This window comes from Aulonocara sp. 'chitande type north' Nkhata Bay, linkage group LG3, assembly GCF_057382095.1.
Source record: "Aulonocara sp. 'chitande type north' Nkhata Bay isolate Kocher_YH1m ecotype deep benthic linkage group LG3, A_spYH_male_GT1.1, whole genome shotgun sequence".
NCBI classification, from domain to species: Eukaryota; Metazoa; Chordata; class Actinopteri; order Cichliformes; family Cichlidae; genus Aulonocara; species Aulonocara sp. 'chitande type north' Nkhata Bay.
This window is the reverse complement of record NC_141346.1, coordinates 22,484,466-22,556,106: the sequence shown is the minus strand read 5'-3', so window position 1 is coordinate 22,556,106 and position 71,641 is coordinate 22,484,466. Positions and strand designations below refer to the sequence as shown.

Below are 71,641 nucleotides of genomic sequence, written 5' to 3'. Positions count from 1 at the left end.
GTGCGTTTATCAACAACAATTTCGCCTTTGTCATTGTAAGAAATTAAGTCCGGCGAATGGTTCAGAGCTGACAGAATGAGTTCTGCATTCCGCCTACTCCTTTTTGGTATGTGTGTCAAAACACTCTCTGCAATAAAATCCTTCACCCCAACATCACCATAAACAGGAGGGGTGACCGCAGGTGGGACTTGCACATCTGTGTTAAACTGTTCCGGTAGTGATAAAGACAAAACACTCTTTTCACGGGCCCCTTGTCTCACAACTGTTAGGTATCTTTGGAGAATATCGCCATATTTTTTAGCTTTCTCATACACATCTATGTCTGATTCATGTAACACATGAAGCATCTCCTTGTCCAAGTCATTCTGAGCCTGCTGTCTGATGTTGCCTGTGTGCTGTTGCGGTTGCTTCAATAAGTCCAGCTGATGTTGAGGCACCAAAAACATCTTTTGCACATGCTCCATTGTCACCTGTTTGCTATCAGACTGGTTATAAAAGGGATTGCAGCCCCTAATAAGGGTAGTAAAAACCCTCCAGATTGAAAAAGAGAAAGACAATCAACCAAAGTTTTTATCAGCAATCAGTCTGATTAGAGATGTTTTCTTTTTTAGCCGTTTGTACTGCTGATTGGTCAGCGGAATGTTACCTTGCAATACGTTAAAGGCTATCTCACACAATGCATTGATGAAATCCAAGCCAGCATTGCTAATAATAACTCTGCATAGAGCCGGTGGAGACTTTTATATCAACTCCAACAGAGACATATTCCTCTGCATCCGTGATAACATCCTTTCACCTCTTCACTGTTTTTTGTTTTGGGATATAAACAACCAGACGGTATGACAGCAAATTTGTTCTGAGTTTTAAATAATCTGGGGTCTTGGCTTTATAGTCTATTAAAATATACCCATATGTTGTGGGTGTGGCATCATTAAACGCTTCCCTAAAATATTTAGTATTACCAGGAAACATTTGTCTACCTAAAAGCATGATTTGATATTTATCTCTAGGATTGTTAAACAATATTAGGTAGTTAGTGTTCAAGGAAATAGTTCTTCTGGATTTTCCTTGAATAAACAAATTCTGAACCAGATATATACACAACTCAAATTCCTATGATGCACATACTTTGTGAACACATTTTGTACTTCTAAATTGTTGGCGGCATCGTTCATTACATCGTCTATAATTAACAAATTGTTCTTGTCTGTAGGCAGAAGGGTGTCATCAGCCAGAGATTCGGGTATACCGTTAACAAAGTTTATGTCTCTTATCTTATCTTAAGAAGCTGGTCATAGAGTGGCTGCCAGCATGAGCATATATACACAATGTTATCAATGCTGTGTGAAATAATCATGGAAGCATTTTCAATGACATTTTTTTTTTTTTTTTTTTTTTTTGTCAAAAAAGTCTTGCCGCAGTTACTGGGACCGCTGACCACCATGCTGAACGGGTGCTGCAACCTGGCATCAAACCCATGATCTAATTTAAAATCCATAGGGTTGTGTAGTATAGTCTGGGAGCACACGGCGCTTGTTGTAGACAACTTTAAGCTTCTTCACAACGGTTTCATTCTTCAAATGAAGCTTCTTTTTATCGCGTTTGATATTATCAGACACAGCCACTAGGCGTGTGTCTGATTGGCTACAACTTGTGAACTAAACCTTAAGGATTTGTGGGTGACAACTTTGGAGTTTAGTGCGTTCAGTGTTACACCTTTACAGTTGACCTGGGTTTTGCCCAGCGATGTGTGATACGCGTAGCATTTTGGCCCACCGGAAACAAATTCTATTGTGTGATCCTCCACACCTCCCTTTCCAGAGTCTAATTCGCTGGTGAGATCCCCCCAGTCATTCAGTCGCCAGGGCGTGCTGTGAAAATGACGCTGTCTGTATCACAATACAGCACACGCTGCTGCAAGTTATCTAACAAATCATACAGCATGAGTCTGGCGTGTCTTGAAGTCTTCATGGCCCCCACAAGGACATTAATGTTCTTCACGCGGGATGCTCTACCATCAGTGTGGCGCCACTTCACCATGGCGACGTCGTCAGAGATTAAACAAAACTGCGGCACGTCGTACTGGTCGCTGAACATTAGCTGAACTTGTTGCCGTTTGTCAAGTGTTTTCACATGTTCTGGATACTCTGAGGCCTCCTGTTTAAGTTTTAGAAAAGCTTTCACATAGTCTTTAAACATTGTGTCAGTCTTGTTGGGGAAGTGCCACACCTCATCAATAGAAACATTCCAGTATCCTTTCTCAACAGCTTTTTCAAGCTCAAATGAGACCCACTGTTCCCGCATGCTGTGTGCTGGTTCTGGTCTTCAGCGCACATGCTGCAGAGCGGAAACATCAGTTTACCATGGCACCTGTAGGGAAGGACTGTGTGAAAAAGACCTCTTGGAGGCAGGACTGTGCATTTAACAAAACCGAAATAATTTTCTAGTCTGTCAAAGTTGGTGTAAATGATTTGAGGGTGTCCTACAGGATAATCTTTTTTAGATTGCACTGTGGGATAGCTTCACTTTCGGGTAACATTTAACACAGCCGTGGTGAAAATATCCTGCAAATTCATAAGCCCTGTTACTTGTGGGGTCAAAGCAGTCCACAAAAATATGGCCCAACCCTCTGTTCGCCTCCTTTGAGAGCATGTTTTATCACTGTGTTGGTAGTGTGGGACAGCCATTCAATAGAGACGTTTGAAAACGTCTTATTCTGCTCAACGTATGCACCATCATACGTGAGAGCGAGCGTGTCTCTAGGCAGAAACAGTGTTTTATACACACACCCATACTGAACGCAGCCAGGGTGGTATACATGAATGGATCAACTTGTGTACAACCCAGTAGAGTGTCACAATATATGGTGCATGCTTTACGCAGGACATCAACATCGTTAACACAGTAGCGTCTGACTTCAGCCTGAAAATCAAAGGGGTTCTGTGAGGCGGTCTGATACCATTCCATGAAACTCGCCTTACCACTTTCAGACATGCGCTCATAGCCATAGAAGGATGGGGCTGGGTACGGACCAACACAATACTCATTATCCCTCGTGTTGAATCTGTGTGGGAAATGGCCCTTCTGCAGGTCATGAAAACTTAAAGCAGAGGGTATTTTGGCAAGTCCCATGGGCAAAAAGCTGAACGATGGTCATAGTCCCTGTCATGCATCAGAATCACACGGGTCCCTCTCATTGTGACGGTAGGTGTTATGCCCTGCATGACAAAGTACTCCAGAAGTATGTAGTTATCAAAGCCAGATGCATTATAGGCTATGAATGTGTACCCACGAAACCTCGGACGTCTGTAATGCTGCACAAACGCCTCCACACATTTTAATGTATTATATGTGAACTTGTTACCCTTCAGATCAGACACACACACAAAGTTGGCCCCATGTCTGCCGTTGTGATACCGTGTCTCAAAATCATATAAAATATATTCATCACAAGGGTTCCGTTTTTCAACAGGCTGTATGAAACACTGATGCTCAGAGTCCCTGGCTAATTTAGGCTCGTGTCAGTGCTCACATTTAGGGTGGACACATCTGTGTGGTGATTTCTTTGATTCTTTATATGTGACACCACAACTCATGCAATACTTCATATTGTCACATGGGACCATGTTGTGTTTTATTTCTGGTAATTTGTGTTGTCGGTAACAGTGTTGTGATTTGCAGATGTGGTTACAGTCACTGCATTTCACGGTGGGACCACTGTGGTGATGACAGAGTGTGAAACATATGTTGCATCTATATTTACAGCTGTGATAGAGCGGTGCTTCCTATGTGTTGTAACAGAAATTACAAACATAGCATGCCCCGACAAAACCTGATGGCTTTTCAATCAGGTGATAATGTTCATTGTGCAGGTACAATCATTACAGTGTTTGGATTTGGCTCATCATGTGTGAAAAACCTATGCAGACGTTTACACCCTGCTGCGTGATAATAGATTACTTCCTTAATGTTTAGGTGTTTCTCAAATTTGCCGGCATCAGAGAATGACACTGGCTGTAGTGCATAGACCTACTTGAGCATTTAACTGTTTAGCAGTAGCAAGTTTTTCATGCTCAGGGGATGTTGAATTTAATGAATGTGCTATGCAGAGGGAGAAGCACAAATTGTGTGTGTTGTTTGGTGTGTACAAATGTTTACCCTTCTTTGAGAGAATCTCATCATAAGAGATGTTTGCCAGTTTTAAGCGAGCACCATCGCTACTGTTTTGAGCAACCGTGACAATAAACTCTAATTCAACATGACCGATAGATTCGTCATTACTTTGCATAACTTGAGCTATTTGGTTGAGAAACAGGTCAAGGTCATACTGATCATCAGGATTTAAAACAGCTTGAACATCAGAAGCCAATGAGGGCCCTCGCAGGACCACATTCAGAACACAGCCCTGCTGAGATCCATCCACAGCTCTATCACATTGGCGAAGCAGTTTCTAACTCTTTCTGGCAGTTGTTCAGGATCATCAAGACTTATGTCCCTAAAATCAAGGTGCTCACGCAAGTCTCGGGCGTTGAAATTAGGTATCTCTCTAATGCCAAGTTGACTGACTGCCAGACCCAAACTGAACAATGGGCTCGACTACTGCAGCACCTGTTTGTGAATGGTTAACACTTAAGGAATTTCCATTGTTTGAGGGGTTGTGTGGTGATGCGTCAGCAGCAGCTGCAGCAGCACCCAGATACGCATGTACGCTAGGTGCACACCCCCGATCAGGTGTGACAGAAGCCTCAGTAATAAGACAGTCAGTGGTAGCCTGAGTAACAACAGTCCCTGCAGAAGCCATGGCAACAGGCAAATCTGGATGTGAATCGGTTGCATGATCAGCAGCATCAATATAAACAGCATCAGGTTCAGAATGAGTTGGGCAAGGACGTGCATTAGACACAAGACTGCCTACTACAGTGACACTATTAAGTCTTGCATGCAAACTTTTGAATTGTTTATTATTTGCGCAGCCCACTAGTTAAAAGCCTCAAAGTCAAACCATTTAGCCGAGTGAAGGTACCAAAATTGTGTTTGAATAATTTACGGAGTGGGTCCATGGTGTGGATTTTAAAAGTCAGCGATTTAAAAATCTGCTACTAATGAGATCTAATAAACCCCAGGTATTGTGTATTGCCTGGGTGATACCAGTTAGACCACCTGCAATTTCTTGCAAGTCCCCCTGTGCTGCTTCTTGTTGTTGGTTGAGTTTAGCTGCCATTTCTTGCAGGTTCCTCTGTACTGCTTGTTGATTTTGGCAAGCATCGATCAAAGATAGTATATCGTTTTTGAAGCAGAATGACTCTGTTCTGAAGTAGAGGTGCTTGTAGCATTTAAGTATGCGTCATATGCCTGTGATATTTGAGAGTCTGTTATGCAGCCTTCTTCAAAACCTATGTCTGAATCACTGTTGTTTCTGAGACATTCTGGCGTGATGGGTATGTCAACTATATTGAAATCTGATAGACTGTACTCAAAAACATCGCTGAAATCACAAGGCAGGCACTCACTCTGGGGTATGATGGAGAATGGCTCTGAGTCTCCTCTGTTGCACAAAGCTTGTGGTTTTTCTTCTTGTTGTTGTTGTTCTGGGAGTTGAATATCACGTAAATATTCCAAAAGCATCAAGGGGTCTTCATGGTCCACCTCATGGGAAGGGGTTGTGTGATTGCTGTGGAGATAGATGTGTGTTAAAAACATTATAAATACACACACACACACACACACACACACACACACACACACACACACAGAGTATCATTTCAAAAACCGTATATGCTTGCGTCTTGATTTATTTATGACTATACTCACCCACTCGCACTGTATTCTGTCTCAGGCCTGGTGTATTAGAGCATTTGTAATTATTTAAACTTTTTTCCTTTAAATTGGTTGACATGTATACTGAGACTTGTATACATACCTAACGTAAGGTTTGGTCTTATCGCCCCCGCTTCTGTAAGTTTTTCTGGACAGCTTATTGACCCTATGCCCGGGGGAAAAGCACAGTTAATACACGGTTTAAACAAAACATACTTATATTTAAAATGTGTGTAACACTGTGTATACCTTGTGTTTTTTTAGAGGTGTAGTTTGACCTGCCTGTGATCCTGTAGAATGAGACAGAAACATACATTTTAAATGTTACTATATAAGAAACAGGTAAGATTGTTTCTAAAACAATGAGACATCGTAGAAAAAAAAAAAAAAACTGGTTTGCGTGAGCGCATGACTATTTAAAAAAAAAAAAAAAAAAAAAAAAAAAAAAAAAAAAGAAGAAACACCAGCCTTGTGTGAAACGTATGCTGTCCTATTGTGACGAGCTCCTAAAAATTAGGCTTTTGTTTTAGAAAAGAAAACAGATTGAATATCCTATGATATGCTATGATATAAATTTAAAAATACAATAATAGTATTGTTTTACTTACCATATATGAAGTCCATGTTAAAAAAAATAAATAAATAAAAAAAAATTAAAAAAAAAACACTGTTAGCTTTGCTGACCGTTCTGCTGAACGAAGTGTTGTGCTCGCGAGGGCTGTTTTGTAGTAGTGAGGAAAAATACAGTGTGTCTGATTAGGGTGTTTTTATATAGGTGGGGCTGGTTTCAGTTGACCTCTGAAATGCAGAGATAAAAGAGTAGGATGTAAAGAAAAAAAGGTTTAAAAACCTTTGGAGGTTCAGTTGGACATGGTTTCAGTTGACCTCTGACATGGTGAGATAAAGGAGCAGTTTACAATGAAAAAGGTGTAAACTATGGAGGTACAGTTGGGATGTGTGTGCTGGGATGCTCTTGATAAGGAAGCCTCTTTAAATGTTTTCTGACCTTTGGGGTGTGACAAAGTGGAGGAGCAGTTGTAATGCTCTCCATTTGTCCCATATGTGTTTGCCTTTTTTTTTTTTTGCACTTTGTACACATTATTCTGTTTCTATGTATTTGCTATGATTTGCTATTTGTAAAATAACATTGCTTCACTCACTATCCTGAGTTTGTTTGTGTAAGCGTTTTGTTGCCGGCAAATTAAACATTCTGCAAATTAAGGCAAATACAAATTACATGTTTCTTTATATTTTATTATGTTACAGATTAAGTCATTTGTTCATACTTACTTTGTTTGTCTCTTCAGTCTTCGTGAGGATCAGGTGTGGGGGAAACACCCGCCTGGCATTTCCTCATTTTAAAGTCTTGATGATGTCACATATGACATCAGCAGGTCAAACCAAGTGGAGGGGTTTCTTTTTCCATAGAGATGCTTCCTTTTGTTGGTGTTAAGGTTTAAAGGGATTTGTTGAATGTTTTTCCTTTCCTTAATACTGCCATTTAGTTGTGTAAATGTGCATATTAGAAGTGTGTAGAGGTTTTGTGTTTTTAGATCATCTGTGTAGAGTTTTAGGTCCCTCAGTTTGAGTGAGTGGTACTGGCTGGGCAATTGGAGGGAAATTGATGGCCCTATTTAAAGCCAGTCTCTACCAGTAGTGATGGCCAAATGAAGCTTTCCGAAGCACTGAAGCGTGTATTGAAAAACGGTTCATTACTCGAAGCTTTTCAACACAGTCCTCTCCGGTGACATCTGGTGGTGAAAATTTTGAAGAGCAGCTTGAATCTGCAAAATAAAACGGACTGCTCAATTATCACTGCTCACTCAAGAGTGGAGTTCTCTCTGATATTGGGCCACCGTTCCGTTGCTTTGAACATGTAATTGGTTTTGTTTTCTCGATTGGCGGGCTGAAAAAATGTAATGCGTATTTGCGTAATACATTTTGATCAATAAACTTTACCTATTTAAACATGCACTATGGTGTTGCCTTTCTTTGCTCATAACTCCTTGATGTTGGTAAATACAATAAGTGAGCAATATATACATTATACATATGATAACGCACAGCACATTATGGAGTATGCCCCTGCTGTGGAGTCCTGCCTCCATCTACTTGTCATTTAATCACTGGACAGCTGGACAGGTTCATACAAAATATTAGATGAGGCCAATTGTCCTATACATATTTTTGACCTAGGGGTGGGATTGATTGTGAACTGGAAAGGGAAAATGCTTAGGGGGCTGAGTATGGCTGCATCGTCACTGATTTGTAGAATCATTTTGATTCGATACAGGATCCGATTCAATTTGATTGGAATCTGGAAAGTTTTGCCTCAGTCAGAAATATTACAATTCTGGTCATGTATCAGTATATATCCATAATTTCGTATCTATTAAAAGAAAGCTGACACATGTGAGTCTTAATTAGAGATGTAAACAGAGAGTTATGAAACCTGCAGCTGCAGAAGCCAGCGAAAAAAAAAGAGGCAAACACAGCGCGGACCCGACGACACACCAAAATCTGATTCTGACGCGTCGGGTCCGCGCTCTGTGTTCACGTGTGTATGCAGAATCCGTAAACCCAGTTACTGTTTTAGCTGCATGGTGTTTGACGACATGTTGTGAGGTTTAACCTGAGATGCTGGCGTTTCAGGCATGATAACGTTAATTTACAAATCGACACGGGATTTTAATGAATCAATATCACTTTATTCAATTTAGCATGGATTGTAATCAGAAAGGCAATAATCAAAACCCACCCCTAATCAAGAACTTGCAAAGTAAAAACATGATCTATGTAAGGTAGCCCTTTTGTTATTTACATTTAAAAAGAGGATTAGTGTTACTGTGTGCTGGCTGAGTCTGTTTCTTTTCTTAGAAATAGTTTCTCCTGCCCTGGAGAAAATCCACTTGCATGGAACAGAAGAGGCTGTGGAGTGCAGGAACCACACTGCAAGCTGGTAGATATGCAGGTATTCCTGGGTCCTGCAGACTATCACCTAAAAACAATAAACAAAATGATTTTCTAAACTGTAGCAATGTAATGTACGTATAGTGTCAAATACATGTTTGTAGTCTTCATTAGCTTTAATTCACATGGAAGTGTTCCTAAAGTCATATGCTGTAATGATATTTACATTATGAAAACATGATTTTGGACATTTCAGGTTTTTCACTTCGGCAGATAAAATGAATTGAGCAAAATCAACTCAAAATATTTCCACACGCCATAACGTCCTCTCTTCCTCGCTGGCTCCATATCTGTCAGTAAATGATCACCTCTTCGCTCTCTGTCACCATCAGCACACTCCACGAATCCCGTCCGTTTGAATCAGGTACCGAAGCAGTTACGTGCGTAATGAAGCTTCGGACGTCACTGGTCACGTGACGTTTGCCAAACGAAGCAAGCCTCGACACAGTGCTTCTGAACCAGTGTGTTGTTTTTTTCGACACACGCTCCGGAGCGTCAGCTTCAAGCGGGCCATCACTATCTACCAGTTTCAAGAGAGGAGAGGTGAGTGTCACATGGGGCCCTCTCTGCAGCCCCCTATGTGTAGTTGAGTCTTACTGTTACATAGTGTGGCTACTAGATAATTGTAGGGGGTTGATACAGTGCTACTGTGGCCAGGTGTGAATATGTGGTTTTAGATTTATCACAAGAAAAGTGATTTTCTAAAGGAATGCATGTTGTTTGTGGTGCTCTGTTTAAAAACTGTCTTTCGGAGCGCTAAAGAAAGTGAAATGCTCCTAAACTAGTTACATTAAATCACCTATGTCTAAATAACAGCGCTGAGACCTATACAATCCTTAAAAACAGTTTAATTAAAACACATAATGGTTTCATTAAATAAAGCGCAATTAAACACTTATGAACTCACATGACCCCTGAACTCACATGCACGTGCAAAGCCAGTACACACATACATGCACTCACATGGACGCGCAGGGTGGGGAGCAAAAAAATATTACTACTCACCTCACTACTTGTGGGCCTCAACAGCAGTAGAGCTTGCTGCAGCTAGCGACGGGGTGGCCCTGTGGGCCTTCGAAAGTGCACCTTAGTTTGTTGTTTTCTTTGTTGTTGTGACCATTTTCCTTTTTTTGACTTATTGATAAAGCGTTGTTGCGGTCTCTTTGTGTTAAGATTATTTCAAATAAAACCTTAATATGAGCTAAACACCTCTGTTTGGTTTCCTCTTCATTTTTTCCTGTTTGTCATTGCTCCCCACACCTTCCCCTAGACCTCATTTGTGGGGACGTAACACCAATAAATGCCAAACAATATTTTCTAGTCATTAAAATTGTTTAATTATGTGACCTAAATCATAATAAATCCATAAAAGTGTCATCCACACGTGTACAGTGACAAACTGCATGTAACATATTTCTTGTTTGTTTTGTTTTTTTCTCAACTGAAAAAAGAAAAAGACAATGTTTCATGATGCACTCTAGAGTTGGGCTGAAATTAAGACATGATTTAATTACTGCAAAGTTAGAGGGAAAAAATAGTGCACCCTCTTTTACATTCCTCAGAGATTTTGGTCCATTTTGACATGAAAAGCATCTCACTGTTCCCCAACCATCCAACTGTAGCTGCAGAAATCAATAATCATCAAACGAAATTATGACTTTTTTTTTCCAGTCAAGGCTGGGATGGTTTGGACATATTCAGAGGAAGGGTAGTGGATATATTGCATGGAGCTGCCAGGTGAAAAAAGGATGATCAAAGGGAAGATTTGTGGATGTAGTACATATGCCCACAAAGAGTTGTGAAAGGCTCTTTGTTGCTTTTATTATCTTTAGTTTAAAACATGTATGAGTAACTCCAGGTAGCTTCATCTCACATTCATGTACAGGGTGGGGCATTTATATGGATACACCGTAATAAAATTGGAATGGTTGGTGATATTAAAGTCTTGTTTGTGGCACATTATTAGATGTGAGGGGGCAAACTCCTCAAGATGGGTGGTGACCATTTAGAAGTCGGCCATCTTGGATACAACTTTTGTTTTTTCAATAGGAAGAGGGCCATGTGACACATCAAACTTATTGGTAATGTCACAAGAAAAACAATGATGTGCTTGGTTTCAACGTAACTTTATTCTATCCCTTCACTTCCACTGTCCCTCCCCATCAGAAGATGATGGTTTATTGCCCTCTAGACCTGTTCACTACATCTACACCATAAGGGACACTCAACCACAAGGTGAGACTGATTCTAATTCAAAGCCATTTTAATCAGTGGACTGAGATATTAAAAACATCACTCAGTAATTTGTCTTAGTCAGGGATTTCAAACTCATTTTGCATTGAGGGCCACATACAGCTCACTTTGATTTTAAGTGGGCCAGATGAGTGAAACTTTCTGGTAAATTAAAGATGTTTAATCCCTGAGATATCTTAATATGATATAAAGAAGTCAAAGGAGCTTGCAAAGAAAAGCGTCTGGACTTCTTTAAGTTACTTGAAGACGTTTCACCTCTCATCCGAGAAGCTTCTTCAGTTCTAAGGTCAAATGGTGGAGAGTCCCAGATATAAACCTAGTGGGAGTAACCCCCCACAGAGGGACAAAAAGACCCCTGATGATCCTCTAATCGCCTGAGACAAGGTGTGAAACTGGGTGTGGGTCCCAATCAGCCAGAGTATCGGGTGAGTTCATTGTGAAACCTGGCCCCACCTTGTCATGCGAATTCCTGAGATCAGATGGCCCAGGATGTGAGTGGGCGTTAAGGTGTCTGGGAAGGGATCTCAAAACTGGATTATAGATGGCAGAGAGATGGTGTCGTAAACCCCCGCCTCTGTTCAAAGATGGTCGCTCACAGTGGACATAGATGGCTTCTTTCACTCCTCTTTCAAACCATCTGTCCTCTCTGTCCACAATGTGAACATTGGCATCCTCGAAAGAGTGTCCTTTATCCTTAAGATGCGGATGGACAGCTGAGTCTTGTCCTGTGGAGCCACTTCACAAGCGCATGGCACAACACAGAAGAGCCACCTCCACAGGACAAGACTATACAGACTAATGGTACAGTCATATTTACAAGCAGAGACAGCACGTGTGTATATTAACTCCTCACATCCTGCTCCTCACATACAAGGTCTTAAATAATCAGGCCCCATCTTATCTTAATGACCTTGTAGTACCATATCACCCTATTAGAGCGCTCCGCTCTCGCTCTGCAGGCCTACTTGTTGTTCCTAGAGTATTTAAAAGTAGAATGGGAGGGAGAGCCTTCAGTTTTCAGGCCCCTCTTCTGTGGAACCAGCTTCCAGTTTGGATTCGGGAGACAGACACTATCTCTACTTTTAAGATTAGGCTTAAAACTTTCCTTTTTGCTAAAGCATATAGTTAGGGCTGGACCAGGTGACCCTGAATCCTCCCTTAGTTATGCTGCAATAGATGTAGGCTGCCGGGGGATTCCCATGATACATTGAGTTTTTCCTTTCCAGTCACCTTTCTCACTCACTATGTATTAATAGACCTCTCTGCATTGAATCATATCTGTTATTAACCTCTGTCTCTCTTCCACAGCATGTCTTTACCCTGTCTTCCTTCTCTCACCCCAACCGGTCGCAGCAGATGGCCGCCCCTCCCTGAGCCTGGTTCTGCCGGAGGTTTCTTCCTGTTAAAAGGGAGTTTTTCCTTCCCACTGTTGCCAAAGTGCTTGCTCATAGGGGGTCATATGATTGTTGGGTTTTTCTCTGTATCTATGAAGCGCCTTGAGGCGACTTCTGTTGTGATTTGGCGCTATATAAATAAAATTGAATTGAATTGAATTGAATTAACATTATGCCATTTAATGGTGTAATAATGTTGCCATAAATAATTCTGCTAAATATCTGTGTTTTAAAGTTTCTGCAGGTAAGAAGACCAGACTGCTGACAGCTTTTGCACCTCTGTTTTCTCATCACACTGAAATCACATGTTTGAACTTGCCCACAAACTGTAACGCAAAACTCAGCTTGCTTAATCCTTCGGGTTAACTGTTAAATGTTAAACTGTTTGTTCACTGTGAACTGCATGCAGACAAGAACTTAAGGCCAGAACATGTTGTTGCATTATAAACTGGCTTTTGGCAAAAAAAAAGTGCTGCCGGCATTTACAACAAGAACATGCAGTGACAAGATTGAGCGTTACAGGTGGGAACTGTTGCACATGTACTTGTGGGAGTTCCTTTCTCCAGGCTCGAAATACAGGAAGGAGAGTGTTTAAACCTCCTGTTATGTTAGCTTCTTAGGTGCATTTCTTATGGAGCTGCTAGCTTGTCTGTCTCGCATCTGACAGTGCTCAGCTCTTATCAAACTTTAGGCAGTCCTTGCCAAAGTGGGTTAAATTGTCTTAAAACTGAAAAAGCTATGTCCAGATGAACAGAATCAACCTTTTGGGACTCAAATTATATTACTCTGGAGAAAATGTCTGCAGAGACTCCAGAGACATTGAAGCCCATAGCCTGGCTGTTGATTCATCCCTTGACTTATAGACAGCCAGGATGAGGACCCAAATAGCCATCTAAATCCATGCAAATGGATTTTATTCATTTACTTCCAATTCCCCAAATATGTCCTTTTAAATTAGTCTTTTTCAGAATGAGTTTTTGTATTGAGTTGGACATGACCAACTCGAAAGCTGACTTGATGTCACATGTGTGACTGTGAAAATATATGAAATAAAACATTTGTTTCATTCATTTTATATGTTGGTTACATTAGCACGTACAATTGTGAAGCAGAATGTTTCATAATGAAACAAAAAATGGGTTTAACCAGCAACAGAACAGGAGGGTTAAATCAAAAATACAAAATTATTTACTAACATCTGCCACATGCAATTTAGTAATAATTGCACAGATATTTAATGCAAAAAAATGTGCTTGATATTAAAATGAACCGACTTCACCTTTTCCGAAAACAGCACAACTTTGGTAAATAACCTGTAAATCCAAGCACACCAACCAGCACTTTTTGGGGATTGTGCTCTCTCTGTTTTAGCTCTTTTAGTAAATCTGGCCTTTCATAGTTACATTGTAATTTTTTTCCATCTTCGTCTGCTTGTCCAACACCACTATGTCTGGTTCGTTAGATATCACCAGTTTGTCTGTCTGTATCTGGAAGTCCCACAGGATCTTATCTCATTCAAAACCACCCTGGGGGGCCTGTCCCATTTTGACCTCAGGACTCCCAGGCCATACTCAGCACAGATGCTCCTATATACTTTCTTGGCCTCTTAGTTATGGCCTTCCATGTATGCCCTGCCTGCTAGGATCTTGCACCCTGTTGTTATCATGTGCTGGATGCCACGTGTTAGATTCTGGCCATCATTTGACCCCATGGATCTTGTTTGATTCATCTTGGATAATGGTTCTGACAGTGGCATCTTCCCCACTGCTTAGCATGCAGCACCAGGTTACAGAGCCTGGGGTTAAACCCTCCATTAATGGTAATGAACTTTCTTGTCTAGATGCCAGTGGCTTCTATCTCATATATATATATATATATATATATATATATATATATATATATATATATATATATATATATATATATATATATATATATATATATATATATATATATATATATATGCGAGAGAGAGGGGGGCAGAAATACACAATGTCAGCTCAAACAGGAAAAACAACTGTAAGTTGTTTGTGCAATCTTACTGGCAACTTCTCAAAATCTTAGCTTATTTGTCCTACCCTCCTTTCCACGGAAAGGAACAGACAAGTGATTGCACAATTTTTAGGGTGCAGACAATGAGGTAATTCTTCTTAGTGGAAAGCACAGCAGAGGTCAGTTGCTTTACGCTTTACCCAAATGTTTCTTAACCTCTGTCTCTCTTCCACAGCATGTCTTTGTCCTGTCTTCCTTCTCTCACCCCAACCGGTCGCAGCAGATGGCCGCCCCTCCCTGAGCCTGGTTCTGCCAGAGGTTTCTTCCTGTTAAAAGGGAGTTTTTCCTTCCCACTGTCGCCAAAGTGCTTGCTCATAGGAGGTCATATGATTGTTGGGTTTTTCTCTGTATCTATGAAGCGCCTTGAGGCGACTTTTGTTGTGATTTGGCGCTATATAAATAAAATTGAATTGAATTGAACTTCATGCGGATACCCTCTCGGCGCCAGCTGGGGTCTCAAGGCTGGAGCCGAACAAAAAAAGACCCTGATAACGACTGTGTTTAACCCTTTAAGACCTACCATAGAACCAAGTCCGCCAGAGCTTATATTATATTTTTACATGCTGTGGAGCCATTTTTGGGAGCATTTCAAGTTGCTATACATCAATACAACCATTATAGCCCAAACTTTAATAATATGTCTGCATTAGGTGCATTACCTCCTTTATTACTTCCTTTGCAATAAATAATTTGACACGGCCATAATTCACTCGTTTGACACAAAGTATGTGGGGATTTCTCTTTTATCTCCCTGGGAGAAGATCTTGCAGTATTCGTGTTGCACGGCAAGAGGCAGAGTAGTACCGCTGAAACCATTATTGCAAATAATATTGTAATATTGTAATATTATTGCAACAAACAAATATAAAGCTAGAAATGTACCAGACGGTTTATTTTTTCCTATGTTAATTTGATCCTATGTTTGGATAACAGTTTTCATTGACTGCCTCCGTGTGGACTCTGTGTTAATACTAATATGTAGAATGAATAATACAAAATAATTTTGGGTGAAAGAAAGTGATTGATGTTTAAATAGCTAAAAAGAAATCATGGTAGTTAAAACACGGGTATGTCAAACTCATTTTTCTTCTAGGCCAGCTTACTTTGATCTTAAGTAGGTTGAATAACTGAAACTCCAAGCAATATGTTCATAGAAGACAAAGAAGTTCAATTTCAAAAGCACATATCAGTTTTTCTACATGATATATTTTGGGCAGAACTTTGTGCCATCAGAAACTGAATTTGAATAAGTTAAATTCTAATTTGCATTTGTCAGATTGAATCTGTAACTTGACTAAATGATTTTTAAAACTGAATTTGAGTTAGCCTAATTTGAAATCCAATGTATTGGTTTGAAAATAATCGTCACTAAATTGAAATTGAATTGTATATTTTGAAAATGAATTCATTTCCTTTCAAACTGTATTTCATCTTTTTAAAAATTTTCTTTCCAGTAATTTCAATTTCACTTCTCACCATTCAGTTTCAGTTCTAAAATTCAATTTCAGTTCTTAAATTCATTATTTGGGGATTTACATCTGGGTCCTTCGAGAAAACCACAGAGTAATCCAGCGCTGATTACTAGAACTACATTTTACCAGTGGACCCAATGTGTTATTGAGGGGAATCTACAGCACCTTCAGCTGGAGGTGGATTAAGACTTCAGAAGAATGTCCAGCATAACTCTCGGGTTGGTAATAAATGTATTACATGTATCAGAACAAGCATCATGTTAACAAATGATAGCCGTACAGTAACTTTTATGCTTATTGGGCTGCTTCAGGAGTCATGCATGCATGTAATAGACACGCTGTGTGAAAATTATCATTGCAAATAAAATGTCCAGTCTCTTAAGTATTTGTATTTGTACCTCTGTTTGATGTGCTCATATGTCCATAAACAATCAGGTATTCACACTGATAAGTGCAAGCAGCTTCACCACAAGTGTATGTTCATGATTTTAACAATAAGAAAAATGTTGTGTACTGGAATAAACCCATTAGCTGTGCATTTTTTGTTTAAACAATGATACCACTCTGGATTTTATATTAATACATACTTGTTCACATGTTACTGTATCGTAGTAAAGTGAATGTGAGAAACATTGAATTATTATTAAGTTGCATTAAAGGCAGCTTTCTTCTCTGATTTCACTCCAGTGAACTGAAACTGCAGTGTTACTAGACCAGCATTTTTGCTTCTTCTTTTAAATGCCAAGTGTTGCATCAGCAGCACGAATAAGTCAAACAGAAACAGAATGTTGTTAACAATCTGGACGACATCATGGATTTTAGAGCTCTCTGCGTCAAACTCAGTGAGTCCTCTCTTCACTTCCACATTAAAACTAAACTGTAATAAATCTATAAGTTAATAATGGTTTTAGAAAATTATGTGGTTTGAAAAGTTTCATCTAGAGGAAAATGCCAAATAACAAGTAGCTTTGTCAGCAGTTTTACATTTAAGTATTATGTATGGCGGTTATTCTTTTTTGTTATTTTTCTTTTTTAATGTGTTTTTTAGTGTGTGTTTGTTTTAATGTGTGTTTTTAATGCCTGTTTTTGTCTTTTCAGTGATGAGTGTGATCATCCTGCTTTGTGCACATGATCAGAAAAGTGGTAAGTACCAGAAAAGTAAACTGACATGAACATTTATCAGTTTGTGTTTGGAACTTAAATTTGTGATATTCAAAAATAAAACTAAAGTAAATCTCTCCTTTTCTTCATCTAGATGCATTTTCTCTTCATATCCTTCCAAACAGATTACAGTTCTTTGAATATGAGGCAGTGACCTTTTACTGTGAGGGAGTTGTTTATTGTGAATTTGTGCATAAAGTCAAAGGGAAAATAAAAACATGTCCCAAAGGATCATCCTGCACCATCACAAATGTTTATCTAGATGACAGTGGGGAGTACTGGTATGAAAATGAAGAAGGGATCAGAAGCAACAGTATCAACATCTCCATCACTGGTATGTTTGCAGTGAGACAATATTTTGTGATTCATTTTAATCAAATTTTATTTAAAAAAAACCCAAAAAACTCTTGTTATTCAGCTGGTTCTGTGATCCTGGAGAGTCCTGCTGTTCCTGTGATGGAGGGAGAAGATGTGACCCTGAGCTGCAGAAATAAGTTAACTCCCTCAGACTTCATGGCTGATTTCTATAAATATGGAGTCCACATCAGGAACAACTCAACAGGAAGCATGACCATCCACAAAGTTTCAAAATCTGATGAAGGACTTTATAAATGCAGCATTGTAGGAGCTGGAGAATCACCAGAGAGCTGGCTCAGTGTCACAGGTGAGACAGTGAAGAGGTCTTGTTTTTCTCCTTTTTAATGCCGGTAGTAATACAACTGTATCACTTATCATTATACTAGAATTTATGGTGAATTTGTCTGACAGAAGAGGAAACAAAGAAGTGGGTTTGTGACTGACACATGAATCAGCTGATGATCGCTAACTGCTCACTTCAGGCTCCTGCTTTGTGTGATTAAACAGACTCTTTTATTATAAAATAATTCAGTAATTTTTTTTATCATTTACACAATTTTCTCTTCAGATCAGACATCATAAACCACTGTGAAAAAAAAATATGTCATGGATAATAAACAACAAACAACAAACGGGATAAGAACTTTTGGACTACATATGGAGGAAAAATGTGCAGATATAATTTACATAAAATTTTATACCATATTTCTTTAATTGTTCATTTGCTGGGCTTTTTAACAGTTTGGTAGTCTATGGGGGTAAATTCACAACTTAAATGGACAATAGAGGAACTGCATTTCTGCCAGTTTTTCAGCCCTTGAATTTGCCTATGTAAATATTAAGTAAATAACTAAGGTGAACACTGAAATAATTAATGAATTGTTTTTATCTCCTCAATCAATCACACAGAGACCAAGACAGACCCCTCGTCACAGCCTGGCTGTCATATTTACCTCGTCTTACGGACTGTGTTCACCATCATAATGGTGGCTCTGCTGTTGCTGCTTGTGGGACTTCTTCACTCTGGGAAAATCAGAGCCACAACACCTAATTTAAACTCAATCTCATGAAATTGCAACTGCTATGATACATGAAACAGAGCAGGCAATGGTTATTATGAGTAACACAAATAGACAATAGAAAGCTGTCCTCCATTCTTCGTTGAGTGATATATTAAACAATCCAAATATACCATGCATTGTTTTGTAATTGAAATAGATGTGTCCATTTGCATTATTTGCATGTCTATTAATTGTTATAAACATGCGCGTATTCAGTTAGATAAACCTGACAAACCCATATAGTGTTGGATTCAAATGCTAACAAAAGCAATTGTCTGTTATTTAAAATTTTAACTTAAATAAACTTGATCTATGTGCTTTAATTTTTTGTAAGTGTATGAATGCTGTTACAAGCTGTTACCTTTTAATCCAGTTATATAGAAATATTTTCTTTTACTTGTTCTCTGTTAAACTCTATTAAATTATATATTTCTCACTCCCTCCCGTCTTGCGCAACCCACACATACACAATCACACACACACACACCAAAGTCTTAAGTTTAATTCAATTTGGTTGTCTTTATATTGCGCCAAATCACAGTAACAGTTGCCTCAAGGTGATTTATTTGAGGCCTGTCTTCAGATTCATTATTATGTTCTAAATTTTCTTATGCAGTATACTGGTTAACTTAAGCATATTTATAATTAATATACCTGGTTATATTCTGATCAGTATTAAGCAATTGAGTATACTTAATCAGTACTACAACCACATATACATTATGATTCTATCAACAGTCACAACATTTAATGCTATTTCTGTGATTCAGGATCACGTGTATGTGTTCTCAACACAATTCTTATCCTATAAAAAAAAACTACATGTAAAACTCTGCGCTCAAGTTCCCTGGCTGTGTGTGAGTTTGAACTTACAAGTACAAATTTTGACCCAATTTTCCCTTTCTTTCAGCTGATTGGTCAATGTTATGTCAATCACAAATGTAAAAATCCAATCAGAGAACAGATGGATTTGGTTGTCGGAGAGGTGGCTTACTGAGCTTCTGGTCCTAATTCACACAAATTCTCATCTATGGACGCACAAACATAACATTTTTGGATATTGTGGTTTACGAGGTTACAAAACTCAGTTCACAACTACGCATTTGATGTACAAGTACAACATATCTATGGCCATAATTTGAGCCCATAGACAGAGGACAGCCCATCTTTAAACACCCTGACTAAAGGTCACAAATGTAACATGTACCCAGACAGAAGAAGTGGTGTCTTTTTTCATGCTGCAGCAATATCTATTAGAAAGCCGAAATACAATGCAGCCAAAAAATATCATGTGCCTGCATTTGTTTGGCAAAACTTTATGAAAGCAGAAGTCATTTGGGTTGAGTCAGAGTTTTTCCCACTTCCACTTAACATATAACCCTGATAACCACATGCAAAGTAGCATATACTGCTACATGTCTGTCAACACTTTTTGTGGCTGGTTTGTGGACATAAGTGACCTGTGACTTACTTTGCACTGAAATGTGTGTCTCCACTATCACATATTATTTTCATGTACTATGTTAGAGAATAAAAACAATTTTCTATTTTAGAAAAACATGGCCACAAACAAATACGCAAGTCTCTTCACTACTGTTTCCAGCTTCAGTTCAAAAGTGGTGTGTTTACTAGGATCAACAAAAGCTTCATCACAAAATGTGAATGGACTTTTTAAATATGGAAAACAGATGAATGAGGAACTCATCAGTGTTATAAAGCAAGCACAAGAAGGTGCATCTTAAATGACAACAGCTAGTTATGTATGCGGGTGAAGGAGCCATGATTACATCCCTCTCTGGTCTGTGGATGGAAAAAAGATGTAATAAGATGTAAGATGTAATCTGCACAATGAGGAGGTTAAGCTACAGAAAGCTAGAAACACCATTTTATACCATACTGTATTTCTTTAGTTGTTCACAAGTTGTAATTTTAACAGTTTGGACTTGCAGGACATGTGTGGTGGATCGTAAATTTGATTAGTTTTGAAGTTGTACATCTCTGTTCCTTACATTTCATGTCATGCCCTTATTAATGTTTTATTTGTTGCTTTGACTGTTTTCGAATAGAAATGCAGTGGGAATATAGAGGGAGATAAGTAGTGAAAGTTTTGCCTGGGTTGATTGTGCTTCGATCCATTGTTAATGCCTCAGGGCTCCAGTAGGTGGGTTCGCGCGCTTCCTCCTTCACTCAATACAGACGAGTGAGAGTGAGAGCTGCGTGTCTGTGCCGTTCTTTCACCTCTCCTCACTATTTCCCCTGTTTAAGGTAACTGTCATGCACAAATCTGTATAAATGTGTGTTACTGTTGATTATTACATTGTTATCATTGTTCATTGTAGCGGAAGATGTGAATTGCGGACTATTTTGCTGAGAAGTTCCAGTTAATCTCTGTTGCTGTGTATGCTAGTTTTCGCTATCACTCCGCCATATTGTGTGAAGATTTTTCTGTTACTATCTGTATAAGTTAACTACTGGAAGACATGCAGTACTTAAAGTATTATTTCATTGCTGTGGAAAGTTAGTGACTGTGTCAGCTAACATGTGCGAGTTAAAAAGATGTTTTTGTCTAATGCTACAGTTCATGTTATCTAAAGTATTCTCATCAGCTAATGCAGCAAACAATAGTGACTTAGTTTGGATACAGTTGTCCTGAGACTGAGTGCATCCATAAGAATATTGTTTTGGTTGTATTGCTTCTGAAACTCAATACAGACGAGTGAGAGTGAGAGCTGAGTGTCTGTGCCGTTCTTTCACCTCTCCTCACTATTTCCCCTGTTTAAGGGCACAACACATGCATGAGGAAATGCAGTTTCTGGGAATTTTCACCCCCTGATTTTTATTTAATTCCTGCTATCCCAGTCAGCTGGAGACTCAATGCACAGAGTGAGACATGTTCAGAGCCCACCTGTTATATTTACCTCATGTTCAATCTTTTGTAAATGTAACTTTCATGATATAGGAAACTGCAGCAAACGATGATTAGTAGCACAAACAGATTATTTCTATAAGGAGAAGCATTTGGTTTAATTAAATGTAGTTTTCTTTATATAGCGTCAAATCCTAATAACAGTTGCCTCAAGGTGATTAATAATTTTTTATTCTTTACTAAAAACCAGAATAGGATATATTTGAATTGACAAAAATTAGTTGTCTTGTTGGTATTTCCTGCATCTTTGTTTGTGTACGTGTTAAATATCCAAGGCTTTGTGTTTTGTTTTTTTGTTGTTTATTTTATTGGTATTCTACATTTTTCAACATTTATCCTCAACCTCCTGTTTTATTTTGATAATAGTTTGTTTTATGTTCACATGTATATTAAACACAAAGAATACAAACTGCTTCTCTTTAAGAGATCTACTCTAGCACAAGGTTGTGAGTTACAATAGTTACATATGACAAAATTTGATATCCCTTGCCTTTCTGTCTGTACCACCGGCACACACTCAGCTCTGGAGTTCTGACATCCAATGTAACTGTAACGCAGGAGGTGCAAGGGAAAATTATGTTTACTCAATCTCCATTAATGTATTTAATCTGAAACATACGTAAACACACACTCCCACATGCTCATACAGTGCAATACAGCAATGATCTAAAAAAAAAAATTGGGATCAGACAAAATTCACTCTAATGATACCTCCTGTCTTCTCTCTATTGCATTAAGTGATCACACAGATCATGTTTGCTGCAAATTAGTTCAATACTGTGTCATTTACACTAATTTAAATGTTTCCTCTTCTATCAAGCAACTGAACAAGTGGTAAATAAGTGACTTTAATAATGCCCATTAAATACCAAACAATATTTCCTAATCATTATTATTTTAAACATTGACAGAAATCACAATACACCGATATTTTAATGGTTTTAAAGATGGTATCAGGCACATGTACACACTGTCAAACTTGTAACCTTTTTGTGCCCGAAAATAAATCTTGCAATATTTCATGACGACCAGCAGATGGCAGAGTTGGGCTAAAATGAACAAATTTTAGCCCAACTGCCATCAATAACAATAACTCACTGGAAAACTAAAAACAAAAGTACAGACTGTACTTAAGTAGAACTACAAATACTGATTCATCTTCTTTACTCAAGTGAAGATGAAAAGGTAGAGGCTCTAAAAAGTACGCAAAGCAAGAAAGTAAAAGTAGCCCCATAAAAAAACATTTCCATGAGCTATTTTTATGCAGAACTACCTGCACATTGTTCTAATGTAATGTGCTGGAGCCACTATAGGGAAGCTGTACAAACAGATACTTACAAATAGCTCTGACAGCACTGAGCAGCTCCTTCAGTGGCTGCGGCATCCACGATGTGGGATGGAGAGATTTCGCAGGTCTTTCCTCCCCACTGCTGTCAGACTCAAACAACAAAGACTTCAACTGATCAATCACACACTTCCACACATGTGCAATAGCAATAACACTAAGTGCAATACTCTTTTCTGGCATCATTGTATTATACTCAATTGTGTATAGCATTTGTATTCTATTTTATTGATTATATATAGTATTTTATTTTATTCTATTATATTGTGTACGGTATCTTATTGATATCTTATTCCAGTGTTTTTCTGTAATTTTTCTAGGCAACTTTGCACTGTCCACACCTGTAACAAAACAAATTCCCCACACGTGGGACTAATAAAGATTATCTTATCTTATTCTCTGTATTGTAGAGAGTTGGGATGATAAAATAAATTTAATGTTGGCCATATTATATTTAGATTATATTACCAAAATGTGTCTCTATTCTCATGAAGGACGTTAGCTCACTTTTGTTTACTAGCTCATCTTAAAATTACTGTTGGGTAAGCATGACCCATGGTCTCTCCACCTCAGATACATCACAAACCAATAAAATAAAATCTCACTAAAAGTAAAAATAAGATGCGATTAAGATTTCTGCCTTCATTTTCTTTTTTGTATTCTTTTTTTTCCTGTCCTGTCCAGCAGTGTAACAATCAGAATTGTTGTCTGAAGGCCAAAGAAATGCCCAAAAGATTTATTTCAAAAGTGGATAATTTTGGCTGTTGCTTTACTTGTCCACTATCCATATTTTATTAGAAGTGAATTATTTTTTTAAAATTTTTTTTTTATTTTGAGTTATTAAAATCACACAAGATGAGGAGAAGGAAAAGAGAAAAGAAAAACAAGGAGAGAGAGAGAAAAAAAAACCTAATAAATTTGCTTGACCTCCAGCTGAAGAAAAAAAAATGTGAGAAAAAAGCAACACAGCAGGAAACCCACAGAAACAACCAACATTGTATAAGTAACCGTAAATAAGAAATATTAAATGTTATTGAGCAGAATACAGTATTATTAATACATGACATGTTTAGAGTCAGCAGTCGACCAAGATCAAGCCCAAGAGTGTGTCTGTACATCACTGTTTGTGCACCTGTGTGAACATGTGAGTGTTAAGCGTGCTTGTGTTCATAAGGTTTCTCCTTTTAAGTATCTAATAGTAGGTGTGGGGAGCCACAGTCCTGCCCTCCAGGACATGAAGCAGGCATGGAGGGGACTCAGGCCCCAGAAATACAGAGGCCTCCCAGACCAGGAGGATAACAGCAGGGGCAAATTACCCCTCAATAGGTAAAATGGAGAGGTGGGCACCGACACCACAGGTGAGGCTGAATAAACAGACCGTCTGGACTCCGTTCAGGGTGCCCACCCCCAAGGCCCTATATGTATGACAGTACGGGTGAGAGGACAAATAACAACAGTGATATAAATGATGAGGATTTGTTTATTACTGTCACAATGAAAACCATGAAACTAAGAAGGCAGACATGATATATATGCAATGACTGCAAGTTGTATTAAAAGCAGCAGTCTGTTTTCTCCCCTTTTATAGTGATCTGAAACTGCGGGTAACTTTAATGTAACGTAGCTTATTCAAACACTATTTTTAAATGTTTAGCATCGCTTCAGCTGCAGAAAGAAGCCACACAGGAAACACCCCCTGCTCACTGACTTAACATTTGTCAAGTGTGCACATAGTCAGCAGCAAGACAGCATGGAGGTCAGAGCTCTGTGCATCAAACTGTGTAAGTACTTGATTCTTTTTCTACATTAGAGCTAAATTATAAATAGTTTAGTAAATTTAATAATGAGGTTTAGATGTAATACTTTTTTTAACTTTCAGAAAATATTTTCTAATTTAGTTGCCATCCTGAGATGTTATTATTATTGCACTGTAGGCCTCAATAATTTGTATCTCTTTTCTGTCTCTTCAGTTATGACTCTTGTGGTCCTTTGTGCGCATGGTCAGAAAGTTGGCAAGTATCAAAAAATTGCTTGTTGATATGGATGTTGTTTAGTATTTTGTGTTTTGTGGACCAAATATATGAAAAGTAGGAAAAAAGTATTCTTTTGTGATCATGTATATAAAGAGTTATGGTGCACATTTTCAGTTCATTTTCCTTTTTTCCTGAAATGTTGTTTTCTCTATATTTAGGTAAAGCTCATCAGTGATTCTTTTCGTTTGTTCTTTTCTTAGATGCAGTGTCCTTTCGAATCAGTCCAAACAGACTGCAGTTCTTTGAATATGAATCAGTAACATTTTACTGTGATGGGGTCCTTTATTGTCAAGTTGTTCATGAATTCAAAGGGAAAATAGAATCATGTAATAAAACTAACATGAAAACACCAACAGGATCATACTGCACCATTTCAAATATTTATCCAGATGATGGTGGAGAGTACTGGTGTGAGACTGAAGGAGGGAACAGAAGCAACAAAATCAACATAACTGTCACTGGTATGTTTACAACAAGGTAACAATATTTTGTGATTTTAAATTATTTTATTGTCACATGAATCACAGACTTGTCTCATACAGTTGGCTCTGTGATCCTGGAGAGTCCTGCCATTCCTGTAATAGAGGAAGGAAATGTGACTCTGTGCTGCAGAAACAAGATGGCTTCTTCCAACTTCAAAACTGATTTCTATAAATATGGACATCTCATCCATAATAGCTCCACAGGAAACGTGACAATCCACAGAGTTTCCAAGTCTGATGAAGGACTTTACAAGTGTGGGATTTCGGGAGTTGGAGAATCATCAGAGAGCTGGCTCAGTGTCAGGGGTGATTTGAAGCCTTTATAACCTTCCTGTTGTGTTGTCTGATTGTCCGTCCCTCAGGTTTTTAGAAGCTTTTAATGCCAGATATGTAACGTTTTAAACATCATCTCAGTATAAGGAAGCTTGAATTAACATTTTATCTTCCGCTTAATTTTTTTAGCTTTTAATCATTCAGCAACTAATCCAGACATTTACAAAGATACAAGACTTTTCACCTGTGATGCCACACCTTGGATCATTTCCACTACTGTATTCGGTGCTCTGTTGTTGTTGGTGGGACTGTACCACTTTGGCAAATGTTGCTGGGAGAGAGGTAAAAAAAAACCACCAATTGCTGCTACCTAAATGTTTTTACATGGATTATGTTTATTATGTGGTTAAGTTTAGTTGGTGCATAATGTTTGAAAAAATGTTCATTTCTTTCTCGCTGGCTATGTTGATACAGTTTATTTTATTATTCTTTTTTTCCCTTCAGCAAATTTCTTCTGTCCATCAACAACAGTCAATGGTTCAGGCTCAGCCAACGATCAAACAGGTCAGAACACAAACACTGTGGCAGTGTTGTTTTTATACCATCCAACTGAAGGAAACTGGAAGATATATAATTTGAAATAGAAATGCTCTTATTGATTATTTGGATATTGTACTGAAGTTATACTGAGTTTATTTTTTAATTAATTAATTTTTTGATAGGCTAAGGCTATAGACTATTTATTAAGCTAAGTAAGAGTCTGTGCCTGTTTTCATATATTTTGATAACTTTTGTTATTTTACAGCTTCCACAGCGGCCACTATGGTGAATCCAGTCAGAGAAATGTATGCTGTTATAAGAAAAAAAAACAGGAAGAAGAAAGGTATTTTATAAAACATGTCTCTAAATTGACAAGCAGACAATCATAATTAGTTTTCTTGTTGCTATTACCTGCATTTTTGTTTGTATATCTAATCATTTATAAATTTGGAGATTTTAGTGATAATTTTCAACGTGTAGGATATTTTTATTTGCTTTGTTGAGTGTTATATAAAGAACAACCATGTTTTCTCTCCTTTATGCAAAGTATTGAGTAGGAGCCAGAAAATTATACCATAGCTTAGCACACAGGTAATCAATTAAAGGGTTGTTTGTTTGTTTGTTTGTTTTTACCTCAGAGTCCTGCTAGCAGCAGGTAACATAACGGACTGATAGAAATGGTATTGATTTTCGTTTCTAACTCTGAATGAGAGATTTTCCTAAAATTTCACATGAAATTGAATGACCACAGTGAATGATAACCAGAGATCATCATCCGTTATATTACTGTTAATATAAGTGATGACCTCTCAGCTTTACTGCTTTCCTCTATTAGACAAAGATGTACTGTCCTCTAGATCCATATTCTACAGCTCAGGCTGTCAAATATGGGTCCAGAATATGGGTCTAGTGACACTTACCCACAAGTTGCAACTCAATTTAAAAAAATCATCGTAATGGGCCATCCACCTGGGGACTCACTCAATGCTCATGTGTCCATAAGTGCACATGGCACCAGAACACCCTAGGCCTCAGGTCAATGATCAACTTTGTAATCGTATCATCAGATCTACAGCCATATATTGGAAAGTTGCATAAAGAGAGGTACTGAGCTGTCAACTGATCACCACCTGCTGATCAGGTGGATCACACTGTGGGGGAGGAAGCTGGACAAACCTGGGGTGTGTTGGGAATGCCTAGGAGATGACCCCATCCCTACGATCTTCAACTCCCACCTCCATCAGAGCTTTGACAGCATTCAAGGGATATTGGGGACACTTAGGCCAAGTAGAACACAACTCAGGCAGTGGTTTGAGTGGCTGGACTTCGGAGAGGCCATGGAAAAATGCTTTCGGACTGCCTTGAAGAGATTCTGGTCAGACAACTCAGGAGGGGAAAAGGTAAAGTGTGGGTGGAGCGCTGCTGACTTTGACTGAAGATATTCTCGGGCGGTGGAAGGGATACTTTATCAGTGGGATTACCTCCTTAATCCCACTGACACATCTTCCATAGGAGAAGCAGTGTCTGGGATAGGGGTGACAACTCTCCATCACAGGGAGTGAGGTCACTGAAGCAGTTAAACAACTCCTCGGTGGCAGGGCTGCTAGGTTGGATTAGGTTCACCCTGAGTTCCTGAAGACTATGGATGTTGTAGGACTCTCTTGATTTACACACCTCTGCAATGTTGCATGGAGATCATGGGCAGTACCTATGAACTGGCAGACCGGGTGGGGGTGCTTCAGAACTTCAAAAAGGGGGACTAGAAGGTGCCAGGGTGCTGGAAAGGAGAATCTTTCCATTATTCGAACATTTGATTCAGGAAGAGCAATGCGATTTTTGTCCAGGTTGGTGGAACACTGGACAAACTCTTTACGCTCTCGATGATACTTGAGGGTGCATGAGTTGGCCCAACCAGTCTGCATGTGTTTTGTGGACTTGGAGAAGGCATTCGAACCATGTTCCTCAGGATGTTCTATGGGAGGTGCTTTGCTTCTTATATAACTGTTGTTAGTGCTTTCCGGTGTCCCATCTGCTTTATCTGTTTACAGCTCTATAAATACCATTACGTGAAAAAAAGCTAATTGTGGTGTCCATTAATCTGAAAATGTCACATTACTTTATTTTGCAAAACAGATGCAAATGCAAGTTTGTTGTCAGTGATGCAAAGTCTGATACTGAGCATGTCTCTAACTTAGATGTGGTCTTGTACTCAGAAATAAGTGCCGTTTCTGTTCAATATAGTCAAAGAAAATTATGTGGCTTTCTACTTTTGTTTGACCACACTGTGTGAAAGCAGAAGTCATAAGCTGAGTGTTAGCGATGATGAAGAAATGGTTATGAGACATACTCAGCTTCTCTGTGCTTCCCTTTAATTAATTACAGTAAACTTATACTGGTCCACTGGTTCCCGCACTCATATTAGTTCCTGGGGTGGGGACAGCTGGTGTCCAGCCATCACCTGCTCCCCAGATGAGGATAGCCATAACCCAGTTCATTCCTGCACCTGTACATGTTCCTCATGCAGGGGCAGTTGGTGTCCAGCTACTTCTTGCGCCTTTCCCTGTTCCTAGTGTCATGATCCCATCCCTCTCTGGCTGGCTCGTGATGGCTGCAGGTTTTGTTTATGTGTTGTTCTCTCTCACTCTCTCCTGCCTGCCTGGGTGGAGCTCGTTATGGGCTCTTGCTCTTGGCCCGCACACCTGTGCTGATTGCCACCACCTGTTAATGATCAGTGCCATAACACCAGGGTGCTCTGTAACTATTTAATTCTCTGGCACGGAGCAGTTAGTTGTGGGAACGTTGAACTTGTGTTTGTTCTCTCACCTCTTTCTTAGAAATCGCTCTTTGTTTACTCACCTGTTGAACTAACCTGTGCTCTCTATATATAGATTTCACTGGACCTTGTGACGGACCCTCCCTTGTGATTTCTGTGTACGGCAGCATGAGTGGAGATCTGGATGAGAGTGGCTGAAGAGGAGTGAGTGTGTGCAGAAGAGAAGTGGTGGTGATGGTGCTGAAGAGGAAAGTGTGTGTGTGGATTCCCTTTCCTCTTCCCCCTGGACCCCTGCCCAACTCACTGTTAAAATATATATATAGCACTGTGGTTCACCCCTTTTCTAAATAAACTGTCACATTTCTGCTTGCCAGAACTCTGTCTGTGTGTGAGACTGTCCGTTAGCAAGAAGCAAGCCCATCCCTCCAACCATACCCATTTCTCAGGTGGGGACAGCTGGTGTTTAGCCAGTCCCAGAACCCAATGAGGGGGCTCCGCGCTGCTGGCCGCACGGCCAACCCGAACTGCTCTGTGTAGGCCACTGGCTACGTGGCCAGGCCCCTAAACTGCTTGTTCTTTTTTTGGAACTCTAATGACCCAGTGTTTTTGGACTTTGTTTATTATTGTGGTGATATGTGTTTCTTATTTATTTGGTATTGTTTAGTTTCCTTCTGCTTGTAGTTTAATCATGTGTATTTCTAGTTCTTAGTTACTTGTTTAATTGGTCTGTTCTCTTTCGTGTCCTGTTTGTCTTTGTCTTGCTTCTGTGTGTCCTCCCCAGAATCTCCTGTGTTAGTTAGTTGTACCTCACTGTAAAGTCTGTCTTGTCACCATGTTTTTTCATCTGTTTCCCATTCATGTCTCTGTGTGTCTGTCCGGTTTCTGTCATGCTGCTTGTCCCTCACTCACTCGCCCCCATTTTGTGTCTTCGTGGTCTTGTGTCTGTTTCCTTCCTCTGTTCTCTGTATTTAGACAAGCTGCATCTCATGTGTTTCTTGTGTTTTATTATTTGTTTTATTCTGAGTCTTTTGTTGTGTGCACATGTTCAGTTTTGCTTCCCCTGTCTCATCAGTTAGATTATGTCCATCCATCTTCCGCAGGTGTTTTCCCTCTGCCCTGATTCCCTCTTGCGCATATATGGTCTTTCTCTCTCTCCATCCAGTGTCTCGTTCTTGCTGCATATTTTGCCTGTTTGGATCTCTGAGTTCCTGCCAGTTAAATTATTCAAATTTAACTTATAACTTATAATATAAATATGATATAAATATGTTATAATATAATACAAACGTAACTTAAATTAATTATTTAAATAAAACTGATTCTGAGTCCAGTTCAGCCTTTGACTCCCTCATATTGGGTTCACAACTCTTCCTGCTAAACACAGCATAAGATGACAAGTTTGCATTGAAATGCGTGTCTTCACTATAAAGCATTGTTTTTATCTTCTGCAGTAGAAGATTAAAACAATCGTCTATATGTATCAGAAAACACCAACTTTTATGTATGTATTCAAATAATTCTGACATTGCTTGAAATAGTTATGTGGATCTCTTTTTCGCTGCTTCCAGCTTCAGTTTAAAACTGGCTTCATCACAAAATGTAGAGTAACTGTTTGATTAAATAAATAAAAAAGCAGAAGAATAATGAATCCATTGCTGCTCTAATCCAAGCACAAGATGAAGGTTAAATAACTACAAGTTTCACTGAAGGCAGCATCAGGCTGTCTTTGTGTCAGATGACCAACCACAACCTCACCTCTGGTTCTCTGAAAACTATTTAGAGTTCTTTCAAATTAGTCACACAAAGAGAGTCTGTTGGTCTGCAGCAAGACATCATGGAGGTCAGAGCTCTCTGCATCAGACTGTGTGAGTACTGTCTCCATTTATACATTAAAGCTAAACTATAAAGACTTTGGTAATGTGAAAATGTTGTATATTTAAAGCTATCATAGTGAGGACCCTTTTGGTGGCACATTAGAGATGTAACAAATACCATTTTTAGCTGATAGATTCAACAAGTTTTAAAAATGAATATACTGATTTTTATCTGTGTTTTTGGCTTATCAGTGATGATCATCGCGGTCCTGCTCTGCTCACATTCTCAGAAAGCCGGTGAGTATAATCTGTTTCTCATTGGTATGACCATTAATTTTATTTTTTAGTTCGAAGCAGTAGGCAGTTTAAAAGAAGTAAAAAAGGATGTGCCAGTTTAGCTCAGAGTACAGTGTCACAGGCTGGCGTCCAACTTTTGGCCCTGTACTGCATCTCTTGTCGTTCTTCCCCCTAATTCTGGGTTTAATCACTGGGAAAGTTCTCATAGCGGATTACCCAGTTATGATGAGGATTTTATTTACTGTTATGCTTTCCATTTTGTTTTATTGTAAGAGTAACTCCAGAAGTTTTTGAATTCATCAGTAAACTGCACCTGTCTCTTTTTCTTCATCTAGATGCAGTTTCTCTTCATATCCTTCCAAACAGACTACAGTTCTTTGAATATGAGGCAGTGACCTTTTACTGTGAAGGTTTTTTTTATTGTGACGTTGTGCATAATGTCAAAGGGAAAATAAAAACATGTCCCAAAACTAACAAGAGAACACCGACAGGATCATCCTGCACCATCACAAATGTTTATCGTGATGACAGTGGGGAGTACTGGCATGAGACTAAAGGAGTGATCAGAAGCAACAGTATCAACATCTCTGTCACTGGTATGTTTGCAGTGAGACAATATTTTGTGATTCATTTTAATTACATGTAATATCAACTTAATATCAGACTCATGTTACTTAGCTGGTTCTGTGATCCTGGAGATCCCTGCTGTTCCTGTGATGGAGGGAGAAACTGTGACCCTGGGCTGCAGAAACAAGACAACTTCCTTCAACTTCACAACTGATTTCTATAAAGATGGACTCCACATCAGCACCAACTCCACACAAAACATGACCATCCACAGAGTTTCAAAGTCTGATGAAGGATATTACAAGTGCAGCATCTCAGGAGCTGGAGAATCACCAGAGACCTGGCTCAGTACCACAGGTGAGACAATGAAGAGGTCTTTTTTTCTCCCTTTTAATGCCAGTCGTATTACAACTGTAATATGTGAGTAATGTGTCAGCTATAAAGAAACTTAAGTTGTTTCTATTCTGTCAGACAAAATCAGCAGAAATTGTAGTCTAACTCTATTCTCATCACTCCTGTCTCCTGCTTTGTGTGATTAAAAACTGTTTCATTACTAAATAATTTACTATATTTTTGTCACACAAAATTGTTACACAATTTTTCTTCCCTAGTTAAGCCTTTAACAGTTTGGCAGTCTATGGGGATTAACTAACTTTGTCCTCTAGTGGACATCGGAGGAACTGCATCTCTGGCAACTTCTCAGCCCTTGAATTTAATTAAATGTAGATCCAAGATAAATAACCAAGGTGACCACATATAGTTAATTAATTTCTATCATCTCTCCAGTCGATCACTTGAAAACTCATCACACAAACACTGAGATAAACCCCTTCTCAGAGGCCAGCTGTCATATCTACCTCGTCTTACGGACCGTGTTCACCATGGCGATGGTGGCTCTGCTGCTGGTGGTGGTGGGACTTCTTAACTCTGGGAAATTCAGAGCCGCAAAAACTAACTCAAGTTCAGTCTCATGTAAATGTAAATGTCATGTTACTGCAAGCAGTGAATGATTACAAGTAGCACAAATAGACAATAGAAAGCTGTACCTCATTACTTTACTTTACCTCACGCTCTATTTGATGCATCATGTGCTGTGACTGCTTAGACACAGAGTGGTTAGGACTGTTTTTTATAGGGCTTTTTTTTTTTTTTTTTTTGGCAGTGGTCAAAAATGTCTCTGCAAGACATGCACAATTGTGTGCATGTGATGTGTCTCTGCATCAAACTTTCATTTTCATTATCAAACTAAAATGTAGAGATTGTTACATTTATTGTTGTTAAAATGCTGTGATGTTTTAAATGTTGGTGACACCTCAGAGCCAGACCATGTGAAGTCGGGGTCGTGTGGGTAGTGCCGCACTCCCTATGTTAAAAAAAAGACAACACAGTACATTTTGCAAAAGGCAAAATACAAAAAACAACACAAAAAGGAAAACAATTACAATTTAAAAATGTCATTATTGAGGAAATGCGTGATAAGTAATAAGTATTCATTATCCAATTTATATTGATGCAGAGACTCATACCTCTCACTGATGAATGTAGTTATAGACATTTTGAACACTGATCAATTTCCCAATTTCCCCTCATGAAGAAATTATTACCATTTAAGCAACATTTGGAGTATTATAACCATGTACCTGGATGATGGTGATACGTTGGCCTAATATGAACCTCTGTAATATTTTGGTGTCTGTAATTGAGCTATTTGTATATATTAGAGCTATATTTTGTAAACTTTATAATGTATTGCAATATTTAATTAGTTCACTATGTTACTGTTAATGTCTTGGAGCAACTGTAAACCACATAGGGATAATTAAAATATTATAATTCTGGTTCTATTTTATTGCCAGCCATTCACACAAACACTGTTTTTGTATCTAACATTCATACTCTGATGAACACAGACCAAGTCAAGCATCAGTATCTTTCCCAAGGATGAAGTCACCTCACTGACTGCTACATAGAGATTGGAATAAAGAAGAGTTGTCCATTTCCTTGTTTACTTACTGATTCCATTTATCAGTTCAACTTGCACTTGCACTACAATCAGCTGATTTTAGTTCATATCCCAGAGAGAAAAATAGTGGCACTTTTTACTACTATTATATGTATTATTACTTTTTTATTGCAAAAAGGGCAAGAGCGTAATGGTGAAGTGACAACTGGACAAAAAACTGCATTATGCAGTATGTTAACACAACTTGGTTCTTTGCAACAATCTATAAAGGCAGCATGCTAATGCTAAGCTAGCCAAGAAACAAAAGTGATACTAAAGCTGAGTGAATGCCTACCCCAGTCCAGCAGCCAGACTGTGAACTTAAGCAAGTAAAAAATGGATGGGCAGCCAGGCTCCAGTTTCCATTTCCACCTGTTCTTGGTTCTGAAACCGAATGATTGTGGTGATCACTTTGTGCTGGTTTTCATCTTTGCTTTGTACTACCGGCTTTGTGTTCATAACTAAATACCAAAGACAAATAACATATCTGTGTCCTCATTAGGATAGGGATTTGTGTCGTAGCCTATAAGTTTATATTGTTAAATAGTAATTATGAGATGGTGTGTTTCAGGTTATTTTACAGACAAATGCAAAAGCAATTTAACAAGTTGTATACTGAGTTACATTCTCCTGGAAGTTAGATATTCACTAATGCACCACATTGCTTTTAAGAAAAGTGTTTTAAATGTGTAATATTACATTTTTTTTGAGTAATAGCTCCAACACTGATCGCAAAAAAAAAGATGTGAAATACCTCCAACATACACAGCCATCTAACCATACAGCAGGTAATTCATTTGCAAATGTAATGTCTTCCACATGCTGCTTAGTGATGGTGGTGACTGTCAAAGTGGAGCCAATGAGAATCGATAAGAAAATGGATAAGTGATATTGATAATGGAATTGAATCTGCAAAACTTTAGCAGTGGCTGCTGCTGCGAGATTGATCAACTTTAGACCAGACAACAAACTACGGAGGCTCCGGAAAAGTGCAATCAAACGATGAGTTTTATTATCACAGGAGAACAACCAACCGTCAGCATACGGAATGGGTTGCTCTGACAAGAATACATTGGGTTCTGGTTTTATAGGACAAAATATCACACCTACGTCAATACAGTTCAAAAATACATGGTGACAGACGGGCAAAAGTTCAACCCGTGCAGACAAGGGTACATCACATATACTTTTAATAACTATAAACTGACATATAACTTCTCCTTTCTTCATTACTTGCCTTTTAAGGTAATAACTTCAGGTCTTAGCATCTCTGAGAGCTAATAATTGGACCCTCGTCATTAATCACTAAGTAGAGTACTTTTGCAGCCAGTCTCAAACTGAAGTAGAAGACGCTTAGGCCTTCACTCAAACCTGCTACTAGATTAATATGTGTATTGTAAGCGTGCATGCAATTAACCTGCTATGTTCTCATCTCCCCTCAGCATGTATCATCTGGACACTCTCACCAGTGAAGCTTAAAACCTTCTAGAATGGAACATCAACTCTAACCAAGCACATTTATGCATTGTGTATAAAATGAACTCAACCTGTAAAAATAGAAAGGTCAATGTGATGACAGACATATTCAATGCAATATAAACCCTGTAGGAAATATTACTGATAAATGATACTGTGAAACATGTTATTAATACATTCTTCATAAGGCAAATTATATGGTATCAATAAAAGAATCTCTGAATCCCAACACTGCCTTGCTATAGACCATAGTTGCCAACAATAATGTGCAATGATTAATACAAATATATAACTCTAGGTGAAACACTTTAATATGCTGATGTGCTGAATGATGATTAAAAAAAAAATAAAAAGCTAAAAAAATGATTGATATATTTGCAGCTGGTCCTAAAGATGATTTCTTATATGCACATCTGGTTATTATTCTTCATCATAGTCAAAATTGTACTCAGGGTCAACAAGCATGTAGTGTTTTTCTGCCTGATGAAAGTGAATGCTGCAATGTTCATGATTTACTGCAGGTGGCAGAGATGGATTGAAATGAACACATGCTGCCATCAATGCAAAGGGACCCACTGCAGGGCTCTAGACTAACTTTTTGCCATGGGCGTACCGGTACGCCTAACTTTAAAAAGTTAGGCGTACTGGCACAAAAGTTAGGCGCACACAAATTTTATAATAATTTATATAATATGTGTTTTTCTGGATACACTGTGCTTTTTCAGCATTCAAAGATTGATGACACCGTGTCAGAGCACTGGCTATGAATTTCAGAAGGATCAGGCCTTAACTTAACAGAAAAGTTAGCAATAGTTCTTTTCCTATTACAGCTACATCCACTTCTGTCGTGCCTAGGCTGCTCACTAGGGCTGGGTATCATCACTGATTTCTATAATCCATTCGATTCCGGTTTTCAAAGTCCCGATTCGATTCAACTTAGCCTCAGACAGTCAGAAATATTATAATTCTGATCATTTATCAGTACTGACTTCATCAGAATTGTGAACATCACAGCAGATGCCTTTGTGTGAAAGTAACTGAGAATAAAACACAGAAAAACATGAAGGAGATTTTCCTGGTCTGGCTTTTTATAGCAGATAACCTTAAAAATATTCTACAATGTTCTGCATATAAAGTTAAAATTTCTTCAGTATTGAACAACAGAAAAAATAGGCTTTCTTGTCCGAGGTCATTTAAGTGAAAAAAAGAAAAGAAAAAGACAGCAGCCGACAGCGCTGTAAACAACGGTAGACTGGTGGGTAATAAGCGAATGAATACAGAAAACAGAGATTGGAGACGGGAAACTGTTCTTGAAGTACAGAGAGAGAGCTAGCTGTGCATGAAGTGTGATTTTAATAGTCGTGGAAGCAAAACAGCAAAATTCATGACGACATTGATCAAATGTGAAGTGCAGTTTGCTGCTTCTTTTGCTGCTGGTTCGGTGAACTTTGGTTGGAGAGACAAAACCTGCAGCTCAGAATCAGCACAAAAAGACGTAATCACAGCGCGGACCGGACGCATCAGGATCGCTAAGCTCTGACAGCGTGTCCGTCTACGGGCCGTCGGGTGAGAAAGCCGAGAAAGACAAAGTTGATTCTGATGCGTCGGGTCCGTCCTGTGTTTACGTCTTTGTGTGGAATCCGTGTACCTGCTCTCATTTGCTGTTTGGTTGTTGTTGAAATGGTTTTGTGAGCTTTACTCTGAGAATCTGGCGTTTCTGGCAAAACACAGTTATATTTAAAAGTCGATTCAGGATTTAATGAATTGATATCGCTTTATTCAAGCTACTCACCTCCCACTTCCACCTGCACTTTCAACTGGACCACGGCCAATCAGAGAGGTCCCGCCCCTGACTATCTCTGATTGGTTTAGTCCATGATAGGGGCAAAATGTGTGTCTGTTGTTGACCACAGGGAAGGTTGCAGATTTTTTTTTTTTTTTTTGCTAGCCGAACAGTTGGTCGCACAGGTGCAACCAAATATTTTTTTTTAGTCGCACCACTGAAAAATTTGGTCGCATTTGCGACCAAATTTTTTATGGCCTTCCTTGTCCTCCAGGTGCAGATCTGCCTTTGTCTATCAAGTGTATTTTCATTCCTCCTCTAAAGTGGGTGTGTCCATTCACCTTCCAGCTGACACAGCTGTCCTGAGACCTGTACAAGAGGAGTTTGACTTATCCGTGTAACTTCAGGGTTCTCCTCGAGTGTTTCTGTGTTACAAAGATGGTTCAGTTTTTACTGGTGTAAATCACTTCAGGAACTTAAAACTGCGTTTCTTGTTTGTGTATTAATTTTGTGATTTAGAAAAATATAATACTAGCCTATATAGTATACTTGATTCTAATCTGTTGCATGGTCTCTTTTACTTTAGTGCTATTTTAGCTACTAGAACATAGAACACACAGCAAGTGTACCTGTTCTATCTACAAAATTAATGTTGCTTTGATCTGCAACAAACTTAAGCAATTTCCACCTCACCATCCGATTATGTCTCTGATGCTTCTTGTGTGGAAGAAAACTGCCTTTGTGATTGATCAGATGCTGCCAACACCACCACTGTCATGTGTTTCCACATCCCAGATCTGCTGCCTGAGCAAGTTAATATCACGGTAAATCATGTAATAGATATGCTGTTCCACTGTGTGGTTGTCACACTTTGTAAGGAAGCTTCAGTACCAGCAACGGACAATATTTTATTTCAAGCCAACATGAAAACAAACATTTAAAGAGACACTACTAACACATTTACATCTAGGTTAATAATATTCTGGCATTGAATGGCTGAAATGTAATTCTTACCATCCTTAGTAAGTAACGACTTGTTGGTTTTAAACATATTATCTCCTCCTGCTGGTACTGTAACTTCGTATCCATTTCACACTTAGGAGAGGCAAAGTGTGACGTCCACCTGAGCCAGATACTTCAGGAATCAGCCTGCTTAATATGCATCTGCAATTCTACTGGAGAGCTGAGAGAGTTTTAGAGTTCTGAGCCTTCTGAGAGACTAGAGATTTATCTGTGAAACTAATTAGACAGTCATTTAGATTTAGACCTGATAAAGAAACTTTTGATTAGCTTACCTGAGAGTTGAGTTCTGGGAATCTAGTTACTCTGTACCCTGTAAAATACTCCAGACGTCATGGAGGTCAGAGCCCTCTGCATCAAACTCACGGAGTACTTTCTTCTTTCCCAGATTAAAACTAAAATATAAGGAATCTGTTTAAGTTAGTAACGTTTTTAAATTACTGTGTTGTTTTAAAAGTTTTATGTCGAGGAATCATAACAAATGCACAATGCCAAATAACAAATACATTTATCAGTAGCTTTAAAGTTTAGCACTTTTTTGTCTTTTCAGTGATGAGTGTGATGATCCTGTTGTGCACACGATCAGAGTTGGTAAGTACTGGCTAGTTAAACTGCTTGAACATCATTTCATGCAATTTGAGATTTATTATTTTACCCTGTGATTTCATTTAGTTTGCTCTCCCATTTCAGTTATTAAAAAAAATACAAAAAAATAAAGTGAATCTTTATTTTGACTCAGATGCAGTTTTTGTGTTTTTCAAAACAGATCACAGTTCCTTGATTATGAGCCAATAACTTTTCACTGTGAGGGCTTCTCTTATTATAATGTTTTACATAAGTTGATCCAAGTTAATTCAAAATGCTGCAGCAAGAGTACTGACGGGGACTAGAAAGAAAGAGCATATTTCTCCTGTATTGGCTTCCCTTCATTGGCTCATTGTTAAATCCAGAATTTTATTCAAAATCCTGCTCCTCACATACAAGGTCTTAAATAAGCAGGACCTATTTTATTTTAATGAATCAAAAGTAGAATGGAACGGCAGAGCCTTCAATTTTCAGGCTCCTCTTTTGTGGAACATACACTATCTCTACTTTTAAGATTAAGCTTCAAACCTTTAAGCTTCAAACTTTAAACCTTTTTGCAATGGCATATAGTTAGGGCTGGATCAGATGAAGTATCTTCATCAAAGGCATGCATTTATTTCTTCATTAAAAGTTAATGTTGTGAAATTTCCATCCATCTTTTTCCACTTACTCAGGGCAAAGTCGCGGTGGCAGCATTCTAAACAGACAAGGCCAGACCTCCCAGCCACCTCCTCCAGCTTGTCCAGGGGAACACCAAGGCGTTCCCAGACTAGCCAAGAGATATAATCTCTCCAGCATGTACTGGGTCTGCCCCAACTGGGTCTGTGAGAAATGCCAGAAACACCTCACCCAGGAGGCATCCTCATCCTTATCACATCCCCAAACCACCTAACCTGCTTTGACTCTAGTCTGACCTCTCCCTCTCTAAGGCAGAGGCCAGCCACCTTTCGGAGAAAGCTCATTTCCGTCATATATATCCTTTATGCTGGCTTCTACACATACACGAGAGACACAAGAGTTCATTTTTACTGCTTTTTACTGTGATCCTCTTAACATACACAGGTACACCGTACAACTGGTGAACACAAATGTCCAATGCATTATATTTCAACATTAAAACATATGACAATATAAAATTCCGAAAATATAAACAAACACACCAGTGGACAAACTGGTGTGTTTGGAAACTTATTATTTCTTCCTTAGCTTGATAATCACACGGCTAGACAGCCACCATGAGCAGCTTGTCTGACCTTTTTTCTAAATAGAAGTGACTTCTGCCCTTACCTTAAACTTACCTAAATCAATTATTTTGCATGTGTCAAATTAACAGTATACTAATCCTGTATACAAATAGGAACATTTTAAACATGTTTAACATAAAAATAAAAACATAAAATAAAATGCATTAATGGCATTAGCATTACAAGAGCTCTGCCTGGTGTACCTGCCTGGTACAACTCCAACATCATTGTGAAGTTTGCGGATGACACTACAGTGGTGGGTCTTATCACCAACGGTGATGAGACGTCTTACAGGGAGGAGGTCAGTGCCCTGACCCACTGGTGTCAAGACAACCATCTCACCCTCAACGTCGCAAAGACAAAGGAGTTGATAGTGGACTTCCGGAGGTGCAGAGAAGTACACACCCCCATCACCATCAACGGCGCTGCTGTGGAGAGAGTGAGCAGCTTCCGGTTCCTTGGAGTACATCTGGCTGAGGATCTTACGTGGTCAGTACACATAAACAAAACAGTGAAGAAGGCGCAGCAGCGCCTCTTCTTTCTCAGGAGACTGAAAAGATTCGGCATGAGCCCCCGCATCCTCAGGTCCTTCTATCACTGTGCCATTGAGAGCATCCTCACTGGATGCATCACCACCTGGTATGGCAACAGCACCGCCTACAACTGCAAAGCTCTCCAGCGAGTAGTGCGGTGCTCTGAACGGATAATTGGAGGTGAGCTTCCCTCCCTCCAAGACATCTACAGGAAGCGCTGCCTGAGGAAAGCGGGGAGGATCATCAAGGACTCCAGTCACCCCAGCCATAAACTGTTCAGACTGCTTCCATCAGGAAGGAGGTTCTGCAGCATCCGGTCCCGTACCAGCAGACTGAGAGACAGCTTTTTCCATCAGGCCATCAGACTGCTGAACACTTCATAGACACCTCAGCTTCACTACTGGAACTTCAACATTATGCACTCCACACTGTATATAAATGCCACTTGTTTTGCACATATTCAACTCTGTATATTTTTATATATTTTATTATTATTTTTTTTTACTATTTAATTTGTAAAAATGTGTATACACACACACACACACACACACACACACACACACGTAGGAAAATATTTAGTATACACATCCAGAAATGCATACACTATTATATATTGTACATATATTTATTAGTTTCAGATTAGCCATTCTTGTATTTTGCTCGTTTGTGTTGTTGTGTTTGCACATCTCTGTTGCTTGTGGGGCTCGCACACAAGAATTTCACTCGCATGTGCTGTGCCAGTGTGCCTGCACATGTGATGTGACAATAAAAGTGATTTGCTTTGATTTGGTGGTGAAACACTAGCATTTCAACAGCTGTTACATCCTTGATCTATTGTTTTCAGTCACTACCCAAAGCTCATAACCTTAGATAAGTGTGGAGCTTTAGATTAGACTGGTTAATGTAATAACAATGTAGTAACCTAATTAAATACAGTTGTTCCAATTTAAAAGCAGTGCAGCTGGATTTGATGTGCTTGTGTATAATTTATTGTAGTTCATGTGTATTTAATCATCTGCTTTCAGTTTCATTTGCTTTGTCCTTGTACACATATATGAATGCTTTTAAAAGAAAAAAGCTCCTGCAGCTTTCAAATGCACCTAGTGTGGTCAACCACTACTCGGAAGGTGTCATATTACTTTCTCAAAACAGAAGAACCAAGTTTGTGGTCAGCAATGAAGTAAACCTGTTTGAGACTGAACATGTCTTTGGCTGAATTGTGGTCTAGTACCCAGACATAATAAGTGATGTTTTGTTTCATGCTGCAGCAGAAGCTATTTAATAAAGCTATAGCGATATTAACTATCCTGTGACGAAAAATAGCTTCAATGACTTTGGTAATTCCTTGAGTGGGCTGAGTACCCCTGGAAGATGTTTCAAATGTTCACTACTTCTGTGACATATCTCAGCACAGTTCACCCAACTGTGCACAGGAAACATGAACCAGTCTACAAGCTGCATCAAACACAGCATTAGTCTGAATGGGTTTTTTGTTCCGCCCACTGACAGTGAACTGAAACAGTGAGGGTTGACTTAACACAAAAGCAACTGAGCTTCTTTGGAAACTGTAAAACTATATTATTTCATTGCCTAAAGTCATAAAAATATTCAATTTATATTAAAATTGTTTTAATAGATGCCCTCTGAAAACTGATTTTATATGTCAGTCTTCAGTCTGCGGCAAGGAGACATGGAGATCAGAGCTCTCTGCATCATACTGTGTGAGTACTTTCTCTTTTTTCTACATTACTATAAATGCTAAGTTAATAATTCTATAAAAAAATATGACTTTGTTTTTGTTTCTTTTTACTTTAAGACAAAAGCATTTTTGTGACAATGAATTTATTAGTAGCTGTAGGATTCAACATGTATCTTAGTAAATCTTTATCTCTCTTCAGTGATGACCATCATGACTCTGATGGGTGTACAGGGTCAGAAAGTTGGTGAGTACCAGCTGTTTGCTCATCTATGTGAAAAATATTTAAGATTTCGGAGGAGACAGCAATTTAGTCAAAAAAGTAGGAAACAGCACAACTTGTTCTTTTGTGAACCTCTTCTGCTCTCTGTTCTTGGTTCATCATCACAGGAATTGCAGGTTTTTTAATTTACTCTTTTTATTCTTTCTTTGCTTAAATCTAGCACATGTAAAATTATAATATTATGTTATGCCATGTTAGACCCCTAATTAAAGGTTGTGAATTATTATGTAGTTTTAGTTGGCATTATTCTCCTGAATTAGAAGAAGGTGATAACTATTGCATTAGTTAAACTGATTTGCATTACATTAGACTGCTGATTTATTGTGGATGAATGATATTGTTTTATGATGTTATAAGAAATACTGTTTGCAGAAAGTTATTGCCTTATTTGTCTGATTAGAAGAGAACAGAACATGCTGGAGTTTTCTGCCCCATCTCAGCAGGAGTAGATAAACGGGGAGCTAAGGTCGTAGCTTAGGCGCCGTGTGAGAGAAAGCATGTGAATGTTTAGGCTTTTATGATAAGGTGGAGGCACCAGAGGCTATAAGAGTTTGATCAATGCTCCACCATTTTGAGAACTGAGGCTGTCTGCATACAGTGTCCATCTCCCACGCGTGTGACTATTAAAATCATCGTTTGACTTAACCTGGCCGGACCAGTGTTGTTATTGTGGTTTTTTCTCGTCTCCATCCCCAATTTTGAACTCATAACACACACCAGTTTCAGTAGTAAAACTTTAAACTAAAGTTTTCCTTTTTCTTTGTTTCAGATGCAGTTTCTCTTCATATTTATCCAAACAGATTGCAGTTCTTTGAATATAATGCAGTGACATTTTACTGTGAAGGAGTCGATTATTGTGAAGTTATGCATAAATTCAAAGGGAAAATAAAATCATGTAACAAAACAAATGAGAGAACACCAACAGGATCATCCTGCAAGATTAAAACTACTTATACAGACGACAGTGGAGAGTACTGGTATGAAACTGAAGGAGGGACGAGAAGCAACAGCATCAACATCTCTGTCACTGGTACTTTTGCAGAAATAATATTTAATGAATCATTTTAAGTTAATATAAAATAAATATTAAATACTTGTTGTTTCAGAGGGTTCTGTTATCCTGGAGAGTCCTGCTGTTCCTGTGTTAATGGAAGAAACTGTGACTCTGAGCTGCAGAAACAAAATTGCATCCTTCAACTTCACAGCTGATTTCTATAAAGATGGACGTCACATAATTGGTAGCTCCACAGGAAACATGACCATCCAGAGAGTTTCCAAGTCAGATGAAGGGCTTTACAACTGTCGCATCTCAGGAGTTGGAGAATCACCAGAGAGCTGGCTGAAAGTCACAGGTGAGACACTGAGCTATAGTATATACATAGATGCCATATGAATTACTGCCCATGTTCTTTTTAGTAGATGTAACACTGTCGGCTAGATTAAAAAAAATAACTGGGTCAAGTCAAAGTTCGAAAAACATGTTTAGTGTCATCTTCCGTCTGTATGGAATGTGACCTCATGTGGTTGGTCGACCGGTTGCTGCTAATAGGGACAGAATTGATAACTCAGAAGAAAATAGCAACACTAAAACAAAAACTCAGTTCAACTTCAACTTTCATTCCTGGCTGCAACAATGACTTTTACATTAAGAAACTGTCTATTTTCACTCTGTCTCTTTAGCAGTAATGGACTCTTCATTACTTGGCTAGCTGCACTGAAACAGAAAAGTACAGTTGTTAGCTGTAATGTTCGAAGCAAAGCATTTTTTTAAATGACTGTGTAGAGGACAGCCTGTTTGAGTCAGGTGGATCACCGGACACAGAACAGCATTTTTTGAAGTAAAACTTTAAACTAAAGTTTCCTTTTTTTTGTTTCAGATGCAGTTTTTCTTCATATTGTTCCAAACAGATTGCAGTTCTTTAAATACGAAACAGTAACATTTCACTGTGAAGGAGTTGTTTATTGTGAAGTTGTGCATAAATTCAAAGGGAAAATAAAACCATGTAACATAACTAACGAGAGAACACCAACAGGATCATCCTGCAAGATTAAAACAGTTTATACAGACAACAGTGGAGAGTACTGGTATGAGACTGGGGGAGGGACAAGAAGCAACAGTATTAATATGTTTGTCACTGGTACGTTTGCAGAAAGAATATTTAATGAGTCATTTAATTTAAAATGTATATAAAATAAATAACAAATGCATGCTGTTTCAGTTGGTTCTGTGATCCTGGAGAGTCCTGCTGTTCCTGTGTTAATGCAAGAAACTGTGACTCTGAGCTGCAGAAACAAAACAACTTCCTCCAACTTAGCCGCTGATTTCTACAAAAATGGACGTCTTATCCATAGAACCTCCACAGGAAGCATGACCATCCAGGAAGTTTCCAAGTCAGATGAAGGACTTTACAAGTGTCACATCTCAGGAGCTGGATTATCACCAGAGAGCTGGCTGAAAGTCACAGGTGAGACACAGATGTTTTAAGATAAGTATATGCCATATTGATTACTGCTGATGTTCTTTTTAGTAAAACTGTTATTTGTAGATTTAGATAACTAAACCTTCCCTGGCCATTTAGAACATTGTAGTGTAATTGGAAATAGTGATTTTAATGGATTTGGATGGTTTATTTTTTTCCTGTTACTTCATATTTTGAGTATTTTTTTTAACCATTGTTTACACTCTCAAAATGTAAATTCCACAACTAACCCAGACAGTCGCCAAGAGGGGAGAGACTCCTTCTCTGCTGCACCACCATGGATTATCGCCACCATTTTACTGACTGCTCTGTTGGTGGGGATAGTGGGACTGTATTATTTTGGCGAAGGTTACTGGGACAGAGGTAAAGAAAATAACATAATTATATTTTATGCATAACTTTCAAAAGTGTATGTATGTATGTATGTCAAAGCAGCAGCAAATTGGGTTAATAATAGGCCTACTACATAATTAATCTTCTTTATAATTGTCTCAGGATGCATTCTTCTGTAAGAAAAGAAGAAACAGAATACAATCATAAATTATGAGATTTGACAACTGCATCCAGACAAAGTAATAAGAGGAAGTCAAAGAAAGACAGAATCTGAGATTTTGAGATGATGTTACTGTATACATATCGTTCCTCTCACTTTGACTGTCTTTCTCCATCAGATGAAGATATTTTATATTCTACAGCCATTTACTACACGTTAGGCCTGGGTAACACTCAACCCAAAGGTGAGACTACTCGTTATTATTGATGCCTTATGTGCTCCATTTTGATAATATGTGATGGGTAGTAAATATAAAAGACAAGTCGTGATAGGAGAGCTAATGTTTCATAACTAAAATGTTCATACTTTTTTTGGAGCTACGAAAATAAGTTATTATTGGTGTGTAATGTGTACAAAAGCAAATGGTTGCCATTATGTTTTGACATGTTTTGTTTTCTGCCTTTTTGGGGGGAAGGTGGGTGGGGGGTCTATTTTTCCTGTATATCTTACAGGTTGCAGAAAGAGAGCTGACTGAAGACACAATCACATTTAATAGAGGAAAAAAAATTAGGTATCCCAAATTTTTCAGCAATGTTGGAGTTGTTATTTAAATAAGTATTCTATTACACATTACCTGTTACTTTTCTTAAGTAAGTAATTCAACACGTTATTTTATTACTCTCTGGAGAAATAAATTTGCCCAATACTTATTATGTAACTTTCTCTTTACTCTGTAAAATTGCCAAAAAAATGAAACACACAGTAAAAGGTCATATTTTGATGTCACATAATTAAATTTTTATGTAATAGATTTTAGTACAGCATTGTGTTACATAACTAAACACTGAAAAATCGAATGTGGTTATGCCAATGTGAATACTTTATAATGCATTATACCCAACACATATTGTTTTTGTAATTGATTAGTAAGTAATACATTGGCATCAGTTTTTGGTGTTCATGTCTATAATTGTTATAAAGTTCAAATGCTAATAAAAACATTATCTCTGTTATTTCAAAGTTAAATGTAAAGCGCATTGTTCAATTAGTGCTGTCCTTCTTGCATGTGCACTTGCTCATAAACAATTCAAGTGCATGAATGTGGTCAACTGCTAATCTGAAAGTGTCGCCTCTCTTTTTTTTTTTTCAAAAACATATGCACCAGGTTTGTGGTCATCAGTGAAATACACATGCAAAGTTTGATACTGAGCATGTCTTTAACTGAAATGTGGTCTAGTATCTAGGGCAAAAAGTGGTGTCTTATTTCATGCTGCAGCAACAGCTATAGCTCAGCAAAGCCACAGATAATGATCTGATGTTCTACATTGATTTGGTTAAACTGTGTCAGAGCAGAAGTCAAGAGCTGAGTTAGTGTTGGTGACTCTATGGTAACAAAGAAGATCATTTAATTTAGTTCTTGGGTTGCAGTGCTCAGCTCCTCTGGGTTTGGCCTCAGTGAGTACAGAATACAGTAGGTTGTATTTTGAGTGGCTAAATAAAGTCTAATAATATTACTACCTCCCTTCTCATTCTGTTCTCTGCAAAATAAGAAAGGTAATTTATTTTCAGAAGGTCAGAGTGGGTTATAATCATGAGGGTAGCTTTTTTTAATGGTTTTAAATGTAAGTACAAACCAAACTTCAACCATTTTCTAACACAGCGTGAAGCATGAAGTGTCTTTACATGTAGAGTGAGGGGTAGTACATTGTGGTTTACATGCACTCTTAAGGACAGACATTTTGTGTCTCTGGCTGCTTCTTTTTTATCCCTCACGGTGGGATTTGTTCTGTGGTTTGGTTTTCAACAAAAAGAAAGATCAAAGTGTGAGATGTTTGAGTTTCCATCTGAAGCAGAGGTTGCCACACTGCTTTCTGGTGTTGGCTTGCATTTGTACTTCTGATGTTTTAATTAATTCCAAAGCCTTGGCCTATTCTGAACAAAGCTACGCATCAGGCATTTGAATTGCGTCTCCTGGGCTTTACTCAGTTTCTATGTGATTTCTCTTTTTTTATCTGATTTAGTGCTCAGCTCAGATAAAATAATTTTTGTGGGTGATTTTTAATATCCATGTAGTTACTAAAAAAATATAGCCTCAAAGTGTCATGTAAAGGCTGTGTGCAGGCAGGAGTAGTGTAAGGAGGACCTACTGTGCAGACACTTGGAGGCAGAAAGTAAACTCAAACTTAGATTTATTGCTAGATGGCAAAAGAGAACCAACTAAACGAAGAATACAAAAACTAAACTGAAAATACAAAAAACTAAGCACTATGGAACACACAGGAATAAGGTTAAGATCGCAACGCAGGCAGAGGAAAACACAAGCAAGATGTAGTTATGAGGCTGTTGAGACAACTAAATCCTCAAGGAATCGCTTTGAGAACTCGAATGAGGTTCACAAGACGCACGTATCACTCCATGGGGCCCAATTACATATGGCATGTAGATGGCTATGATAAACTGAAACCCTTTGGCTTGGCCCTGTCAGGATGTATAGATGGCTTTTCAAGAAGACTGATGTGGCTTGTGTGTGGAGCAACAAACAACAGCTGTTATAGCTCACAATTATATAAACTGTGTAAAGAGTCTTGGTGTGATACCAATGAGATTACGAACAGACTTCGGGACTGAGAATGGGACTATGGCAGCAATACAGTGTACCCTCCGTCACGCGCACACGAACTATTATGCTGGATCGTCAAGCCACAGTTACGGATCATCTACTGGGAATCAGCGCATTGAGTCATGGTGGTCTTATTTCAGAAGAGGAAGGTGGGTACATTTGTGTCTGGTAGGTGTAAGCTACAGTGAAAGCTGATCAGATTGTTTTTTTGTTTTACATGCATTTAAGAAAATAGAGTAGCGTCCTGCTGGACGTGTTGAAAAGTTGGATGAGATAGACGTTAACAGCCGTCACTTTATTGCAGGAACTCAAAATGGTCACTGTCAGCTGTTGTGCCGAAATGAGCATGCTTGCCTAGATTTAACGACGCCAATACAAAATGAAAAACTCAGACCAAACTCTCCACTCCTCACACTCAACACACAGAACAGAGTGAAAAGAATACAGCATTTTTAACAAGAACATTACTGCAGGGTCGCTACAATATTTATGGAAAACTAATATGCATTACTTTGTTTGACATCCATTTGTGGCATGTTTTAAATGGGACCAAAATGTAACAAACACTATAAAATGACCAAGAACAAAGCTAAATTGATTCTTAAATATTAATTATATACCCAGGTCTCAGTTTTGGATGGACTTTTTTGGAGACCTAAGAGACTCTGGAAACTTAAATGGAAGCTACGAACACCAATGCTTGCTGAGATTCTGCTTCAGAGGGGTTCTACAGAAAGACCTGGATGAATGCAAAGACCTCTGGAACAAACACAGGATCCGGCCAAGCAGACTTGCATCGTGTCCAGGGGGGATTCCAAACGAACTCTATCTCTTGCCTCACAGGTATTTGAGTTCTTAACAAAATGAATTAACCTTTTGCATCAAACTAAATGCAAGGTGTTGTTATTGCTTAAGTTGGTTAATATATATTCATAATTTTACACATAAGTATGATAGAGCAGTTTATAACAAGTCGCTGCATGCGTTGATTTATATAGTTCCATATTGTCAGCAAAAAATCCTTCACTGTTCTATTTTCATTTTGCAGATATGGTTCAAGAGACTGTGGATTTGCTGTTGAGGAGAGGGAACTGGATGTGTTTCCCGAGGAGGGGCTACCGGTTGGATTGTGTGGTGATCCAAACATTGAGGAATATTTACAACAGGCTGTACAAAAAAACACACTGCAGCAGCCACAAGACTGGGAATCGGCCACAGAACTGTATTTGGCCCAGAAGGACATAGCTGGGTTTTAGATACCAACTGAACTTCAGTTTGTAATGACATTTGTCAGAGTTACTCTGACGAAGACACACACAGTGTCGAAATGTTAGTTTCTTTCCTTTTTTGCACCTAATAAAACCTTTGGACTTACTTGAGTGCTCCAGCCCTTCTGTTTTTCCTTCATTTTTTAATGTCAGTAGTGTTTCCTTTCCCTCTTGCTAAATTGAATATAATATTGTTCATAATATACAGCAACTGGCATGGATTTAAATATTAACATTTAACCACAAGGAAACATTTAAAATTTTCTTTAATAAAACCATTTACAAATAGTGTCCAGCATTTCTGTCACTTTTCCAACATACACAATATTCAGAAAAAACAACTAAATGTTTAACAATATGGAAGTTGCTTGTCACATGGATGTGTTAAGTAGTGTGCCAACGGCAGCTGAACCTAACAGGGTAACTCAGTAACTGTAACTTGATGACCTTGCTAATTTAAGAACATCCAAATCCTGGAGCATTTTGAATTCCAAAGTCCATGTTGGCCTTAAAGATGCCATATGAGTCACAGATGGGTAGCTTCAGAGTATTTGCATAGGTGTTTCCAACTGGAAAAGGCGGTACACTTAAAAACTGGATGCATGGTGGTGGTGTCATTCCTACCGGTGGAACTGCCGTCAGCCCTGTGGCAAACATCATCAAATCTTCCAGACACACTGCTGTTGCCTTCGCTGAAAGAAGAAAGTAAACACTGTAGTACATTACAGAAAATTAATTTCCTTACCTCTCCTTTCATAAAACTATAAACAAATAAAAACGGCCATTCAAACCTTCACAATCAAGGAGATAATCTGCTGTTACGGATTCAAATATTGGGGATGGATACAAGAGGAAAAATCACAATAACAACACTGGTCCGGCCGGGTTAAGTCAAACGATGATTTTAATGATCACACGCATGGGAGATGGACACTGTATGCAGACAGCCTCAGATCTCAAAATGGTGGAGCATTGATCAAACTTTTATAGCCTCTGGTGTCCCCACCTTATCATAAAAGCCTAAACATTCACATGCTTTCTCTCACACGGAGCTTAAGCTATGACCTTGGCTCCCTGTTTATCTGCTCCTGCTGAGATGGGGCAGACAACTCCAGTATATTCTGTTCTCTTCTAATCAGACAAATAAGACAATAATTTTCTGCGAACAGTATTTCTTATAACTCAGCAGTATAATGCATCATAAAACAATATCATTCATTCACAATAAGTCAGCAGTTTAATGTAATGCAAATCAGTTTAACTAATGCAATAGTTATCAGCTTCTTCTAATTCAGGAGAATAATGCCAACTAAAACTACATAATAATTCACAATCTTTACTTAGGGGTCTAACATGGCATAAAATAATATTATAATCTAATACTGCCCAAAAGCCAAGTGCGGCCAGCACACTGGAATGTTGTTGCAGTGCACTTAAAAAATTCAGACTTCCAGTCCATCTTTAAATCTGCAAAGGATAGACAAATAACTAATAATTGGTTTATAGCTATAACTATTGCAGTCTTCTAAATTGTGTTTAAATGTCTTTACCTACTAGATCTTTCATTATAAATTTGCACAGCTTTCAAATGCATAGAATCACTCACACACAAAAACAATTCATAGTGCTCAGAAATTAACTGTGACAGCAAAAAAAGAAGAGCTCATTGGGATTTCAGCATTTAAAAAAAATAGTGCTTTCACGCTGGAATAAACAAGTGTGTCAAACAAGGGATCACCTCTTTTTATAAATAACTGAAAAATTAATCATGTTGCATGACTATGATTATTATGGGTCATTGTGAACAATAAATGTATACTAAATTAGAGTTCTAGTGTCAAAAGGTTATTAGCGTGCGACAGTAGCTCAGGAATTAACTTGTTGTTCATCAGATCACACGGATGCTACTGAATCAGTTTTTTCATATACATCTGAAGGTCTGAAAATGTCAGTGGCTGCTGTACGGAAGAGGATTAGGGCCACTGGAAAAAAAAAAAAGAATTCTGACTTTAATCTCAGAATTCTGACTTTAATCTCAGAATTCTGACTTTTATCTCAGAATTCTGACTTTTATCTCAGAATTCTGACTTTTTTCTCAGAATTCTGAGATTAAAGTCAGAATTCTGACTTTAATCTCAGAATTTTGAGGTGGGCACCTGCAGGCTTCCAGCTTCAGTGACAGCGATGTGTCCAGTTTGGCAGGTGGAGAACTAATTTACTAAATATGGTGGATATAAGTGATTTTTTGCGTGGCCGAGGGGTCCCCGAAGATGCTATTTTATTAATGGAAGAGCAGAAGGTGAGTAACAAAAAGAGAAATAGTTTGGTGTCTCCTATTTCTACAGGAAAACAGTTACGGTACAGTTACGGTTAGCATACTTGTTAGCTTATAATGTTATATAGGAATGAACGTGTTTCACGATGTTACAGTATACTAGGTGAATTGACGTTTTAACTGTTGTTGATCGCAGGATCATCCCAGATGGGTTCGTTGCATTTTATTTTATTGTTCTACTATTTCAGAGTTTTTCAAGGCAGTTAAGCGGAGCTGTGTTACAGATGCTAGCTGACGATCCCCTCACAACATGTTAGCTAACACAAACTAATGTAGTGCATGTAACTGTGTGTATACGTTAGTGGTACAGTGTCGGAAGAAATGAGCAAACTGTTAACTGTTTATAATGTCAGAATGACATCATCGTTCTCCTGCACTGTGTAATGTATGTCAGCTCAAGAAGGAAATCATATCTTATACTCTGAGCTGCCCAGTGCACTTAACGCCTACGTGTGGAAATGGTAGGCTACACTACAGTCAACTACCGGTAAAAAATAAACTTAATACAGTATTTGATTTTTTTTATAGAACAATAAAATAAAAAGTGCTGGCTGAGGAGCGCTGCCGCGTTGAACTTTGACCTCGGAGTGACGTGACGTTTGTTCGCACAACCAATAGAAGTGCAGAAAGTTGCAAATCAGGCATATTGTTCGCATAAACACAAAAATAAATAAATAAATAACGAAATAATCCCGATATTGTGCCAAAGACTGATTTACAATGTTACTTTGTGTTCTATGTGTAATACCTTTGCTTAAATGACTAAATGGACTGTGTATTTATGACTCTGCGTTATAGTCCTGCATACATAAGTAACATTCATATGTACAGATAAAAATGTACAGAGATATGTACACAAGCGTGTACACAAAAGTCTACTGCTGATCGAGCTGCTCAGTGGTCGTACAGTCTCATGCAGAGAGCGTGGAGGTGTTGTCCGTTGCCATTCCACCACTCCAGCAGACCACAACATAAAAGACAGCAGACGCCACCACAGTGTCGTAGAACACCCTTAGAAGACGTACTACCTACATCATAACCAATCAAGTCCTGCTTTTTTTTTAAATACAGAGAGGATTTATTATTTACTGAAAGGCTATGCCTTAGTTTGCTTCTTTCATTATTGTGTTTCGCCCTGCATAAAATAGATAGCTTTTCTGACAACTACAGTCAGTACTCTCATACTGGCATTAGCAGTGACCTAAGAGCCTTAACCGTAATATTGCTTTGCAGCGTAAATGTTGCAGAAAATGACTCTTTTCTGTCTTCTTGTGTGCAGATTGACTGTGACGTCATAGCACTGATGGATGACGCAACTTTGGCAAACTACATTCCCTCGTACGGAGACCGAATTGCCCTCTTCAATTTTTTGCAAAAGCAAGCAACCACTGTCAAAAAGAAAACTAGGACTTCTGCAAAAACTTCGTGAGAAAATGAAAACCAGAAAAGAAAGTCCAACGGAGAACACTTCACATACAGATGCAGGAATAAGACAGACAAAGAAGCAAAAAACAAAAACATAATATTCCAGAAACACGCTTTGCCGGTCCGATCAGCTGTTCAAAACACTTCCTACGTTGGAATAGACGTCAGCGCGAACTTTTGCATTTCCGCCATTACCTGGCCAAAACCGGAAGTGACGTCATTTTCGCGGAAATGTAGTCTTTTTTGCGATCAGGGCCTCAGGGCCTATACTGCTCTTTTTAAAAGTTATCTTTGACTTTATGACTTTCTGTGTCGTTTCTGGGATGCTTAGGACTCATATTGCACTGCTGGAAATAGTTTATTTTGATGCATATGCTGCTTTTTTGCAAATTTGCAGTATAATATTTATTTTCGTTTTTCCTGCAGTGTATAAAAATTGGTGTATTTCAAAAATAAAACTATGAAGACACTCAAAATAAATTTCCTGTGGTGGGAAACTATTTTGTGCAACTTTTTTGTATTTACAGTTTTGAGGGATAAGCCTCTTAAATTTCTCTAACTACAAATATATGTTAAAAAATCAAAAATGATTTTCAATTTTTTTGTAGTTTATTGCACTTTTTTGCAATTTATGTAATTACTATGCACTTAATGAATACATATTATTAAAATCTGGGCTATAATGGTTGTATTGATGTATAGCAACTTGAAATGCTCCCAAAAATGGCTCCACAGCATGTAAAAATATAATATAAGCTCTGGCGGACTTGGTTCTATGGTAGGTCTTAAAGGGTTAAACTTCAGAAATTTATGCGTTTCTGCACCGGATCTGACCTTATAGTAACAAACAGTATTTATGTGGAATTTCAAGATATGACAGAGTTTACAAGAAGACCAGTCGGACACAAGTGTGGGAATGTTCTGCAGATAGCTAACAGCTATGAAAACTTCCCAGATTTTCGTTCTGAATTTAATGCAGTTCTTGAAAGAAATGTCTGGGTGATGGACATTGTTTAGACTCTGACAGCAATGTGCTACATTTGAACTGCTCATGCACACTAGAGCATAACTGTAAAGAGATGTTAGGAATATGTGTTTTTATGTATTTTGAACTTATACAGTATACTTTTTTTAATTAGAGAGCAGTTTCTCATCTCTGTTAGAAGTCCAGTTTTGGCTAATATTTCATTTTCTTTTATCATTTTGAGTTTTACATGATACAGTCACAAAACAAAACGAACGGGTACACTGTTTACTACCATATCCAGAGCTGTCTTCACCAAATCCAAGCTTTCCAGCTGTAAGACTTAGAAACCTTCAGCAAAAGCATGAAGAAAGATTTCTAAAGATCTATAAACTATAATTAAACTGCTCTTAAACTTTCTTTAATGCACCATGTGTGGTGTGAGAGCTCAGCACAGTCAAATACTTTTGTAAGTAATTAGTAGTAAGACTAATTCATTCAGATGGTATTTTCTTATTAGGTCAGGGCTAAAACTGAACATAGTTATAACGTAAAAGTAATGCTGTTATGCAACACTGTATTGTAAAAGGAATAAGTACAATTTTATACTTTAGCATTTGTCATGTCTGAAAATATTTTACAGTATATGCAATTTTTAGTTAAGGTAGGTTAAGGTATCAAAGTTTGGCATTTGTTGTTGATTACAAAGGTTCCATTTAAAGTTGGTGAAAATATTTTTTAAAATTCCAGTATTTTCTTAATGCCATATTGTTTCTAAGCATACCTGTTATTCATCCATCAAATTCATTCAAGCTGCTTAAAGGATTCAGTCTGTTTTGAAGACGGTTATTCATTACTGAGATCAGAAATAAACACTGTACAGTTCAGTGCAGTGGTCAAGTGTTGTTATTATTCAGGCATCCTTTTGTAATGCCAAATTGTCATGTTCTCAGATATAGTATTAATCTTAACACCTGAAAAAATGTCTTGTTACTGCCAGAAATTATGCATTTTTATTTGTATGCGTGTATGTTCTCAGCCATTCACACTTGTTTTTATTTCTATATCACTGAAGGAATATGTGATACCACAATAGCCAGTGTTCATGATCTTTACAGTAAGTCACTGATGTATACTGATGCATAACAAGACTGTATGAGATCTATAAGTTTGTTTTAAAAGTTGAGTCATTCTTGTTACAGGGCAGCTTATATGGTTATGAGATTTAGCCATGTTATTGGCGTTGGCAAGAACAGGTTTCTTGTAAACTTTTTCCAATAAAATGTTACTGTACACAGTACATTTGTATTGTTGTTTTGAATATGTTCATCAAGCTCCTTATCTATTTGAACATGCCAGAATTCAAGAGACTGCCACACATGAGCTCAGTAACATGGAAGAATACCATTTATTTTTAATTTCAAACATTTCATAAAGATACACAAATATAAATGTAAAACATGTTGCACTTAATGTGACAATAACTTGGTTCCACTTGCAGGAACTGTTTTGTTGCATTGTTGCTGGGATACTACAAATAAAAGTCAAAATATTTTTGGTATGTTTCTTATAATTTTAGGATTCATGATATAAAGGAGCCTTGTGTACAACAGCTCACACTGAATCAGTATAGCAATGACTCATGGTCATTTTACATGAAAACCAGTTAAAATATCTTACAACTAACAGAAGTGAAATACATTAATAATTAAGTGATGGACCTTCATATGGGTAAATGATTATAATAGCTTTGCTTTAATATAATTGCACTAAAAGCTCCCCAAAAGGCATAACAACTTTAAATATTAACAATGATACGTTTATAGAAACATGCTGTTGTCAAGACCTAGAATTGTTAATGCTACTATGGTTTGCTGAAACATACCACAGATAACCCGGGCACTTAGCATATCATATGCTGGTGCCTGGGTTTCCATCCATGAATATTAAGAGTAAAGGTTGATACAGAAAACAATGAGCAGGGAGCTGGTGAGTTTATATTTTATATACTATGCACATGTCTGGCAACAAAACACAGAAATTTATATTGCAATTTACTGGTAGGCAGGTTTACACCACTTATGATTCAATCAAAAATATAACATTTGTAAATGCAGTTTAATGTATGGCCTTTTAAAAGGATTGACATGTGTTTCATAACTGATTGATAATATCACAATATTCAGCTTTTTCAAGTAATATATAAACATTTCTGTTTAATGGTAGTGTGAATGTAGAAAAACAATCAAATTGGGGGGGGGGGGAGATACCAACCAAACTGTATTTATTACTATGATCAACATAAAATGATACTAGTTGGTGCTGACCTCCTATCAGCACTCTGAATTTACATTACAGCAGAAATAAACAGCAATATTCTGAGAGAATGACCTGAAAAATGGCATGTTCGGTCACACCTAAAAGATGTCTTTCATTTAATGCAGTGCAGGAATACCTGCATAAAAGGTACCTGTAAGACATGGCACCTACTATCAAATCACGTTATCAAGATAAAGAGAAATACTTTGCAGTATTTCTTCTCTTAACCTAATATACAGATCCGCAGCACCAAGTGGATCTCCTGGGGCATCCCATTCATTTTCTACCATAAGCAGACAACACAGTTCAAAGACTGTTTCATCACAGGGGTGTTGACCTTTTGGGCTACACTCTTCCATACACAAAGTGATATCCTCCATAGAAATAGGCTTCAGTCTATCCTCAGCACTGTGCAGCTCTGGAAATGAGTACATTACTACTGGTCGACCCGATGCTGCACTACCACTTGGCCGGATTTTGTGCGAGTTCCATGTGTTCACAACTTCATCAAGTTCATCCTACATGAAAAACAACACAATATAAGTATATGAAACAGACCATGTACCAGTAGATTTAGCCAAAGTGGAGGCTTATTAACTCATTAATCAACAGACATAGAAAGTGACCTCTAATTAATGTAAAACCAAGCAGCAACAACAAAATAGCACTTTCACTAAACAGCACATGGACACAGAATGGTGCTGCATGATTCTACTGTTGAATAGATAGCCCAACACTTTATACTCAGTGTGCAATGATTCTACAATATATTTTCAGTAGAGAATTAACCAAATGATAGGATTGCTTTCTGAAACCGTGCCCAAAGGACCACTAGGTAACAGACTCCATAGTAATTTAAACCATGTGGCAATAAAAAAAAAAATGCTCCATGCACCTGTGCTGAGAAAGGTGCAGTTACTTCCACTGATAACATGAATACAATTCCATCAAAGTATTAAAATGGAATCCCAAAAAGTTGATTCTGTTCATCTGGATGTAGTGTTTTCAGTGTGAGAAATGTTCTGTCAAAAAACATTCCTTACCTGGCTGATTGAGCATGCATCAAGACATATTAAAATGGAAATAAAATTCATATTTAATTTAAAAAAAATGTTCTAACCATATTTATATTTTCTATTTATGCAGCTAAGACATTACATAGCATGAGCACATGCTTTTACCTGAATAAGATTGAGAAAGCAGAATTGGATAAGACTTTTGTCCAAAAAATCCCCTGTGAAGTGGCCATCATCCTGAAAAGTTTGAAATAAGTTCATCCAAAATTGTGCACTCTGTTTGCGTAGGGTAGCCCACCATCCTTCTATACGTTGGTTGGCCGTACTTCTTCCGTAAAGGAAACTTTTCTCACCTGCAAAACTGTCTGTGTGGTTTCTCCGTAAAAACATCTGCATTTGTTCGACACAACCATTTTCGGTACCTCGGTCAGCACGTAACCTTTCTGGACATCCACTGATGCATGAAACTGTTTTCAGAAAATAACTTGCAATCAATTTAGGGTCATTGTTTGTGGTATAAGCCTCCATCCATAAAACATAGCGGCTAAAACCATCTATGCACCCACTGATAGCAATACCATATGGTTTCAACTTGTCATAGCCATCCATGTGCCAGAGAGCATTTGGCCCTCTGCAGCTGTACTGTCGTCTTCTCAACCGTCGAGCTCGTCTCAGTTCCACACCTTGAGGGTCAACCAATTTGATTATGCATCTTACAGTATCTTGTGACACCACAAATCCATGTTGAATTGCACGTAGATGTAGCCAACGATAACCTTGCATCTGTCCATTTGTCATGATCTCTTTTTGGACAAAGGCTAGCACTTCCTCCAAGTTTGATTGATTCTTCCTTCTAAAAAGCCCAAGTCTTTTACAAATTCTCTTTAGAGTTCGAACACTTATAATTGTCTGATGACTATGTGCTAAAATTGAAAGTATTTCTTTGTTACTGAAAGAAAGTCTGAAATACAGTCTTATTAAGTCATCCAAATCTGACATGTCAGCCACTGTTTCTCTCACTTTGAGAGGTGAACTTTTTTGCAGAAGTCCTAGTTTTCTTTTTGACAGTGGTTGCTTGCTTTTGCAGAAATTGAAGAGGGCAATTCGGTCTCCGTACGAGGGAATGTAGTTTGCCAAAGTTGCGTCATCCATCAGTGCTATGACATCACAGTCAATCTGCACACAAGAAGAAAGAAAAGAGTCATTTTCTGCAACATTTACGCTGCAAAGCAATATTACAGTTAAGGCTCTTAGGTCACTGCTAATGCCAGTATGAGAGTACTGACTGTAGTTGTCAGAAAAGCTATCTATTTTATGCAGGGCGAAACACAATAATGAAAGAAGCAAACTAAGGCATAGCCTTTCAGTAAATAATAAATCCTCTCTGTATTTAAAAAAAAGCAGGACTTGATTGGTTATGATGTAGGTAGTACGTCTTCTAAGGGTGTTCAACGACACTGTGGTGGCGTCTGCTGTCTTTTATGTTGTGGTCTGCTGGAGTGGTGGAATGGCAACGGACAACACCTCCACGCTCTCTGCATGAGACTGTACGACCACTGAGCAGCTCGATCAGCAGTAGACTTTTGTGTACACGCTTGTGTACATATCTCTGTACATTTTTATCTGTACATATGAATGTTACTTATGTATGCAGGACTATAACGCAGAGTCATAAATACACAGTCCATTTAGTCATTTAAGCAAAGGTATTACACATAGAACACAAAGTAACATTGTAAATCAGTCTTTGGCACAATATCGGGATTATTTCGTTATTTATTTATTTATTTTTGTGTTTATGCGAACAATATGCCTGATTTGCGACTTTCTGCACTTCTATTGGTTGTGCGAACAAACGTCACGTCACTCCGAGGTCAAAGTTCAACGCGGCAGCGCTCCTCAGCCAGCACTTTTTATTTTATTGTTCTATAAAAAAAATCAAATACTGTATTAAGTTTATTTTTTACCGGTAGTTGACTGTAGTGTAGCCTACCATTTCCACACGTAGGCGTTAAGTGCACTGGGCAGCTCAGAGTATAAGATATGATTTCCTTCTTGAGCTGACATACATTACACAGTGCAGGAGAACGATGATGTCATTCTGACATTATAAACAGTTAACAGTTTGCTCATTTCTTCCGACACTGTACCACTAACGTATACACACAGTTACATGCACTACATTAGTTTGTGTTAGCTAACATGTTGTGAGGGGATCGTCAGCTAGCATCTGTAACACAGCTCCGCTTAACTGCCTTGAAAAACTCTGAAATAGTAGAACAATAAAATAAAATGCAACGAACCCATCTGGGATGATCCTGCGATCAACAACAGTTAAAACGTCAATTCACCTAGTATACTGTAACATCGTGAAACACGTTCATTCCTATATAACATTATAAGCTAACAAGTATGCTAACCGTAACTGTACCGTAACTGTTTTCCTGTAGAAATAGGAGACACCAAACTATTTCTCTTTTTGTTACTCACCTTCTGCTCTTCCATTAATAAAATAGCATCTTCGGGGACCCCTCGGCCACGCAAAAAATCACTTATATCCACCATATTTAGTAAATTAGTTCTCCACCTGCCAAACTGGACACATCGCTGTCACTGAAGCTGGAAGCCTGCAGGTGCCCACCTCAAAATTCTGAGATTAAAGTCAGAATTCTGACTTTAATCTCAGAATTCTGAGAAAAAAGTCAGAATTCTGAGATAAAAGTCACCAACCACACATCTTCCAGACTACATAAGACGGTAAACGCCCAGGCTGAGATCTTCCTCCACCTCTCCTGTATCTCCCCCTCCTGCAGAGAGTTCCTGAGAGAAGAAAGCTCCTGCCAGATGTGACCATCCCCCCCACCAGTTGAAGAGCCCCCCAGGCGGCTCGATGCACCGGCGGCACCCTGCTCCAGGGCCGGGCCCCCATGCACCCACCCGCCCACAACCCCGGCAACACACCAACCAGGACCCGAGCCCCCGAGGCCCGGCCCGGGCCCCCGCCCAGAGACGGAGCACCCCCAGAACCTCACGCCCATCCCGGACCCACCCAGGGGCAGCCAGGTTGCCAGGTCAGTAACCCACGTCCGTCAGCACAGACCTTCCCCTAGCCCCGCTGCACGCAGCCGCGAGGAAACAGTCACCTGAGAGCCAACAGAGCCCTCAACCGGACGTGACCGCTACCCCGGGTTGAGCCCCCCAAGGAAGATGCCTCCGGGGAACCCCCCGACGCCCTAAGCCTGTCCCTACCCCCTCACCAATCACAACAGTGAAGGCGGGACCAAACTATGACCCCCCCACCCCCACTAGGTGATGGAGCTGATAAAAGGGGCCCAGAGCAATTGATCTGATGTGGTGGCAGAGGCTGTGTCAAGACTAATGTAATCTAATAGATAATTTCTATATTGGTTAGAATTAAGATTATTTTTATTTTTCCAGTTCATGAGGACTGTTTTCTTGGCTATGCATAGGGCAGTGAAGATCATATGGGCTATATTCTTTTCTGAAGTGACATTATCTAAGCTGCCCAACAAACACACTAAGGGGGAGGTTGGAATGTTACATTTCAGACATTTTGATAAGTCTTCACATATCTCGCGCCAAAACTTTTGCACTGGTGGACAGAACCAAAGAGCGTGGATGTAATTGTCTGGTGTATTGCCTTGACAGTGTGAGCAGTTGTTGGAAGATGTAAAGCCCAGCAGTTGTTGGAAGATGAAAGAAGCTTCAGCTTCTTTCAAAAGGCACAGCTTTGTAACTGGTCGACAAAGCTCATTGGTCTTGGTCTTTACTTTCACCTGACGCACCAGACCTTTCTGGTCTGGAAAGATCTCTAAGATTCTTCCTAGTGGCCATGAATTTCTGGGTGCTGTGTCATCTATCATCGATCAGCACAACATCACCAACATGGAAATTTCTCCTAGGTGTAGTCCATCGTTGACGCTCTTGGAGCTGCATGAGGTATTCCAGCACCAGCGTTTCCAAAAATGGTCTGAAAGGTATTGGATTTGTCTCCACCTGCGATTTACATACTGGGCATCCTTGTTGAAGATTCCTGGGGGTAATTCTGGCTTAATCTTCAGCAACAGGAGATGGTTGGGTGTTAAAGCCTCCAGGTCATTGGGATCTGAAGATTCCTTTGTGATAGGCCTTCTATTTATAATAGCCTCAGCTTCACACAGCAAGGTGTGGAGACCTTCTTCATCCAACAGTTGTTCTTTTACTGTGACGTTCAAAATTTTTCTCACTGAGCGGATGAGTCTCTCCCAGCTTCCTCCATGGTGAGATCCTGCTGGTGGATTAAAATGCCATTGGATCCCCCTTTGCTGCAATGATTTTATGATCATACTGGAGTTCCATTCTTTAAAGTCTTTATCAGTGACATAAACTTTGTATCTGACAATTTCTTGAATGAGGCCTTCAAGAATTTGCGACTTCAGTTTAGGATCTGGAGTAAGCAATGTGCCCTTTTCTTTGTATGCTGCATTGCCTCGCTCAAGTTTTAGCTATGCATCAAAGGAAAACTGAGGAACACAGAAAACCCTTGGCCACAATGCCCTAGAGGTTGATGAGCAGGATGCCTCAAATTCTGGTGATGAGAGTATGTCTGTATCAACACATCCACTGGACCGGGAGGTGGAATCATCCAGACCAAAACTGCATGAAGCATCAGCCTCAGCAGACTGTGTAGTTAAGCCTTCAGCCAGGGAAGTCATTCTGATTGTTCCCCTATCTTGTATTTAATCCATTGAAGTAAGGCTCATGAACTCATTCCCAAATAGTGGATCCATGAACTGAAGCTGGAAGTTGCTATTATTGAGGCCAGACTGTCTTTGCGCTTCTTCAATAAGTTCAATAACGGATCCTGGAAGTCCACAGTGAAAAGTCAGCCTCTGACTGCTGTTGTCTCCCAAAATCACTTTGAGAATTGCCGGGGCCACTGTATATCCTTAATCTGCGAAATAGATGGAAAAGAACACTATACTTTAAAAAAAATGTGAAATGATCAATCACAAAAACACGTCTGAATAATTAAATCTCAAACTTGAAAATTACATAACAGATACAGTGGGGCAAAAAAGTATTTAGTCAGCCACCGATTGTGCAAGTTCCCCCACCTAAAATGATGACAGAGGTCAGTAATTTGCACCAGAGGTACACTTCAACTGTGAGAGACAGAATGTGAAAAAAAAAATCCATGAATTCACATGGTAGGATTTGTAAAGAATTTATTTGTAAATCAGGGTGGAAAATAAGTATTCGGTCAATAACAAAAATACAACTCAATACTTTGTAACATAACCTTTGTTGGCAATAACAGAGGTCAGACGTTTACTATAGGTCTTTACCAGGTTTGCACACACAGTAACTGGTATTTTGGCCCATTCCTCCATGCAGATCTTCTCGAGAGCAGTGATGTTTTGGGGCTGTCGCCGAGCAACACGGACTTTCAACTCCCGCCACAGATTTTCTATGGGGTTGAGGTCTGGAGACTGGCTAGGCCACTCCAGGACTTTCAAATGCTTCTTAGCCACTCCTTTGTTGCCTGGGCGGTGTGTTTTGGATCATTGTCATGTTGGAAGACCCAGCCTCGTTTCATCTTCAAAGTTCTCACTGATGGAAGGAGGTTTTGGCTCAAAATCTCACGATACATGGCCCCATTCATCCTGTCCTTAACACGGATCAGTCGTCCTGTCCCCTTGGCAGAAAAACAGCCCCATAGCATGATGTTTCCACCCCCATGCTTCACAGTAGGTATGGTGTTCTTGGGATGCAACTCAGTATTCTTCGTCCTCCAAACACGACGAGTTGAGTTTATACCAAAAAGTTCTACTTTGGTTTCATCTGACCACATGACATTCTCCCAATCCTCTGCTGTATCATCCATGTGCTCTCTGGCAAACTTCAGACGGGCCTGAACATGCACTGGCTTCAGCAGTGGAACACGTCTGGCACTGCGGGATTTGATTCCCTGCCGTTGTAGTGTGTTACTGATGGTGACCTTTGTTACTTTGGTCCCAGCTCTCTGCAGGTCATTCACCAGGTCCCCCGTGTGGTTCTGGGATCTTTGCTCACCGTTCTCATGATCATTTTGACCCCACGGGATGAGATCTTGCGTGGAGCCCCAGATCGTGGGAGATTATCAGTGGTCTTGTATGTCTTCCATTTTCTGATGATTGCTCCCACAAGTTGATTTTTTCACACCAAGCTGCTTGCCTATTGTAGATTCACTCTTCCCAGTCTGGTGCAGGTCTACAATACTTTTCCTGGTGTCCTTCGAAAGCTCTTTGGTCTTGGTCTTGGCCATGGCGGAGTTTGGAGTCTGACTGTTTGAGGCTGTGGACAGGTGTCTTTTATACAGATGATGAGTTCAAACAGGTGCCATTCATACAGGTAACGAGTGGGGGACAGAAAAGTGTCTTACAGAAGACGTTACAGGTCTGTGAGAGCTAGAGATTTTCCATGTTTGAGGTGACCAAATACTTATTTTCCACCCTGATTTACGAATAAATTCTTTACAAATCCTACCATGTGAATTCATGGATTTTTTTTTCACATTCTGTCTCTCACAGTTGAAGTGTACCTCTGGTGCAAATTACTGACCTCTGTCATCATTTTAAGTGGGGGAACTTGCACAATCGGTGGCTGACTAAATACTTTTTTGCCCCACTGTAATTAAAAGATTGATAAGCTACCCACAAGAAAATTAACAATTTAAATTGGAAAAAATAGAAAAATCAAAAAAATAAACATTATGTCTGCATACCCAGTGTTTAACAAACTTATATGCTTTGACCATTACAGAAACATAAACAGGAAGCACATAGAGTGCAAACCTCCACCAAGCCAGCTCACTCTCTGGGTAGAAGAGATCAGAGAGCCAAAGAAATTTGATATTTAGAATCCCTGTAAGACTATACTTTGTAAATATAACCAATGGCAGTAAGAAACATAGTTTTAAATAGCTCTATATAACATTACTGTCACTTCGACCTTTAGAAAAATCTGTTGAGGTTGAAGGAGAGGTCAGAGGTCGAAAGTGACATAATATTTAAAAAAAAAAAGTTAAATGATACAATCTATGTTTACAATAAAAACTACACTTGTAATAATCAGTTTCTAAGTTAAAAGACTTTTTGTGAATTTTCCACCAATAAATCCTTAAGTTGACCATGAAGACATCACTTCCTTGGCAGTGGTAATAATTTTGGTAATTACCAATACTGTTAATATAGGGCAGATCTACATTAAACCTTACATTGGGTGGTCAAACAAATGTGTTAAGCACTGCACATTATCTGTCTTGTAGCCCTATGTCCAAACAAAAACAAAAAGTGCAGTCAAGTAAGAACAAAACTGCAAACTAATCAAAACTCCTAATTAACCAACCTTTTATGATGATATGTCTTTTTAAGGTCACCATTCGGATTGGGCCAATCATGTAATCAGCCAACGGATAAGTGTCACAGAGTTCACTCAGTGCTAGAAGCTTGATTTCTCTTGAAGGGGACATACTTAATTCAAAGGCTCTGTAGTGTTCATTGTACCACCCACACAACACTTTGACAATGAGAAACAGGTTCTCATTAATAACACACATCTGAATAATTTCGGCAAACTCTGGTAATCCGGATGTTGAACCATGAGTAACTATCATCCCTTCACTGTAGGTTATGCCAATAACTGACACGTTTTTGGCCAGATATACTTCACATGTACCAGGGTGTTTTGACCTAATAGCTTGACAAACGCCCTCTTTCAGTAGATCAACTGGAAGTGGGGACGCATGATGTGCATCTAGGTTGCATTTACCATATGACGGTGAGCTGATGTGGAAAGAAATCATCAGCTGATGTTTTGAAGCCAACGGTACATTTTTATAGCAACTGGTGTGTTTGACAATTTGCTTAAAAAAACGATGTTTGGCTTCAAATCGCATTGTCCATACTGCTGAAAGAGGGCCAAAATACCTTATCATCTGAGGCTAGTGCTCAAGAAAGTGATGCTTTGGTAGAAGTCTGACACAGGAAAACAGCTCTTGGTACCTTTGTCTGTGTTCAACTATTTTGCTTTCAAGATATGAGATGGACTCATCAGTATGTACAAGGGCAACAACTAACTCAACAATATCTTTTAAAACCATTAATACAACCCATGCTGGCTCATTTTCTGGCACACGATGTCCTATTAAAATGGGAGCAACCTCAGCAAATTCCAGTTTTCATGGGCATTGCCTCCAATTGTTTTCAGACCCAAGAGTCTCTGTGGCACAACATGTGGCTTGTTTGTTTTGTCTGACCATTTATAGGGGAATGACAATATAGCTTTATTTAGCTCATCTATTGTAAAAAATCTTCTTGGATATCAGTGATGCTAAGCAATGAGCCACCTCTACTGGCACAATACCCTCAAATAAGTCGTGAGCAATGTCAGGGGGAAAACCAGAGACTAGATGAAAATGTGACAATCGTTTTGCAAAAACACAATCTTGTTTAACCCCCAAGTATTGTGTGCTGTTCTCAGAGGCTTTTTTAACATGTTCTGCATGAACTGTGTAACCCATATCAACTACTCCCTGTCACATGACCCACGTCAGCTGATTTGAGGTCCCTCTTCTGATTGGCTCCTCCCACGTCGCGGCAACTCTGAAAACCGGCTGTGGAGGGATACTTCCGGGTTCGACTCCTGCTGTGGCTGTGAGCTTATGGCATTTAGAACGGTGTTGGAAAACAAAGCGTTTTCTCCCCTCAATTCATCTTTAAACTTTAAACTCAGCGGTAAGTGTCCTTAATATCTTTCAACCTTTGGTTGTCAGTAACCAGCCGATCGTTTTCGCGATTAAAAAATGACTTTGTGCGGCAGCGCTCCCACCGCAAGCAGAACTCCGGTTCAAAAACCGCTGTTTTTGAACACTTTCTTTACTTAAGCATTTTTATGGGCTTACTTTGAAACAAAGTGCGATTGAATGATTATTGTTATGTGTTGCCTTGAATTCGGCTATGCTGTCTGTTAGACAGTTGTTTTCCTTTATTGTTGTTTTTGTATTGTTTGTAGCGAACGCTACTGGACTGTATAGATTAAGCTACGTAGCTAAGATGATTAATGATTTAACTGTTGTACATGGATTGATGATGATTTATGGTTTGCATTGTTACCTAGACATGCAGAAGAATATACTTGTTTACCGGTAAACTGAATCGAACTTGATGTGCTAATGGACATTTTTCTGACCTACAGGTCAGGTTTTTTTTTCCCTCTTTGAATTGATCTTCTTCATATTGAAGTGGCGAGCCGGTAGGACCATTCTTTCTTTTCCCCCACTTAGCCGTCTTTGGATTACGGACATATTTCCCCCTTGTATGAAGCTGGACCCTAAGGAGGAATACCTTAAAAGTGAACTTTAAAAAGAAAAGGACCAAAAAAAGGACTCTTAGCAAAAGGACTCTTGCACAGAAAAATCACAGCACTGATTTATTATTTAATTGTGGACATTTACGTTGTGTGTTGTGTTAATTATTTTGTTCCATTTCCCCTTTCCCCTATTTATTCAATATATTTTTGGTACAAGACATTGCAGTTTTTGGTCTCATCATTCACACCATCTGGGCTCCATAAAGAACTATTTCTTCTGCGCGTCAGTCAGTAAATTCATCCATTGACATAAACTAGTCCTTAAATAACTTAGCGTTACAACTGCTTTAGTTCGGAGGCTAAAAAAACCTGAAGCAACACTGTGAGAATTACTATCACAACGTTTTGCTGTGCAAAACCGACAGAAGTAATCACCAGAAAAATTTTCAACAAAGCCAGCAATGCTGTGTGCTCCCAAATTATCAGCCACAATGCTATGCAAAGTACCTTTGAGAGATTTCCCTAACAAAGCAATATACACACCATGGTCCTCCAAACTTTTAAGATCTTCCACAAGAGGTTCCAAAACTTTGTCATAACCATATGCTCTAACATCATCACTTTTACAAAGCACAGCAAGATAAATAGATGATAAAGCAGAGTGACAGCCTGGGGGCAGGTTTGCTAGTATCCAATAAACACCAAAAAGCTTGTGCTTCTTTCGAGACGTCCCTAGGGGATTGCAGGTCTCAAAATCATCTACATACAAACAAAGTGATATACGCAACTCATCAGCATTCAAGAAACAGTTGTTTTTGAAATGATAACCATCTTTAACAGACCTGTACTCATAAGATGGGTCAACTTCAGTTTCGTCCTTTCCTCTATGACTTTCAAGTACCTTATCAAGAATTGCTTTTATATTTAAAAGTTGCTGTAATGATTGTAACAGTGGGACATACTGAAAGGTGCGCTTCTTTTTTTGATCAAGTATGTAGGTAACTGGTTCCACAACACCAAACGTTTCCCTGTAAAATTGTTTACGTTGATATGTGGTGCTAAGAGGGCCTCCTTTTCCTATTGCTTTTTGAAGAGGGTCAGATAAACAAACTGCTGCAAGGATTTCTTCAACTACAGAGTCTTCAACTTGAAGATGGTGACGGCTAAAGATGTCAGTTATGAAGTCTCTAGATACTGGGACTGATGCGGCGCTTTTTAAATAAAGTTCTCGTAAAAATTCATCAATAGCTGTACCTGGCACATGTACTAAACACTCCAACTTCAGTAAGGCCGCTGCAAGCTGCTGCTCTATTGCATTTGGCAGGGCTTTATCTTGATCTCTGCAATCTACCGATATACAATTTGAATCCTCCTCGACAAATTCCTCACACTTTTCATCAGGAAATGATGACAGAGATGCTACTGTAGATTTCTTCACAGTACCTGGTTTAAAATCTGCAAGGTTATGGGGTGTATGTCTGCGACTCTTGTGAGATTTAAAGGTTCCATAAATACAAGTCTGAAAACTGCAACCAACAAACATGCAAGAAACATTTTCATTTTTCTTTAGATGTGAGTTGATATGAATAAAGTACTCCCTTTCATTTGCCAAGTTCTTGCAGGAACATAAGTGACAACTAAATATAGATACTCTTTCAATGTCTGACTGTCTTGTGAAGAATGCACTCTACTTTGATGTACATTTAAGGTGTTCCATGTCTTAAATGTGCATGGGCATTTTGAATACATACATGGATAACGGGAAGTACGTCCAAAGTGTGGATGTTTGAGTTTGTAATGATTAAGTAGCTCCAATCTACCTTTAACTGATACTGAGCACCCTTTACACTGCCACATTCACTGGAGAAGGAGGAGAGGGAGAGAGACAGATTCATTAACATTTGCAATGCAATTTAGTAGAGCTTAAATGTACTTAAACCCCTTAAGTACTGCCCTATTTATAGTTCAAACACTCACCACTCCTACAGAGCCTTTAGGGACACTCAGGACAGAGGTAAATTTTGTTTCACAGGCAGAATACGATATCTAGAAAATATCAAATTTTGCATCAATTATAAAAACATTTAGCATCTATTAAAGATGTAGACAAACTGTTTTCTACATTTCTACAAAGTAATTTTCCATCTGATTAAAGCATTACAGATATATGGTAAATTACTACGCACCTTTATCTGAAAAAAAATATTCCATGTGGCAACCCAAACCTAATCCCAAAACGTAAAACTAAGTACAATGTTGATAACTGGAATATTACACATCTGTATCCTACCACCAAAATTCTCTTCCAGTAATACTTAGTTACATAATTTAATTTGATCTTTCTGCAAAATAAAATTTACAAAAAGTAAGATAACATATGCAAATCTTCACTAACAAACAAAATATTATTACAACATTAACTTTAATACCACTACAGAACAGCACTAGAGAATTGCTCTGAAGTGACAACAATCTGCCTCTCAGCAGGGACAAGCACCAAATATCTGTAAAGAAAAAGTCAATACATTTCAAATAATTATATTGTCACAATGACCAAGAAAATACAAAAAACTTAAAATTTCTCTGGCACTAATGACTACTGCAGGCCCTTCATACCTTTCTTTTTTTTGTAAAACATTTTCCCATACGGTAAAAAAATACATTTTTCCTGGCCAAAATATATTTCAAATATATGGTAGATATATTTTGTATTTGTGATGCTTCAAAAAAATATATTTCTGAAATTGAAAATATATTTCTTTCAAACCAAAATACATTTCAAAACATATTTTAGGGTGAAGAAAATACATTTCCAACCTTACAGTAGAATGTATATCAAAGTATCCTTTATTTAAAATATATTTAGTGCAATAATGATGATTATGATAACAATACTAAAAGTAACATGTTTTATGCACATCTGCAAAAAACAGTTGGATTCAAACAAAACAGAGTCAAAGGTCTATCACGAATTAGGTTGTTTTTTCATTTGCTTACAGTATTTCACATTACACAATATCTCACTATAATGTAGCGTTCATTGACTTTGAAATTCTGTCAGTGATACAGTAAACAAGATTCAACAACTGCTATGTACACTTTAGTTTTTGACAATATATACAATTTAGTACTTAAAGGAACACACTCCACTGTTTTGGAAATAGGCTCATTCTCCATCTCCCTCAGAGTTAAAAATGCAGCATCTTCTTTCTAGATCCGTACGTTAATAGGGCTCTGGAGCGTGATCTTACGGGATGGGGCATAGCCAGGATTTTTGGTCAAGGCGCCATATTAGCAGGCCAAACAAATGCTTGCTGTGTGGTCGGTTGTAATGTTAGATTGCACTACCGACAAAGGAATAAGCTTGAAAACAGGCTCTCTTTTCATTGTTTCCTCACCTGGAAGCATCATGAGGGAGCTTATGTGTTGGATGTTACCAAAAGAAGGCGTCTAGCCTGGATAGCAGCTGCGAGACGAGCTGATATTCAGTTCTCTACCAGCCACAGATATCTGTTGGTGTGCTCCAGTATTTTCATTCAGGTAAGTTCTAAATAAGTTCATATTATTCTTTATAGCCTGTTAATTTTATTTTCAATGTGCTCTGAGATCATAGCACAAACTTAGAACAAACATGCAGAACTACCTTCTATTTATAGAGTTGCTAATTATTTGGCATTATTGCAGCAAACCAGCCTATGAAATGAATGAAACAAATCCTGACTGGGTTCCAACACTACACATGGGGCACTACAAAATCCCTGCTTCAAACTACATGCTACATACCACCATGCCAATCAGATTACTTCTTCCATGTGTGGGTAAAAAGGTGACCTTCCTGGATAAGATGGCAAAGGTTTGCTGCGTTTTGGTGAACATGTGCCCCAGTGTGGTAGTAAAACCAGGGAAAAATGCTCTTGTTAAATACTCTTAAGTCTTGTGCTGTTTTTGTAGTGATAAGTTTTCAAAAGAGACAGTAAATTACAGAATGCTAGTAGTGGGTGATATTATACAAATGCTGTCATGATTTTATGTGAACATTTTGTCATTTGTAAACTATACATAACATTTTTTCTACATTGTAACTGATGTGATGTTCTACAAAGTGCTTTTAATTAAAAATAGGCAAACATTTCTTTGTTTCTTTATTCAACTTTTGAACAGTGGTATTTAGTAAGTACATATTCAGTAAATGCAAAGTATTTACATGGCCCCCTAAATTAAAACATTATGGGTTATTCAGAACAGAACTATGCTTGGAAAAATATTGTCCCATCAGTTGATCCAACTCCTCCACAGTAGCAGGTGGAACTTTTCTTTTTTGAGGATGGCTTCTTTTACCTGTCACTACAGATGGTCTGTTTATGTTTTGATCAAGAACCTTTTTTTGGGCAGCTGAAGAGGAGAAGTCTATCTTATGGCCAACCTCTGGCTGTATCTTGGTCATATTACCCAGCAAAACCCAATATGCAGGTTCATCTGTAACAGTCCTTGTGCCACAGATCCTCACTGTTGCTTCTACATTAAACAGAAGAGCAGTGACATGGCTGCAAGTCTTCACGACTCTAGCCATACAGCTGCAATGGGCGGCTTCAACCTTCCCTGTGATGCTCACAATGACCTGTGGCTGCAATGCTGCAATTCAGTCTTTAAATACACAGAAGGAGCAATCAGTGAATGAGAGACAGAAGGGAAGCATAGCTGGGACTAATGAGACAGGAGAAGCAAAACCTGATACTATGGCTGTGTCCAAATTCAGGGGAAGGAGGTAGGTAGGATCCTTTGATGGCCGGGTAGGCAGGTTAAGTGAGAGGCTGTGAAACTGGAGCATTGGACAGCCTTCTAGCCTTCGTTCAAGTCCACCCTTACTTCTGTTTTTTTCCGGTCGCTAATGCCACAGCGCTAAAACTAAAAAATGGACCAAGAAATGTTGCTCCATGTGTTGTGTACTGTTTTAATTTTCAGTTACAAAAGAGTTACACGCATTTAGGAAAATCTTAGCTAGTGTCATGGATAATGTCAGTGACTGAATTACCGTATTTTCACGACCATAAGGCGCACTTAAAAGTCTTAGATTTTCTTCAAAAAGTGCGGCGCGCCCTATAGCGCAGTGCGCCCTATGTGTTGTAAGGAGGACGTAGTAGAGAACACCATGAGAACGTTA

The 71,641-nt window shown here is 38.6% G+C and overlaps 5 protein-coding genes across 5 annotated transcripts; 4 read left to right on the top strand and 1 right to left on the bottom strand.

The window, feature by feature from the left end:
* The first annotated feature begins 16,650 nt into the window (after positions 1-16,650).
* LOC147334593 (high affinity immunoglobulin gamma Fc receptor I-like) lies at positions 16,651-18,896 on the top strand. The gene is made up of 5 exons (XM_086273225.1): positions 16,651-16,800; positions 17,057-17,101; positions 17,214-17,453; positions 17,538-17,783; positions 18,386-18,896. Exons 1-5 carry the CDS (start codon positions 16,770-16,772, stop codon positions 18,544-18,546), a joined length of 723 nt encoding a protein of 240 aa, XP_086129351.1. The 5' UTR covers positions 16,651-16,769; the 3' UTR covers positions 18,547-18,896.
* Positions 18,897-24,558: 5,662 nt separating this feature from the next.
* On the top strand, positions 24,559-26,556 carry LOC147334592 (high affinity immunoglobulin epsilon receptor subunit alpha-like). Its single transcript, XM_086273518.1, has 7 exons — positions 24,559-24,589; positions 24,779-24,820; positions 25,042-25,302; positions 25,384-25,629; positions 25,786-25,938; positions 26,101-26,160; positions 26,402-26,556. The coding sequence occupies exons 1-7, from the start codon at positions 24,559-24,561 to the stop codon at positions 26,488-26,490; spliced, it is 882 nt and encodes a 293-aa protein (XP_086129644.1). The 3' UTR covers positions 26,491-26,556.
* A 4,175-nt stretch (positions 26,557-30,731) lies between these two features.
* On the top strand, positions 30,732-32,734 carry LOC147334591 (high affinity immunoglobulin epsilon receptor subunit alpha-like). The gene is made up of 5 exons (XM_086273541.1): positions 30,732-30,774; positions 30,976-31,020; positions 31,356-31,616; positions 31,699-31,935; positions 32,392-32,734. Exons 1-5 carry the CDS (start codon positions 30,744-30,746, stop codon positions 32,595-32,597), a joined length of 780 nt encoding a protein of 259 aa, XP_086129667.1. The 5' UTR covers positions 30,732-30,743; the 3' UTR covers positions 32,598-32,734.
* Positions 32,735-41,905: 9,171 nt separating this feature from the next.
* LOC147334590 (uncharacterized) lies at positions 41,906-45,449 on the top strand. The gene is made up of 6 exons (XM_086285960.1): positions 41,906-41,951; positions 42,129-42,173; positions 42,979-43,239; positions 43,316-43,561; positions 44,891-45,052; positions 45,361-45,449. Exons 1-6 carry the CDS (start codon positions 41,921-41,923, stop codon positions 45,447-45,449), a joined length of 834 nt encoding a protein of 277 aa, XP_086142086.1. The 5' UTR covers positions 41,906-41,920.
* A 10,837-nt stretch (positions 45,450-56,286) lies between these two features.
* Positions 56,287-57,811, bottom strand: LOC147334589 (uncharacterized). The gene is made up of 2 exons (XM_086285959.1): positions 57,295-57,811; positions 56,287-56,631 (listed from the first exon to the last, which is right to left on the bottom strand). The coding sequence occupies exons 1-2, from the start codon at positions 57,736-57,738 to the stop codon at positions 56,287-56,289; spliced, it is 789 nt and encodes a 262-aa protein (XP_086142085.1). The 5' UTR covers positions 57,739-57,811.
* Between the last annotated feature and the right edge of the window lie 13,830 nt (positions 57,812-71,641).

What these genes read in the sequence shown, in the direction of transcription:
- LOC147334593 (XM_086273225.1), top strand. Translation starts at nt 16,770, where the DNA reads ATGGATTTTAGAGCTCTCTGCGTCAAACTCA. An exon ending in TGCACATGATCAGAAAAGTG is followed by an intron (nt 17,102 to 17,213) that starts GTAAGTACCAGA and finishes TTCTTCATCTAG; the next exon opens with ATGCATTTTCTCTTCATATC. An exon ending in TATCAACATCTCCATCACTG is followed by an intron (nt 17,454 to 17,537) that starts GTATGTTTGCAG and finishes CTTGTTATTCAG; the next exon opens with CTGGTTCTGTGATCCTGGAG.
- LOC147334592 (XM_086273518.1), top strand. Translation starts at nt 24,559, where the DNA reads ATGGAGGTCAGAGCTCTGTGCATCAAACTGT. An exon ending in AGCTCTGTGCATCAAACTGT is followed by an intron (nt 24,590 to 24,778) that starts GTAAGTACTTGA and finishes CTGTCTCTTCAG; the next exon opens with TTATGACTCTTGTGGTCCTT. An exon ending in CAAATGTTGCTGGGAGAGAG is followed by an intron (nt 25,939 to 26,100) that starts GTAAAAAAAAAC and finishes TTTTCCCTTCAG; the next exon opens with CAAATTTCTTCTGTCCATCA.
- LOC147334591 (XM_086273541.1), top strand. Translation starts at nt 30,744, where the DNA reads ATGGAGGTCAGAGCTCTCTGCATCAGACTGT. An exon ending in AGCTCTCTGCATCAGACTGT is followed by an intron (nt 30,775 to 30,975) that starts GTGAGTACTGTC and finishes TTGGCTTATCAG; the next exon opens with TGATGATCATCGCGGTCCTG. An exon ending in TATCAACATCTCTGTCACTG is followed by an intron (nt 31,617 to 31,698) that starts GTATGTTTGCAG and finishes CATGTTACTTAG; the next exon opens with CTGGTTCTGTGATCCTGGAG.
- LOC147334590 (XM_086285960.1), top strand. Translation starts at nt 41,921, where the DNA reads ATGGAGATCAGAGCTCTCTGCATCATACTGT. An exon ending in CATCAACATCTCTGTCACTG is followed by an intron (nt 43,240 to 43,315) that starts GTACTTTTGCAG and finishes TTGTTGTTTCAG; the next exon opens with AGGGTTCTGTTATCCTGGAG. An exon ending in CGAAGGTTACTGGGACAGAG is followed by an intron (nt 45,053 to 45,360) that starts GTAAAGAAAATA and finishes TTTCTCCATCAG; the next exon opens with ATGAAGATATTTTATATTCT.
- LOC147334589 (XM_086285959.1), bottom strand. Translation starts at nt 57,738, where the DNA reads ATGGATGGCTATGACAAGTTGAAACCATATGGTATTGCTATCAGTGGG. An exon ending in GCTTTCTCAATCTTATTCAG is followed by an intron (nt 56,632 to 57,294) that starts GTAAAAGCATGT and finishes TTTTTCATGTAG; the next exon opens with GATGAACTTGATGAAGTTGT.